This window comes from Melozone crissalis, unplaced genomic scaffold (assembly GCF_028551555.1).
Source record: "Melozone crissalis strain CALT ecotype California unplaced genomic scaffold, PUWL_Pcris_2 ptg000006l_1, whole genome shotgun sequence".
Lineage (NCBI taxonomy): Eukaryota > Metazoa > Chordata > Aves > Passeriformes > Passerellidae > Melozone > Melozone crissalis.
The window spans coordinates 4,364,641-4,436,729 of record NW_026535784.1 but is presented as its reverse complement, the minus strand read 5'-3'; positions in this window follow the sequence as shown (position 1 = coordinate 4,436,729).

Below are 72,089 nucleotides of genomic sequence, written 5' to 3'. Positions count from 1 at the left end.
CTGTTCTGTATTAGTGAATTTAATATCTGGAAATATTGAAATCCATCCTTTTTTGTCTCTAGCTAAGTCAGTGGTAGCTATGAGTCATTATTTAAGATTTTTGTTCAAGAGGACACAGTTCTTGCATTGGTAGTGCTGGAATTTCTGGTGTATAGATTGGACTTGAAATTTGTTTTTGGAGCATGCACAGAGTAAAAATACAAAAAAAATCACAAAAGCACACAAAAAATTTGATAGATATTATTTACTATCCGTATTTTTTATAACAGCGATACCAAATACCCCAAGTATACTCAAATGGCCAAAAGCAAATATTTTAATTTTGTTTAGTTGCCAGTGTTAGCAGTGTAATTGCAAAGATTTTCTTTCATTCATCAGCTTCAGATTTTCGCAGTCAATTTTGCTGCCTGCAACCAAACATTATATTTACTCTTAAATAACTATAAGTTTATTGATTTTTATGGGGTAAGGGGGGAACAGGTCTAAATCCAAGCTGCTGGTAGCTAAAGAAAGAGCAGCAGAGTGTAAAACTGACATCTGATCAAGTAAGTGTGATTAACATGTATCTGTGGCTGACAGATGATTTGGTTACATGCAATTCTGAGTCATCAGTTATACCTATTCCAAAACACAGAAGACTGTGGCAAGTTCTGACAACCAGAGTCTTTGTTGAAAATGTGTTCTCATTTGTAATTATCATAATGTTATTCCACAGATATTAATGTAACTGAGAAAGCAAACATCATACAGGATAGGTGGATCTACAAAAAACCCCATGTAAAATAAACATGATTAACACAGAGTAATGAATTTGACAATTCCAAAGAGTTAAGTTTCTTCTTGTTTCCCTTTGTGACATGTAATTAAATGCTATCTTTATTGACTCAAAGCCAACAAAGATCAGTTACTTCTCTCTGTAATGTTTGGTCAACAATATTTCCTGCCTCATTTTGAGCTTAAGGAATCCTGAAGCAAACAGAATTTTGATTAGTCAACCTCTATACTACTTAATGGTTTTATTATTCCTACATTTCAGCAGGGAAAAAGGTTTTACAAGGTTTGGGATATTATCAAAGGCATTCCAGGTGTTGAAGAAAAGTTCCCTGGCAGATAGCTTTATGCTGAGACTAGTTCTAGTCCTCTCTTTCAGCTATTTCAGGTGAAAACTGTCAAAATTACCTCATTAAAATAAAACAATGCAAGATTTTTCCTAATATAATAAAATAAATTAAAAAATCAAAATTATGCGTGGTGTTTCCCTTGTAATGTGAAAGTAATTCTTAACCAAAAGATGTAGTTTTTGTATTGCTGTGTCAACACCACAGACATCTCTGCTACACTTGCAATAAGTGGAGGAGGATTGCTATATAAGACAAGAATAAAATATTTCTCTCAAAGTGCCACCTTCTTTTCCTGAAATAGGTGGTATCTGATCAATGTGCAGTGTTGCTATGCATATGCATGCTAATTTTAATGATATATATAGGACCCTGCCAGTAAATATGAATGTGTGACACATGGATGGGAATCCCCACACTAGAGTGGTGCTCTCAGACTCCTGTTTTGTGAGGGCAATGAGCCTAAGAAGAAAAGGCCAGAGTTGCAGCTGAAAATAGATCAGCTATGAATGCTGCCAGGGCTGAAGGACTTCCTTTGATAACCTTGAGGATGGTGGATAAGTGCAAGGTGGAAGGAAGCAAGGAGTGTGGCTGGACTCAACAGAACTGTGTTTGATAATATAGACTGCAGACATAGTTAATATGAATTAAAGAGGGATTGATGACAAGTGAATTTGTTGTCATTATGTGAAATAAGAGATAAATTCTTAGGGAATAAGATATAGCTTTGGCTGCTCCTTGCCCAAACTGATCTCTTCTGCCATTCTAGCCCATGACCACTACTCTTTTGCTCTAGGGGGCAGAAGCAGATCTACAGGAATGTCTTCTGCGAAGCAACATTTGCAAGGACTCTATAAAAGAAAAATCACATTACTGAGTGAAAAATACATATTACCTTCATAGGTAATTTCATTCACATTTTGCAGATAGGTGGTACTTACATACATATGTATTTTCTCCCATGGAAACAGACAAGCTAATAATTTACCTGGGAAAAAATCACCTTGGGAAAATTCTTTTGATAACAGTATCTCCTTTGATTTTTATGAAAATAATAATTTCTTTTCGGATTTGGGCAGGGAACCAAAAATAGAGAATCACACCTCTCCATGTGATGTGGAGAACTACATCATTCAGTGAATTGCAAATTCATTTATTAAGCAGGATGGCTCAGAGAGAGAGCAACTTCTAGTCTAGTGTTTGTGTCTTACACATCCTACACCAGTTATGGTCCCTTTCCCTCGGGTCTGGGCTAGACTGGCTGCAGGACCCAGGCTCACAGAGCACTCTGGATGTGCTGGATGTGTCCTTGTCCTTGTTCTGACTGATGGCCTGGCCTCTGTGCTAAAGGATTTCATCTTGGTCTCAGCCTTTGATATTAAGTCTGAGGCCCACACATGATGTGCTGATCTCACCTCCTATGGGGTAATTGTCTTCCCTATTACATTGTAAAGTGGATCATCAGCACAAGCTGCTAATGGCCTTGTTAATCAGGCAGCCTGAGGCAAATTGCTTCGACTTTTTCTATATCTAGGGCTGATTAGCAGTTATCACTGTTATCTCCATGGTTTCTGTCATTCACCTTCCCTGGCCCCAGATGTGTTACAAAAGGGTGAAATCAGCTATAGGCACATTAAAACATTCTGAGCTGCAGCATAAGGAAGACATATTCAAATTGCTCAGTGTAAGAAAGTTTTACAAAAGAGTTACAAAGAAAGAGTTACAAAGTCTTTCAGAATGTAGAGTGGAGAAGGAACTGTCCAGTCTTTCCCTCATTTCATCCCTATACATACCTCTGCATAATGCAGTGGATTTACTTGGCTCATACTCCAGAGCACAAAATTCTCATTGTGATTTAGCCTATGGCAAAAAAATCAACTGGTATTTTTTTCTGACTGGTTGACTAATTTGTTGAAGTAAAGGTTCCAGTTTTTGCAACTCACCATTGCATTACATAAATATTTGATATTAAAATATATCCATTTACATTTTTCAAATCTAATAATCTAGTAAGGCTTGTAAGGCTTGGATTGTGTGATTTTTTAGAATAAAATAGGATCTTTGAACCTTCACTCTTTTCAGGTCTTGCGCTCACATTCTTCAAATAGGAGGCTTCTTCCAACTCCTAAAAAAGAGAATAAATCCTAGATTAAAAAAATCTAAAACATGAACATTTTTCTCTGGTTAATAAGACTGGAAAGCTCTGATGTTTTCTGAGGCAGATTTAGGTATAAGGTGAGTACTCATCTTCTCCACTACCTGGAAATATTAACTTGCTGATGCTGAGGAAAGGTCAACCCATATGAGCTGATATGTGATCATATCAACTGACAAGTGTCTAGGCACCATTTATACTTTCACTCAGTATACTGGGAGGAACAAAAGGTGTGGTTCTTCATGTCTCTCCTGCCAATAGCAAGAGGGACTGAGGTGTTTTGGAGGAGCTCAAGCACCATAACACTTTGTGGAAGCACCATATATAAGTTTCTTTATATAGTACAGTATTCACTTTTGAAACCAGTGAAGAAATGAAAACTGATGAAAAAATATCATCAAGGAAGCAATACAAAAGTATTGAAAAAACTTTAATTTGTATTCCAAATTAATTCCATCACCCAGTTTCTTTCAATGGCCTTACAAATGCTAATAGCAAATGTACAGGCTTGGGTATGTGTGGAACCATTTATTTCAGCACTATTGCTAACTGACAGTTGTAGCAAAATGATGGAATAACAGTCTCTGATCACAACAGTAATCACAGAATTGCCATTATATTTCTCCATCCCTCCGGTCTCCTTTGAACCCTTTCTTTGCTAAGTCCTGAAGTAATAGGTTCAAGATATTTTGGGCAGGTGTGCATTGTTGTCCTGTACATTTTTGTACTGAATGCAATGCATCAGAAACAGGGAAAGTAGAGTTGTCAGGGCAGACTAATGTAACTGATTAGTTACTGTGACCAGCTGTACTGGATAGAAATAAATACAGAGTGGAGGAAGAGATTTTAAGAAGGTTTTCAAATACCTCCTGATGATTATAGGACAGGACTAGCTGTACAATTGCAGTGGAAGGCAGGGAAGATGCAACATTCCTCTTTTTCTTTTTTACTATTCTCCTACACGTTCGAATTCCCATTATAAACTGTGGCATCCTTTTAGGTGGAAAAGATTTGTGTCACCTGGCTTCTTCTATGCCCTCTAAAAGTTGCTCTTTTTCTCCCATTACCGTCAGTTTTCCCAGTCAGAAGAATTAATATAATTATCTCAGTTCACACCTCAGTTCACAGTGAAGACACTCCAGTTTAATGGTCTGAGACACAGACAAACTCAGACACAGTTAAAATTATTTTTCTCACAGTCTCTTTTCTAAAGTCACTGTTCCATGAAAACAAAATTAGAATAAAATTTTTAGCTTGCTCTTACCCACTCAGTTTTCATGTTAAACCAAATTTTTTATTATTACTATTATCATTGTTTTTCCTTTTTTCTGCCCACCATCTGATTGCCTCCCTCTGTTGCTGACCTCTCTCCCTCAGACAAACTCTCAGATGATCATCATCTTAGAGGCTGAATAGTAATACCTCTGGGCTGAATTCTGTTCTGCTATGCAGATATGCCTGTGTTAGTTTAAAGTCACTTAATTGATTTTCTGGTTAGAGAGGCATTGGAAGTGGCTGAATAAGAGGCCAGGTCTCTCTCAGCCTTTGGCTCCAGATGCTGGTTATTACTGATAAATCATTTCATAAGCTGCTTTCCTTTTTAGATATTTTGCTTGCAAACACAAATCTTGCTTTTAGAAAACTGTAATCAAGTAAGTGCTCTTGCTGTCTAATAGAAAACAGCAATAACTGCACAGCACAGTTAGCGTAATCTCTTTCACAGTATGTCCTCTTTTAATCTTTTATTTGGTACAAAGAAACTGCCAAGTCAGAACATACAATTGCTTTCTCTGAAGGAAGAGTTTGCTGAAGGTTTCCAAGGATGACTTAAAAAAAATCTGTTAATTACTCTATGCACACATTGATTTTTTCTTCCTCCCTATGTTAAGCAGAGTGACTTTAAGAAAAAATTTGAGACAATGAGACTCAAATTCAGTGTATCTCTGAATTTCCTGAGACAGTGGCTGGGAAGGATAAGTTCCATATGGAAAAAGAAACTAATTTTCTGTTGTGAGCTTCCTCATGTGGAAGAGTCAGCATTCATGCCTTTGCTACTTATAACAGAAAATTTTTGAAAACTCCAAAGCTATTTCAGTCTATTGTGAATTTTGGCGTAAGAAAGGATTTCAAAGTTATTTTCCCTTAACCTTCCAGCAGTAAACATCTGAAAGCAGAACCCAATTAACCTAAGCTATATGTTATGCAAGCCCATAAAAAGTGGGGATGTATTTGCCCAGACATTAGGGAGAATTGACTGTTTTTAAGTTGAATATTTATTCATAAGTATAACAACAACAGGTGAAGCAGTCACTGGTGGCTAGAAGTCTGAATTCCAGAAAGCCTCAGGGCACATTTCAACATGTTTGCATGGACAAAATTCCCATAAGAAGCCATGATAGTTTGCTAATATTTACCTATTCACATATTTCTCCACATTATTTGTAAACACAAATTATGTGACAAGTTTTTACAGATGGAGGGATACACTTCACTTGTAAAATAGAAGTAGCAACACATTTATTAATATAAATTAGTGATTTAACAAAGTTTGATGGCAAGTAAAACACTAGTTTAACTAGATTCTATGGCAAGGTATACTGAATTATTTGCTGCACAAAGGACTGGGTCAAACAAAACTGTCAGGGAGACCTCTTGAGTCATGAGGTTCAGAAAGGGCCACCTTGTGTTCTAAACACTTGTTTGTCCTTCTCAAGGGGGAGTTTGGGTGTACTTGGATGCAGACTTGTTTCCAGAGCTTGATCAATACTTTATGTCTAAAGGACTCTACGTGGACAATAAATTCTTTATATCACTTAGCTAACATTTCAAAATTTAGCATGGGAATTTAATGAGAATCTCTTGTGGGAAGGAATCTGTCAGCCTCAAGGAATAACCTTTAGAGGCACCACTGCTCCAGGGGACATCATGGTCTGCAGCCCACTGCTGGGCAGGAGAGCCCAGTGGGCTCTGTCCATTATCCATGGACTAAGGTAATTGCTTCAGTCACATTTGCATACCAACTACAGAATTAATTTCTTCCCAGCCTGGCTTGACTGGGTTCTTGACCAGCACCATGTTTAGGGGAGGCACATTGCTCAGATTAGCTCTTTGCTGCTGTGTTTTTATCTGCCTCCCCCAAATCCACTACAAGTTGGTTGCAGCAATCGTGACCAGAGCAGACACCTCCATCACTGCCACTGCTGATTATCCCTTGAGTAAAATCACGTGAAATAAAGGCTGGGGGGCTGGCCACACCATCACACAAAGAGGCAGAGATATATTAGTGTAGATATATGGACAAATTAATAAAAGTGATAAGAGAAAACTTAAGTGTGTTTAAAGTTTCCATTTTAAAAGCAGTTCAATTCAATATTATATTTGGCTATGTAATGTTTGTGTTTTATGATGACCTTTAATAGACAGGAATACTAATGAGTCCTGTTTTCTACATTTGTTATGCTGACTAGAAAATGTGTTAGAATGCAAAAGCCATGGCTTAAATTGGTTTTATACTTGATATCTCATTCCTCATAACTCAAGGATTTTAAGTGTCATCAGGTAGCTTTAGCTGAATATATAACAATACGGACCAGGAAAATTAGTGAAGAAAAGTTATTTCACTTTTATTCAGTTGTTAAATTATAGATATACAATCTATATATCATAACTGTCTGGAATCTACTAAATTCTCAAATATTTTCATTTTCTTAAATAAAATTTTATTTATAAAACCAAACCAACAAAAAGTCATAATCTTTCCTGGTTTTACAATTAAAAATCACTCTGCCATCTTCAATTAATGTAGAATAAAGTTCTGTTTCATTCAAATGTATGTTAAACATGGAGCAAAGTTGTTTTTCTTAAGAGGTAAAATGGCTAAGAGCTTTGGTATTTATCTCAAAATCATTTGTGCTAAAATGCCATTATTTGTTGAGCTCCAATCAGTGGAATGGAGACCTTTTTTGTTTTTTATTTTCATGGCAATCTAAATATAGTCAATATTGATATCAATATAACTGATGTCAGAATAACAGAGAAGTGAGAGCTTGGTTGATTTGCAGTAACTGGGCTCAGGTCTTCAAGCTGAGAATATTACACATTTCTATGGATATCAGAATTGAAATGTCTTTTTACCTGCCTCTCCTAGTCAAGCTGATTTGATCATTAGAATGGATTCATTTCCTCCATTTCCATGAAGTGAGAACAAATGTTTGTGGGGTTGTTTATGTGTTCTAGCTTGTTAAGTGTTGACCTTAGTTTGTCCTTTATTTGAACTTCAGGAGTTCAAAAACTCCAAGACTACATTTAAATACTGGAAGAACAACTTAGAGTGACTAATATTTTCATTATTCTTTTTAATCTCAAAACTCTTATCCCTTCACCTGTTATTTGGACTTCAGCACTTTTGGGTGCAACACATCAGGTCTTTGGACTTACGTATGTGCAGATTGATTTTGTTCTCCCTGCTTTGCTCCCCTCCACCGAGGATAAACCAGACTCTCCTCCTGGACTTGCACCCAGCTTTTCCACATCCTTTGTCACAAGGACCCTGACCCTATTCAGGGTTTTATTAACTTCCCTTTTACTGTTTATACAGTTGTAAATCCTTCCTTGTGTCGCTTCACATCCCTTGTCAGATTCGGTCCCTTTGATTTCCTAACCCTTCGATTTCAGGTGGACCTTTGATTTCCCAACCCATCCCTGCACAATCAGACTGCAGATTTATATTCCTCCTGGATCACCTGCTACTGCTTGCTCCTCTTTCAATGTGCAAGTTCAGTTAGTAAATTATTATATTTCTGGTCATCATCTCACAAATACTGAAGGCTGTTTAATTCTAGCAGGCTGATAAAAACATTTAGAACTTTAATATACATATTTATTTCTGAACACACATATTTAACTAGACCATACAAACCACAGTGAGGTGGAGATCCATTCTTCTTAAGTCAGTTCCTGTATTCCAGCTGTTGGAGAACTTACCTGAATTTCAAGTGGCTTTGTAATATTGCTTTTGTCCAATTACAAGTAGATTGGAAACTCTACCTTTCAGGATATTTCCTAGTAATCAGAGTTCTTGCACATTTTCAAATGCAGAGAATTGAAATACTGTGGTTTTTACTGGACTATAATGAATCTAGTTGCCCATTTCATTCTCAGGACTTTCAGAGGTGAATTTTCAAGAGGTGAACTTGAGAGAACCTCACAGAACACAAGAGCTATAATAACCTGTCAGCATCAGAATGGGTCAAATTGAATCCAGGCTCCTATTCTTGCAGTGGATAAGGCAACAAAAGCAAGAGAGTTAATGCCTTTCATATTCCAAATAACTTCCCATGTTGCACACCTGTTGATGAAAAAGTAAAAACAGACTCAATGAAATTGGAGAAATGTCTTTATGACTTTGGTGAAAACTCACCACTGAGCTTCCTATCTCAAAAAAGGGGCTTTCATAGTTTCATAGTTTAGAAAGATTAATTTAATACTTTTCTTCTCAGTGGTTTTTTTTAGTAACTACACATTTTGGGAACTGGATTTTTAGGGGACTCTATATTTGCCTGTTAACACTCTGCTTTCATTAAAGTGCCTAGACCAATTTTGGTAATTTGCTGTAGCAGAAGATTAATTTACACTGGAACATAACATTTGCCTGGAATTGTAACTGTTTTAATTATCTAGTTCCAAATGCTATTTTTCCTTTCATGGATGCATAACAGTGTCACACACCCACAAAAAGTTCAGCATTTATTAATCAGCCAGCAAACATCTAATTTAGATATAATTTATTATTGTTATCATAGGTTGAACAGTCAGAAATTTATTAAAAAAACTCTTCAGAGTGCAAAAAATGAGATGTTCAAATGACCTCATTGTGTTTAAATTTTTATTTTATATTATTAAAAATCTACCATTACAAATATTTTTTCTGACCTAATACAGATTTCTGTTTCATAGGAAAATGAAACACTTGTGCTATGATTCTACTATGAAATTGGTATTCTTTTGTTCTAACATTTCACAGAGCTAAATAGGGAAGTTGCACCCCAGAGATATTCTGCCTTAGTCAAATGCAAGTAAAAATAACCAGGCTACTAAAAACTGTGTGTGATTACAGAACCATGATTTCATAATGAGTTCTGGTAGCATGGATTTAATAATAGTAATACCCCTATATTAAAACACCTGTCTGATCTTCAATACTTTTGAATGTTGAAGTGTTGCTATTTCTGCAAATGGAGTGTGAAATAAAATTTAAGTCATGAGGCTTTTAAAGCATGCCATGCCTAACAAAATGAGCATTCAAATCCTTCAACACTTTATCCACCACCACAACCTAAAATAATTTCCAATCCCATTTCAGAATGTGAAGTTTTCCTACATGGAATTTATCCTTTGTATTTGGTAGCAACAGGACAGTGGAAGTAAAATAAATAATTCTTTATCTCATTTTTAAGCCTCTCAGCATAAATGAACAGAGGAAAAAAGCCACCAGCAAAGGTTATCATGGGTGACCATTGCCCAGAGCTCATCAGAAGCAAAAACTGTGGACTAGAAATTTCCCTGGCTATTAGCATAAGATTTTTTATATGGCATATATCCTGCAGATGGATTTGTGAATGTAACCATTAGAGAAATCAGAAAGAAAAATATTTGAGACCAAATTGATGATGAAATCATAGGTGTGGATTTTTGAGCAAGATAGTACCAGTGTTTGTTTTCCCTGTATTCAAGAGGAATAATTTTTTAATGCAAGACTACATCCCTGTAACTGACTTTTGAAACCAAAATATTTTATTCATATAAAAATATTATTGAAATGTTTAAATATTGACTGTAAAAGGGTCATTATGGTGCTAAGCCTGAAGCAGTATTGGTTATCTGAAGTTATTATTCTAATATTAAACTGCAAATAAACCCAAGATTTAAGATTATAGGTACTGTAGAGTATGTGGAAAATGAGATCAAGAGGAGATTAAAGCTAACTATAATAAAGCTGCTCTCAGTTCAGAAACAGTTAATCACCAAGAGCAAATAGTCTGTAAGCAATTTATATCAGATAACATACTATTGTATTGTTGTATTGTTGATAAAACTATAAGAGTAGAGTTAAAGTACTTTTGAAAAAAAGACTATTTATCCATTAAATAAAAATATTAGCTACACCATAAAAACTGTCATAAAAAGGTAATAAATTTCTGGTAGATTATTAAAGTTTGTTTATATCTTCACCTGTGGAACCAAGATAGGAATCCAGATAGTTGATAGACAAGCCCTCCTATTTGGATAAGGATCTTACATTACCTCTTTTGTGCAGTGCTTTCAGCTGAAATAGTAGCACATGATAAGTCCATTTGAGCAGCAATAAAGCTGCGTCGTAATATAACTTTGCAGCCATTTAAAATTTGTACTACTCAATGGTTTTTATTAATTTTCTTTCAGTACTTCTGTTGTACCATACATTCATATAAAAAATAAATCCTTTGTTTTTTGGGCTACTTTAAGAAACCTTTCATAAAAATTCTGTGATTTTCCTTCATTCTTTAAAGGAGGTAGGCTTTTCTTTGTTAAAGCAATTGGAAATTAAACTGTTAGGCTTATTGTCATGTGTTAGGCTTCTTGCCATGTTTATTTTTATGCTGTTTCTAAATGGGCTTCATTCTGAGTAGGGAAACATGATAAGGCTGGTCAGTGATAACACAGTACTGAACCTATCTGTAACCTCTGTAGATGTATATGAATCTCAGCTAAAAATGTCAAATTCTTCCTTTTGTTTTATCTGTGATGGATTTAAAATCTTTGCCTAAATATTTTTGTCAGCTCCAATTTTGTAACTATTGCCCTTACAAAGCTCAGCAAGAACTGAATTTCATTGAGCTGGTAGGAAAGATGTATAAATACTCCTATTGCATTTTCTAATAGTCCATATTTTTGAACCAAAGAAACAAAAAGAGCTGGAGGGTTAGATAATGTATTTTCAATATTGTCTATTTACAAGCCGTCAAACAGTTATGGTTTTGAGGTTGAGACTTTTTTTTCAGCAGAGAATTCATTAATCCTAACTTGCACTTAATATGCAGGCACTGTAAGGAGGATTGCTGAGACTTATAACTGTAAAAAGCACTGAGCAGTAACAAATCATATGTCTTCTCTGTAGTTGACTTGATTTTGTGTAATGCAAAACCTGTACTAATTTTTAGTTAGATGACGTGAGTCCTCAGAACATCAAAGTCCAGCGAAGGCTATGGACTCAAACGTTACATTTGACAGGTTCGCTTGGCTGCTAACTCAAATCTGTCTAGACTTCAGTACAATGACAGCAGCTGTACTGCAGACGCTGGTGATGGAGGTTCACACATATCCTTCCTGCTGTTCAAGAAGATTTTGAGACCTGTCTATGTGAATCCAAGCTGTCTGGAGAAGCATGGGCTCAGCTGTGTGTAGTGTACAGTAAGTGTGCAGAAGAATCCCAGATTGTAATATAGTAAATCTGATGAAGGAACGAGCCACAGCTCTGATGAGAAGAGTTGAATTGATAATTAGTTTCTATTGAATGAAGTAGGAGGTTTTGTGGTTAAGGTAGGGATTAAAAATACATCAGTTTGTGTCCCAGAAGCCATTGTTTTCTCAAAGTCACCAAGAGTCAAAAAATTCTGTAAAAGTTCTCATGGCAGAATATAAAACATGCTTTTGTTTGTAGCTTGGGCTGAAGGCTTTATGTTCCTGGTTTGGCTCTTACTGCCTATGGTACCATACAAATGAAAAGTGCCACAGAAACTCAGGCCATACTGGGACAAACTGACTATTCCAGATTATTATTTAGGTATAAAAATTAAGAGAAAGAAACAAAGTTCTCCCAGGAACATGCAGATGGAGGTGAACAGACTAGAATTTAGACTGTAATACAGAAAATGCTGTATTTTATTAAATACTAACAACATTTATAATGTTTTCAGTTATTGCTCTGAAAAGAAGTTTACTATTTTACATTTTCTCATCTTGGGTATTGTGACTTTATTTTCTGCTGTTGTTATGCTTCAGAGTCTGCAGAGAAATTGAATTCCATGAAAAAAATACAATTATAAAGTAAACACTGTGCTAAAATTTATTCATCTTTGACATTTCTATTTCACATCTTGCTCAATAAATTTATTGACTCATTTCTTGGCACTCCCAGTAAATAAAGTTTTATTAGACATTGAAACTCATTCAAAGAGGTAAGAGGAAAATGAACTACATAACTGGAAGAGTGGGTTTACTGGATGACAGTCAGCTATGGTTTTAATCTGATTTACCCATCTACCCTTCCAGAGAAAAAATAATCTCATAAGTGGATGAAATGTAAACCTGGCAGTTTATGTTATTTATTATAGATTTGTCTGGCACACAAACCAAAAGTTAAGGTTAAACTGAGATATCAGGTCCTTGTTTACACATCTTCACAATATCCAGAGAAAAAAAGATGTTGTAATACTTTTTTTCTGAATAAACAAATTTTTCAAACAAAACCTTAGAACTTTCATCTCTTTGAGTGATGTACAATTTTTTGTTGAATATTTTTTCACTCACATGGCATAAATATAAATTTTTGGTCAAACTCTTGAAAGTAAAGTTATATATTAATTCATTAACATGTATTATATAGTTGTTTTCAATTACTTTTTCAAAGATTGTGCTTGTAGAAAATATAAAATCAAATACCGAATCTCCCCCATTTAAACCAAAATAGAAATGGTAACAAGACTCACAAATTAAATATAAAATATTCTTTAAATTAATAGCAGTCTGTAATGCATAACACATGTAGTTTAAATATACAGTGTGGCACATACTAGAGGTGGATAAGAACTATTGCTGGCAAATTCCTAAGTTCTGGTTCACAGATTTCTGTTGCCTATTTCTACTGCCTTATTTTAATACAGCTCAATGCATCACACATCAGGCTCGGACATGGAAAGTTCCTTGGTGGGTTTTCTGATATAAAAACTGATATAACCATGATAAAATTGGGTGGAATGACTTCTCCTTCCCTCTTTTCCATGTTGCAGCCTAGATCCTGCATTCATTTCATAGGACTTGCTGCAGGAAAGGACATAGATTCCACAGTGTGCTTTTTTCCATCACCAAAAAGGTCCTAAAAGGAGCAGAACAGGTCAGAGCTTTTTCATGTTAATCTTAAAATGGTAAGTTTTTTGCTGGTATTTCCCTTTGAAGAAAAAAAAATTGGTTTAAAAATTGACTGTGAAACTACAGAACTACGGTGTAGTCAGTAGAGCAGGTTTAATACAGAAGTTTGTTAATTTTAATTGTTTACATAATGCATGAAAAACAGGACTTGAAGTTTCACAAGATGTTTAATTCATCATTTGTGGTTCTCTCTGAAACTAATTCTTGACTCTATATTCTACTTAAAGAAAAAAGAGATCTATTTGCAGATTGTGTATTTGAACATATAAATAAAATATTTTCTGACTTAAAAATGTATAGAAATATTGCATTTGTAAAAAAATGTAATAAAAAGATGTTTACGCATATGAACATGCATAAAAATATATCTCTATCCATATATATGCACACTCATAAACAGATTTGCACAACATTGATCTAATATTTTGTATGTCAGATATATACATAGCTTTGTTTGTTATGAGTAAAAAGATATCTTTAGCCATGAAAGAGGAAAAAAGCCATAAAATGGTTGATTCCAATGAATTTTCCACAGTGATTCATTGACTAAAGGCTGCTAGAGATCATAATCATAACTGAATGAACAAACTATTTTTGAATAGACAGACTATTTTAGGAACTGAAAAATTATTCTGAAACTTTATACTTTTACATATACATATTTACATATTTTACATCTTGCCATAAATGTTCATTTGATTCCTTACCATCCTTTCAGAGCTATTCCCTTATCAGTTATCATGATTATATTTTGTTTAAGATTAAAGTAGTTAAATTGTGCTCAAGGGCCTTCATTCCAGTAATGAATGCCACAACATTGCTCTGTGAGCTCATGGTGAAGCAGCCTTAAAAGGTGACCTCCAGATATTTTGTATGTTACTGCTTTCTATGGACAAGAATTCTTAGCTGATAAGAATGTAACCCATGGATCATGGATTATGGAAATACACACATTGCAAAGTGTATTAGTCTGTACCTGCATTACATTGGATTCCGACAATCTGACCAAGTGATTTAGATTAAATTCTAACAGTAAACTGCCTTCCTTTTTTTTAGTATCCCATTAATCTTTGTGTCATATGCAAATTTAATCAGTTAAGATTTTATTTCATCATGTAGATTGTTTCTAAGAATGTACTGAATAGTGTTGGACTGGGAATCTCTCTCAGGAGACCGTCCTTGGACAGCCCTGCTCATTGATATCTGCCAATAAGAACTTTTTTAATTCATCTAATGTGTTTCCTCTTGATTAAAAATCTTGCATTATAGAAAATTAAAAATGCCATGTGACAGAATTGCGAAAGCCTTAGAGAAGTCTAAAATTGCTGTCTCAACATAGTTGCCAGTTTTGTTTGACTAAATACATTTTTCCATGAGACTTGAGCAGTACTCATGATACGTTTTGGTTTATGTTTTTTAGTGAAAGAGATCTGAAAAGAGGTATTATTTCATCAAAGCAGGGTGAAGTACCTTCTCTTGCTTCAGTCACTTGATTTCTTTAAAATATTTTTCACTGCCTCTTGTTTGTTTCTGAATACTCCCGTAAGCAACAACATGATTACAACCACTGGTAATGAAAGGATTTTCTTCTAAAATCCAAAATATTGTACATACAATACACATGCATCTACATACATGTACAGACACATGCACTGTATAAATAACAATCTGTATCTCTAATTCTCACTTTTCATTAGACCCTGACAAGATGAGTTTGAGCATTTCAATTTGTTTCAAGAAAAAATGCATTAACATCCCGTGTCTCAAAATTTAATTTTTTACTTGGAATATACTCCATTCATTACAATGGAACAATAAGTGCAAATACAAAAATCACTTTAGCTTTCTGTGATTATTGTTCTGCCATATTGGGGAAATATATGGGAATATATTGGGAATATGTATGACCATCTGAAAGATTTTATTCAAAATCTTACTTTCTGCTTTGACCTGAGATATTTGTGCATTTTTTTCGTATTTCAAGGAAAGGAAGTAAACTTCAACATGTAATTCATATTTTCCCTTTTTGATCTTAGGAGAAAACTGGCCTTTAGCATGCCAATTTATTACATTTAGCATTTAATTTACTTGTAGGTTATGTAGGATGATAACAAGTGAAGTCACTGGTCCAATGTGTCCTTATCTTTTGATCTTTACAGGAGTTTTATTTCTCTTTAAAATGAAGATGCAGCTACAGCTCTTCACCTTCGTCAATCCTTTGAATATTGCTTTGGCTCTTGAACTAAAGATGTGTTCTAATGTAGAGTTCATAAGAGACTTAAAACTCTTTGTAACTTTTAATAAGATGCATGTTTTTATTATGTTAAAGAGAAAACTAAATTTATTTACTATTTGAACTGTTGACTCTCCACATGAAAGCCAGAAAAGTGTGATATCGACAGTTTCTACAAAAGTTAAAAGATTTTTTTATGTTTAAAACCTACAGACTCTTTGTAAATATACATAGTAAAAACTGTGCAGATATAATTCTCATCAAGATGTAAACTCTACAAATAATTTAAGCTTAAAATAAGATATATTAAGAGACAAAAAGGTCAGATTAATAAAAAGCTAAGTAGTATATTAAAGGGAAGGACAGATACATGATAATAAATAAAAACAGAGACTAAAAAATCAGTTTTCATGGAACTAATGAAAAGCCTAATTAAATTAAGATGGTCACTTCTGATTATTAGGGAAAACTTATCTCCTAGTTGCAGCAATGCTGTGGTAAGTTCTGTTTTCTCCTTTAATTTTAATAAGCTAGTAGAACTTTGAAAAATAGTAAATCTGCAAGCAATCTGAAAACATGTGCTTGCAATATTAATGGCGGCATACAGGAAAGCAAGGCATAGAGCTAAAAAATAAAATAAAAATCTGTCTGATTTGTTTTTCTTTCCCCTCATTCATACACTAACACCTGTTTAAATTAAGCTCTTCAAAGGACAGATTAAGAACAAGGTGTCAAGAAAAGAATGTTTCCCTCTCTGTACACAGCAAACACAGTGTATGTACTGAGAAGTAATGGGAAGTAAAGGGCAAGATTGAAATTTTTATTTTTAGTGTTATAACTCAAGAAAAGGTAAACTTTCCTTCCTTCTTTCTTTCTTTCTTTCTTTCTTTCTTTCTTTCTTTCTTTCTTTCTTTCTTCCTTCCTTCCTTCCTTTCTTTCTCTCTCTCTCTCTCTCTTTCTTTCTTCTTCTTTTCTTTCCTTTCCTTTCTTTTCTTTTCTTTTCTTTTCTTTTCTTTTCTTTTCTTTTCTTTTCTTTTCTTTTCTTTTCTTTTCTTTTCTTTTCTTTTCTTTTATTTCAGGAGGAACATATTTGCATCTTGATTTGAACTGACTGATTGCTTTTGGTCTGACTGGTAGGTGTTGTGTACCTCAGCATGAGGATGAGCAGATGATCCTTCCTTCTATACATGTGGTATTTTCCAGAATATATGAAGCCTGTATTAATATGTCCATTTTATGCATACCGATGTTTGTACTTGGACAAGGATCAGAAAGATGGGTTAGGCTTCTGGTTAAGAGATATTCTGCATTGAACTTAGGAAATCTAGCTCTTCCACCACACTCTAAATGGGCACCACTTAGTCCATCACTGGAAGTGGCTTATAAACCAGGAACGTGCTCAACTCACTTATTTGCTTTCAAAGTGACATCAGCTTGCTTTAAATGAAGTCCAGCTATTGGTGAGGGACAACCATTCAAAGAGATTATTTTGAATATTTTTGTGGCTGTACAAAATTTATTAAAGATTCTTGAAATAACAAGCATAGAGAGTGTACAAAACTGAAGGGAAGTTTACTGACTATTGCAAATGCAGCCTTTTTGCTACTCACACACCAGAAATTATGGGCTAATTATCAGAGACTCCAGACTCTATGTGCTATGCAAAAATCTTGCTCTTACTGCCTGATGGCATCGTTATGAATTGGAGAGAGCTTGCAGTGATAAAGGATCAAACTGCTGTTCCTGTCTAGGCTAGTACATGCCTAGTAACTGCTCAGTTTTGTGTTAATATTAGTTGGAGTTTGTACAAATGTTGTTATTGCAGCTATTTATTGTAGGCTATGAACACCTGACTTTTTCATCTTCCTGTCATGCACATTTGAAGTTGTTTGAGGTGTTATAAGTACTGTTGTTGGCCTCTCTTTCCTATGAGAACAACTCCATGAAAACTACTGCAGGAAACATTGTCAAGATTGAAAATCCTGAGAAGATCTAAGATCTGGATTTAACAAGTTTGGACAAACTGGTAAAATATTCTTTCCCAATAATTCAGCTAAGAGTAGGGTATCTCAGCTTCCTCCAACATTGCCCCAGAAACCGTATTCAGAAGCAGTAAAAGCATTGTATAAGTTATTTATAGTAAGCCTTTGAAAGACAGACACCAAACAGCTCTGGAAGCTGCTGTCATTGCTCAGAGACTCTTAGGTATTTCTCAGAGTCTGGACTTTGTTCACATTCTGCTCCCTACAAAACCCTTCTCATTGTTAGTTTTACAATGTACAATAATGGATGCTGTAACCAAACCACTAAAGTAGAAATATTAACAATGTATTCAATTTGCTATGATAAAAAAACTGTATTAGATATCATTAGACAATCTAGGGAAGATTAATTTCACCATAGGTAAATCACCACCATCATCATCGTGTAGCATTTCATCAGCTGGTAGAGACTGCTTGCTTGTGTTTTTCATTTTAATGAATGTCTTTTGGCTTAGCACAGAGGTTCTGCTGTCTTAGAGCACAACTGACAGCAGCCAAAACTGAGATTGTTCATCCTAACAACATCCTAAACACAGAGATTTATCCACCCTGGAAAATTATGCAAGAACCTACTCAGATCTGCCAAGAACTCAACAGGAGTAAAATGTGTGTTTGAGAATATGAATATAGGGATTTTCTGTTTGGATAATAACTTTGTATGGGGAACAACAGGAATCTGAATACACTGGTATTCTGATATGCCTTCTAGCTCTTCTACCGTTTTCCTCAAAGAAGAAAACAACTGAAAAAACCCCTTTTGGTTCATTATAGGAAGAACATTTCTGTAATGCTTGTTTTCTATACCCATATAGGCAGATACCTGTATTTAATGGATTTAGAATAATTTACCACATTTGTCCCCAGTGATATGAAGTAAATATTATTTTTCAATAACATATAGAGTCAGAATATTTAGAAAAGGAGACGTTTTAGAGTGGTTTCATTTTCTACTTAGAAATATTCAGTAGTATTTTCCTTGCAGAAAATAAAGTTTTTACATTGGAAATACTGTAAATTGCCCACTAGTACTCTGACATCATCTGTGTCAAATACACTGACATTCACCAAAAGACAGTCAAACAATTCTGGGATGCAGGAAAGGTGGGTCTCTGGACTTCAACAAGAAATCTAGAGTTTCTTTTCACTTAGTTTTTGACTCACCAAACTTGCTTTTTTGTAAGTAATTTTTTGGTGTAGGTGGCAGAAATTTATTTTTGTTTATTCTAAAAGGAAAGATATTACATTAAAATATTTTAAATTTATATAAATTAATTCAAAATATTTTTGCAAAAAAGAAGATCATAGACTTGCAGTTATGGTGATATTGTGGTAACATCAGGGCATCCTTGTTTCCAGACTTGCACCAGCAACCTTCTGCCTTGCCTCATAACAGAGCATTATCCCTAAATTACTTTCCCTCAGTAAAGAAGGCAACAACAATCTACATTTACTCCTCACACATCCTCCTCTAGACATCTTCTTCCTTTTTACAGCCTTTTAAGATTCAGTTTTGAAGAATTGCTCTAAGCACAGAATCCTCATGAACTTACAGAAGAAACCCTTAATGAAATTTCAGGAGCCTTTCTGTACCAAAATTTTGCAGAAAATAATTCCTCTTTCTCCAAATTAGAATGGCCATGATATTTAACTTGAAAAGTAAAGCATGAGTGGGATAAAGAAAGAAAAATTGCTGCCAAAGGCCTTTTACATTGTATTCCAGTTCATAAGTGCAAGTGAATACCTGCAGTTGTATCTTAAGTCTTTCCAATTCACTTCAGTGTGTGGTATCAGTTGCCCTACTGATGTTTTTATGCTTTCAATGTAATTGATCCTCAGGTGGTCTAATATCTGTCTTTGGAAGCCTACCTCTAGATTTAGGTATTGAATTTTAAGCTTTATCTGAAGGATTCCTATCAGTTTCCATCTAGCTCTGGGGGGCATTTATTTAAACAATATTTCAGTAGCTTATTCCTGGTCTTTTCCAGAGTTTTTCATTTTTGGGCTGTTGTGGTTCAGCCCTGGTAGGCAGCTAAGCACCACACAGCCTCTTGCTCAGTTTTGTCCAGTGGGATATGGGAACAATCAGAAGAGTAAAAGTAAAAAATAAACTCATGGGCTGAGATAAAGACAGTTTAACAAGTAAAGCAAACTTGAATGCATGGAAAGTAAAACAAAGAATAAATTCACCACTACTCATGTCAAAGGAGGCATTCTTCCAACTCCAGGAGAGCATGGCTCCATCATGCCTAGCAGTGATTGGGAAGACAAACACCATCACTCCAAACATTCCCGTTTCCTCCTTCTCCCCCAGCTGTGTGTGCTGAGCATGATGCCCCAGGGTGTGGAATATCCCCTGGGGCAGTTGGGGTCAGCTGTGCTGGCTGTGTCCCCCCAGCTCACTGTGCACCCCCAGCCTCCTCACTGGTGGGGTGGGATGAGGAGAAAAGGCCCTGGCTCTGTGTCAGTGCTGCTCAGCAGTAACTAAACCAACCCTGAGTAATCAGCACTGTTTCCATCAGCACTGAGCTCCTCCCCTTCTCTGCAACCAGGACAGTCACAAACCCACAGCAGTGCCCTCTACAAAATACTGCAAATAAATTTAACCCTATCGCAGCCAAACCTGTAGATTATTTGTGCCTCCAAAACAGCTAATGCCATGAAGGTTAATGAGCTAGCAACTCTTAGCTTCAGCTGGTAAATCAAATCTGGAGATTTAAGACAAATTTTTAAAACTTCTATCTCACAAGTTTCTCCAGTCTTTTCAGCTTAGATTGTCTCATGTGGAGTAGAGCTCCTCTGGAGAGTTTATTCATCAGACGAACAAGAGAAATTATCTCATCCACTATTTCCACTGTCTGCCTTCTGCTCTGGGCTTGGCCTGAGGCTCCTTCATTCTAATGTATCCATTGAGAGAGCTTTTTGGCATCCCCTGAAACGTGTGATTCACTACTTACCTGCATCACCTTGATTCAAAATGTATTCTTCTCTCAACAAGGGATTGTGGGTGGTTCGATTTTTAAGAAGGTAGCTTATTTTACCTCTGAACATTTTGAAAGCACAGTAGTGAATATTTTTTGGAGCTGAAAGAATTTCTACTTTAAATTTCTCTGGCATTTTTTGATAACACTGTAATTTGAAAAGTGGAAAAAGAAATTCCTCATTTAAAATGCAAACTGTGTCGTGATGCAAGCACTCTTTAAGATATCCCAGCCATCAACCAGAAATCATCCCCTGTTATAAGATCAAATTTCCAAATTGTCACACAGGGGCAAGCAATAAAAATGTTTTGTAAATATGAGACAAAATGGCTGCAGTATATGATTTTTAAAACCAATGAAATAATTTTTTTGCACTTCACAAAAAAACCAAATATCCATATGTGTAATTACCTCAGACATTTACACATATAGGAAAAATAAATAAATTATTAAAATAAAGCATCCTTTTGTTTCGCAAAGGCTACTCTCTTCCAATAATGGAACTAAGATAAATCACAATGTTAACAGGAAAATCATCAATTCTGTTATAGCTGCTTTGAGACATTTCAGCTGAAAAAGCAAAAACAATGCTTAATATTGTTCACTTTCTAGCCCTTGCATACAGGCACTTTTGGGAGAAGTGGAGAATGACCTTAGGCTCTGGTGCTTCTCAGCTGCCAGAATAACTTCTTGGGCAGCCAGGCTGCTGTAAATTGCAGTACGGATTAGATTGCCCCTGGCTGATTCTAAAGTCAGGGGAATAAAGTATGGCTCTGTTTCCATTTTCTCAGCTGTGCCAGCTGAGGAGCCAGCCTTAAAAGTTCACCACTTGCTCAAGGCATGTAAGGGTGTCACAGACAGAGCTGATAGTCACGTGTGCCTGCAGGACTGGAGGCTGTCAGCTGGCCTGTGAACCAGCACATACGCTGGTGTCCTCCCATGTATTTCTGCACTGCTTTGTGCAATGGATGTCTGACACTTTTGGGTGCCTTAGGTACCCTTGTACTGCAAATAAATAATGCTATAGTAAATATAGTATTTACCAGAGAGAGTATTGCTCAGTATTCAAGCAATAAACTCTCTTATTTTACAATTATTGACTGTTCTGAGAATAATTGACATTCACATGAAAAGAATATCTATGCAACTCAAGACAGAATGATTTGCTTAAAAATTTAGAAAATTATAATCTTTAAAAATATCCTGCAATTATCTTGTTTTCTAAGAAGGAAACTTTTAAATGGTCATATGATGTTTTAAAATGCTTTTTAAGAACTAAAAACTAATTAATTTTTCAGTGATTTATTTTCAACACAAAGAAGACTTCTTTAAGCAAAACTCTGGGATGCTTAGTTTGATGGATTTCAGCTCAAAGATTAGCTAACCCTCAAATTCAGCTGTTTCCACCCCATTTCTGTAACCATTCAAATCCAATAGTGGAATCTCTCATGTGACCTGGCATGCTTTGTGAGCTCTGCTACAGAATGAGCCTTACCTTGGCTGTCTCAGGTCAACAGTGAAATCTACCAGTAAATATATATTATGGATATAGCTCGGTAGCCTTTCACCTTTTATTTTTTATATCTATGTTCCCACAGAAAAGATAAGTAAAAATCTTTCTATTTACAATTTACACTGTATAGATTCCATGAGAGTATATAAAAGCAAATTATTGTGAAGTACAGAAAATAATACCAATGTCCCATCTATTATAGAAGAAGTAAAATATCATAAGAGGTAAATATCCATGTATGTCTTCCTATACCCTTAGGAATTTAGTCCCGCAAAGAAAGAGCTCAAACCTCTTTCAAGTTTTATGAGAGCTTCTTTAAATATTTAGAGTTGGGAAAGCCACTTCTTTTCTACCTCAGGCTGATAAAAGAGGAACTTCCTTTACTCTTTTTGAAACATGAAAGGGGCAAGATCCCCAACATCAGAGGCCTCCTCCCTTTTCTCTTAGAATGGTTCTTTCAAATCTTCAAACGAAAAAATACTTTCCTCTGTAGTTCCTGATTTTGCACCAGATAGAGTGCTTTGAATCCCACTGGGCTCAGTGTGTGTGTGCTGGCCTGTGCCTGTGTGTATGTTAGAGCAATCCTTTCACTTTTGAGCACTATGAAGATTGCAAGGAAGGTTATCTCATTTATATGTTGTTACTTTAGCCCAGTCCACCTGCTTATATGCTAAAGAATTAACAACAATAAAATGTTATCAAATATAATATTAAAAGAAGATAAGAAAAGTCAAATAAACCATAAAACAGAGTAGTACAATTCTGTTCATCTTTCAACAAATAATGAAACCGTATTCCATTTTCCTGAATGTTTATAAATAGCTTGGGAAAATGTTTGATTATAATTCTTTAATGCATAATGTCTGCCACACACTAAAGGAGTTGGTATAACTAAAGAGGAAAGTGGTCAGATCTCATCATCTTTGCAGCACCAAACCTGTCACTTCCTACCTTAGTAGTCTACAGATTCTGAAGCATGTACAAATGTGAGTATGCACAGATACAGTGACTGAAGGAGGGAAAAAATCCTGGTTCTGTGCACTATCCCAAGTTGCACATCCTCAAAATTCAAGCTGAGGGAAAGCATTATATCGATTTCTGTGCAATCTAACAGTAACAGTATGGAAAACAGATGGGGCTGATACTCAAACACTCGAACCCCATTAGTTCAAGTCATAAAATCTTAGATTAGATCTTAAATCAGACTTCAGTTGTAATTAGGTTCTCAGGGCTTGCAATGATCCTGTAAACTTTCCCCTTCTATGCTTAAAGAAGTTTTCTGCTGACATAATTAAAATGAGATACTTTCTTAAAACGTTACACTTTTTAAGGATGTTGAAAGAAACTTTACATACACTCTTAAAAGAAACAGTCCTGCAGTGACATAGGATGATTAACTTCAGTTACATGCACTTACTGAACTTTGCAAAGCTCGACACTAAAAGCTACTTATTCATAATTTATGTCATACTTGCTGGCTGAACTCTGTTCTTATACTTCATGCCTGCCATTCTCATGAGCATAATAGCAATAATCCAGCAGGTATATGTATAGCATTCTGATGCTGTTTGCAGGTTGATAAGAATAAATATACAATGAAAAGATAAATAGACGATTGTTGCACCAAAGCCCTGGGATTATTAGATTTTAGGAGGGAAAACTTTATTATATAATTGTGTTAACTCTTGGGTACTGTGTTTTCTATAGTAGTGCTGTACTATAGCAGTAAATGTTAACTGTCCATGTTTCCTTACAGGACATGGGTAATCAATGCAAAGTCCAACTTCTATTCTTATTAGGGCAATATTACAACTGTCATTAATATTTTTAATTCTCTCAGAGCCACTGGGGGCTTGCAAATTTATAATAGCTGTGGAGCTGGACTTTATATGTAAACTTCTTTTTCAGTAGCATCAGTGTGAATAAATAAAGGTTTGTATTTAAATATTGCCATCACAAAAGGGTTTATTGGAACTTAGCTGATCATGTGGCACAAATTCCAGGTTTGTAGTGTATAAAGCTGCAAATTTCCTTCCTATCAACATATTGTTGGGGGCCAAGAAATGTGATACTTGTCAATGAGTCTTCCTGAAAACTGGACATGTTCAAGATGCACTCTTAAGGCAGCACGGATGGTTTAAACTCTAGCTTGTTCAATGTATGCCTGACTCCTTACACAAACAAAAGGAGAACTCAGGTATTAAAATACCTAAGGTTCAAATATGAACAGGAAAAGAGTTAGTCTGAACAGAAAAGTTAAAGAAAGACTAGCTTTGTGGGCCATAAGCAGTGATCTTGATGTTTATAGTGTTCAAAAGAAAAAAAAAGGATCATCTGAAAGTTACATGCAGTAAAACATGACTGAAAGTAATAATAAAGGGTATTTATCATATGCATTAAGTTTTTTAGGGCTCTAAGTGATTATTTTTGAATGTGTTCAGTATGTGTTACTCAGTGGCACTGCTTTCAGAGTTTAGCTCTGAATAAAGTTAATTAGCTGTGAATAAATTTCTGTTAATAAATTTTAAAAAGCTTTGTGAAATATAGTAGCTTCATGCAGAGGCACTGACAAACTACGAATCGGTTTCCCACTGAGAGGAAACCTAATTAGACAGGTGGAGAGCTGCACCGACATGGCTGTGCTGCTGTATTGGGTTTGCATGGCAAGGTTTGGTCCTGGGGGGTCTACAGGGTTGGCTGCTGTGAGATGCTGCCAGAAGCTCCCCAGTGTTCAACAGTGCTGATGCCAGCCAGATCCAAGGTGGAGCCACTGCTGACCAGGGCATCTGGGATAACATAGCTAAGCAGAGGAAAAAAACTGCAGTGGAACAGCTGTAAGAAGAATGACATGAGGAAGACAGGACAGCAAGAACTCTGCAGACACCCAGGTCGGTGAAGAAGGGGAAGGAGGTGCTTCAGACTGGAGCAGAGATTCCTCTGCATCCCGTGGTGAAGACCACAGTGAGGCAGTTGTGCTGCTGCAGCCCATGGGGGTCCATAGCAAAGCAGAGATCCACCTACAGCCCATGGATTCCCAAAGAAGACTGTGGCCCTGTGGAAAGCCCACACTGGACCAGGCTCTTGGCAGGACCTGTGGACTCTTGGAGATAGGAGCCCACATGGGAGGAGGTTTGCTGACAGGACTTGTGACCCCTTGGAGGATCCAGGGCAGAGCAGAAGGTTTCTGAAGTACTGTACCTATGGAAGGGACCAACACTAGAAGAGTTTGTGAAGAACTGTAGCTTGTGGGAAGGATTCAGGTGGAAGAAGTTGGTGAAGGACTGCCTTTTGTGAGAAGGACCCTACACTGGAGCAGGGGAAGAGTATGAGGAATCCTCCTCTCTCTGTTGAGGAAGGAGTGGCAGAAACAGCACATGTTGAACTGACCACAACCCTCATTCCCTGAGCACTGCTGGTAGGGGAGGAGGTAGAGAAATCAGGAGTGAACCTGAGATTAGGAAGAAGGGAAGGGTGAGGGGATGATGCTTTAAACATTTGGGTTTATTTCTCATTACTCTACTCTGGTTTTGACTGGCGATAAATTAATTTACCTGAGTTGAGTCTCTTTTTCCTATGACAGTAATTGCTGAGTGATCAGTCCCTGTCCTTATCTTGACCTACAAGCCTTTTTTGTATTTTCTCTTCTGTGTCCTGTTGAGGAGAGCAGTAATAGAGTGGCTTTAATGGGCACCTGACCTCCAACCATGGTCAACCCTCCACAGCTGCCTTCAGTTCTGGGTTGTGATTAGGACCCTATATGTGGCACCACACTGCTCCAAGGGCTGTTGTGATTCAGCCCCTGCTGGCAACTAAAGTGGTCTCAGGGGCTTTGTTGGTCCCCTGCAGTGGAATGGGTGAGAGAGTTGGAAAAGTGAGAAAAGTCATGGGCTGAGGCAATAGGTAAAGCAAAATTGTCCAGGCAAGGAAAACAATAAAAGGAATTCACTGCTTTCCTTTGGCAGACAGGTGTCCAGGAGAGTCTGGTGTTATCACACAGAAGGGTGAGTTGGGAAGACAAAAAACATCACTCTGAATGTCACCACCCTGCTTCTCTCTTTCCCTAGCTTTATATGCTGGCATATGTGGTGTAGAATATCCCTTGGGTCAGTTTCGATCAGCTGTCCCAGTTGTGTCCCCTTTAACTTCTTGTGCATTCCCAGCCTCGCTGCTGCTGTTCAGTGAGACGCAGAAGAGGCTCTGTGCCAGCAGCTGTAGTGAAAATATCCCTGTATTATCAACAGTGTTTTCTGCACAAAATCCAAAACATAGCCCAATACAATCTACTGGGAAGAAAATTAACTTTATCCCAGCCAAATCCAAGCCCTAGTAAAACATTTGCATTTTTAGAATAAAATTCCTTCTCCATGTAAGTCAATGGTGACAATTCTTATTGTCTTTAACAGGACACTGTTTCAGAGTCTGTTCCTCTATATGGGTATTATGGTGCTCTAACAATAAAGAAGAAATAAAGAAATAACTATAAAGAAAATAAGCCAAGGAACAAATACACAGCATATGAAACTTGGGTAAAAGGAAATATGAAAAAGTTCCTCAAATTCATTAAAATAAAGAAAAGATGAAAGAAATAAAATTTCTATTATTTAAAAGAAATGAGGACCAAATAACAGATGACATAAAGAAGTGCAAAATCTTGACTATATTTTTTCTTCATTCTTCACCAAAGAGGTTAATTGTGACCAGAAGCTTAAAATAATTAACATTAGCAACTAAGTGCTAGAACTATAAGCCAGAATTGGTTAACAGACAGAAAAGTTCTTAGAACACCACAACTTAACAACATTTTCCCCTAAAGTATTTATGATCTGAAATCTTTGAACCATTAGCAGTCACCTTTGAGAACTTTACAGAACAGATAAAGACTGAGGGGACTTCTAATGGAAAAATACAACTCGTAAACTAAAAAGAAAAAGAATACTATGTATCATCCCTAGCTTGCACTTAGAATGTTAAGACAATAAATTATTAATCAGTGATTTTTCTCTCTGAGCACCTAGAAAATCTGAAGTTGATTAAAAGCAACCACAAGAGAGTTACTGAAATCACAAAAGAGCTGCAAATCACAACAGGCCAATCCGATACCATTCCATAGCAGTGCAATTAAGAGAGTAACAGGGAAGTATTTACATACTTCTTCTTTGCTGACATGTGACAATTCCATATGACACTGTCATAAGTATGGTAATATGTTCCCATTGGAAATTACAGTAAAATCAGTTCAATCACTTAGCAGAAACATCTTAGCATCTGTTCACTGACAGTCTGAAAGAAATAACTGGAGTGCAGCATTATGCAATATTTTTGTTACAATCAAAGGACCAGTATTTGTGGATTACATTAACCAGGAAGGTTATAGAAATTCTGGAAGGTAGAATTATATTCAACACGATTTTGATAAACTGGAGAAATGGTACAAAGCAATAAAATAGGATATAACAAAGACATGCAAACTGCCTAGGAAGGAAAATGTAAAATGCAGAATGTCTTGCTAGGCAGATATACAGCAGAAAAAGGGCTCAGGATTACAATGGGTTGCAAATGGAACATTAACCAATATTGCAAAACCAGCAGAAAATGTATGATTTAAAATATGTAAGTCCTGAGACATACGGAGTAACTATTTCACTCTAGTCAGCATTTGTGAAGCGTTAAGAGGATTACTGAATGCAGTTTTAAGTCCTAAGGAAAGGAGGGGATGAGATAGAAGCAACACAAGGTTAATAGATGAGGAAAATATGACCACTCTCAAAGAGCGAATAAAAATATTAAAAGCCTTTTTCTTATTTAGTCTTGAAAAGAGAATCCTGGTGTCATGTGTTAACAATATTCCAATATACAAATTGTTGCAAGGACAACAATCATTAGTTGTCAATGCTGCCACCAAACACAAAACAAAAATAATTGTTTGCAGTAGGAGGGATTTTTGTTGTATATTTGGAACACCTTTATATTACAGTTAGGAACAGCTTACCTAAATCAGTTGTGGACTGTCTGTCTACCTGTTCAGCCTGCCATTAATAAAGCCTTTGACACTGCTTCCCACAGCATTTCCCTGGAGAAATTGGCTGCCCATGGCTTGGATGGGTAAGCTGTTCACTGAGTAAAACCTGGCTGGATGGCTTGGCCTAGAGAGTGGGGGTGAGTGGAATTCCATCCAGCTGGTGTTCCTCAGGACTCACTACTGGGGCCAGTCCTGTTTAATATCTATATCAATGATCTGAATGAGGGCATCAAGTGCACTCTCAGCCAATTTGCAGATGACACCAGTTCGGGTGGGCGTGTTGATCTGCACGGGGGTAGGATGGCTCTGCAGAGGGATCTCAACCTCTTGGAGGAAAACCAAGACCAGTTTGATAAGTTTAAGCTGAAGTGCTGGATCCTGCACCTGGGTCGGAAGAGCTGCAGGCAGTGGTACAGCCTTGGGAGAGGGTAGCTGGAAAGCTGTATGGGGGTGTTGTTTGACAGCCAGCTGGGCATGAACCCATGTGTGCCCATGTGGCCAAGAAGGCCAAGGGCATCCTGGCCTGTGTCAGAAATAGTGCGGCCAGCAGGAGCAGGGCAGTGATCATCCAGTACCTGGCACTGATGAAGCCGTACCTCGAGTGTGTGCCCAGTTCTGGGTCGCTCTGTTCAGGAATTGGGTCACTCCCTTCAGGAATGTGTCCAGAGAGGGGCAGTAGGACTGTAAACAGCCTTAATAACAGCTCTTATGAGGAGTGGCTGAGGAGATGGGGGTGTTTAACCTGGGGAGCAGGACGCTCAGGGGAGACCTTTTCACTCTGAAAGGAGGCTGTGGACAGGTGGGGGTCAGCCTCTTCTCCCAAGTAATGAATTACAGGGCAAGATAAAATGGCCTCAAAGTCATGCCAACAAAGATTTAGATTGGATATTAGGAAAAATTTCATCACAGAAGAGTTTGTCAAGCGCTGCAACAGGCTACAATGGGAAGAGATTGAGTCACCATTTCTGGAGGTAATTAAAAGAGCTGTAGACGTGGTGCTTGCAGATGTGGCTTAGTAGTCAACTTTGAAGTGGTAGGTTAAAGATTGGACTCAACTATCCTAGTAGCCCTTTCCAGCTTAAATTATTTTATAACTATGAAATTACAGTTACTGTCAATATAAATTTTTTAAAAATTACAGCCTTGATATTAAAAAAATTAGGAATTATTCTACTTGGCTATTTAGGGCAACAATGTGTATAATGAATATTTTCCATATACTACAGCAAAAAAGTTTTCAGTAAAAGAGTTTAGTAAACTTTTTTTTCTCACTGTGCTAAATGAAAGTCACAATCTGTAGCAAATGCAATCATTACTTCAGCACATCTTCTCTAATATATTTATTTATACTTCAGCATAAAAGGCTTTTTCCTGGCTGACTTGGATCTTGAGGTTTCTTGAAAAACCTTCACATTACCTGTACTTTTAACTTTTTTTCAGTGTCCAAACACATTAAAGGTCACTGAGAGAGGAATTGACTTTTGCTAACTTGAGTGCAAATGGGAAAAAAATCTTTGATCAAAACCTTTAGTCTCTAAATAATGGAGGATTATCAGAATGGATAAAATCTTGGACAAATTTATCTGAAGGTCAATAACCCTGATTTGGCTGAAAGGATTCGTCAATGCCTTTAAGGGTGTTTTTGTTGCACTAATAAAATAAAATTTTATCTATTTGTGGGAAGGTAAAATGAATTTAGTTTTGTTTTGGTGACTTAATCACAAGGAGAAGATGAACTCTTGATGTATGGGATGGTCCAAGATGAAAAAAAAAAAGGTCAATTTTGAGCAGCTAAAAAGAAATATAAAAAAATACAAAGTATTTCTTACTTTGTATAAAACATATAAAAATGACGTATATCAATAATGCCTAATAATGACACTGGAATGTGTGATATTCTTTACATACAGTTGTAGTTACCTGTGCTTATCATTCCATCCCTGGTATTTGTGGGATATTTAGAGTCAGACATAATTTCATTCTGACTTCTCTCAATGAGTCCTTGTCAAACTGTGCACCTGACATTGACCTGTACTGTGACACCTCCACCTGGATGAGATCCCTTCTGCCTTAAGTGCGAATGTCAAGTTCCTTACAGGGAACAGGGATCACCTTACACTTTTTAGTGAACTCAGAACTTATTTCTGAGTGAAATCAAAATGAAAAATAATTCATTAAACTGCCTCACTCTTTGGGGAGTCCCTTAGAAGAGCCTGCAGGTTCTAGCATTAATCAGACACTTGAGAGTGGCCAAGCAGTACCAATGCAGCCTAATTTTGGATTTGCTTTTTATGATTATTGCCTGAACTCAATCTGGACAGCACCTACCCAATGAGTATAAAATACATTCATCTACAACCCCTCACTTTTCAACAACATATTTCAAAATTATCATTTTGATAAAGGTAATGTCATAATAGGATTCCCCTCTTTTCCCTGTTTTAAGACATATAAAATAAACAAAAATATGGGTAAATTCAAAATTAGTTTAAAATTGGTTTTCCCAATTTAGCTTTAGAATTCAATTCTTAACACATAGCCTTCTAAGAAGATATTTTGAGGTAATAAATATTATATTTTACCCCTTTTGATGTTGGAAATTATCCAGGTGGATTTACCATTCACTGAATGTGCCTTATGTTATGGACTAGGGTCCAAATAATGGCATTATTCAGTCCATATTCACACATATAAAAAGAAACATAAAGAGAATATAATATATAATGAAGTACTAATAATCTGAGTGATTACTCACAAAAGAAATTGTATATTTATTAAAATAAAGTTTTCCATTGCAATACAAGTAAGCAACAGGAATTTCCAACATTCTAACTTTCCTCTTACTTAGGCAATTAGTCAGAAAGATATTTGAGTGCACAGTTCTTTCTGAATACAATATTTCCAAATTAAATTAATTGCTCTGTAGAAACATGACAAACCAATTAAATGTAAGTGCTGATCCTGGCCGGTGTATATTGCTGTAGCCTGCTCCAAGCCTCTGGCTTACAATATTGAAGGACTGAACAGATTTAAAGTTTGTTAAAATTGCCTTCTCCTTTTTATGAAACAATGTATAAACAGGTGTAAAATTATTTTCTTTAAAGTCATAAGTAAAAGAGATCAAAATACAATATACTTTTGTAACAATCATTACTAATCAATATATATTGAGTTTTTAGTGAGTATTGTCAGAACCAATTTATTCAACTCTGTACAGTACATTCAATCAATTGAAATTATAACAATTTAAAAAATTGTAGAAAATTAAATAGGTTGGGTAACGAGGATTTCACATCCTGAAATCTATTTGTAGCCACAGAATCACAGAAGCACTTAGGTTTGAAAAGACCTCTGGGATCTTCGAATCCAACTTTCAACTAATCACCACCTTGCCAACTGGACCATGCCTCTGGGTGCCACGTCCGGTCATTCCTTGCACGCCTTCAGGCATGGTGACTCCTCCAGCTCCCTGGTCAGCCCATTCCCACATTGCACAGAAGTTTCTGTGCTGAAATTCCTCCTGATGTCCTGCTTAAATCTCCCCTGGCAGAGCTTCAGGCCGTGTCCTCTTGTCGTGTCTCTGGTTGCCTGGGAGAAGACACCAACCTTCACTTTGCTACAACCTCTTTTCATGTAGTTGTAAAGAGCAGGAGGGTCCCTCCTTGGTCATTCAATGGAAAAAAAGGAAGAAAAAGATAATGCCCAACCAACTTCCTCATACTTTAAAAAGTCATTTTGCAGTCTTATAAGTTTTTGCTTGGGTAGAACTCTGCACATTAATAGATGCTGAAAAATAGTAAAATTAAAAATACAAATTTTTGAAAGGTTAAGTGGAGCTTTTAATTCATGATTCCAAATTGATTTTAGAAAAAAAAATCCATTTAAAGACACAGTAGATTCATAAACTTTGCAATTATTTGCAGCTGGGTCTCGGACACCACGAATAATATATTATGTTCAGTATCATGCTTCTTTTGAAAAATCTCTTAGAATGGAAATTACACATCAGACTTCCCAGCATGGATTTCTGTTTCATGTACACAGAGATATTTTCCAACAGTGTTCTATGGTACACTAAGTACTACAATTATGTAGGGGTTTGAGGAGTAATGTGTCACAAAGCAATACAGAAAGATACTTTGCAGTGCAAAATATAAAATAAGACAAAAAAATAATACTGAGCATTAAAATATATTAAAAGTTTTTTAAGTTCCAAAAATGTTTCCATTTATAAATATGATTGAATTATTAAATAATGAATGATAAATTTCTCCTACATGATAAAATAGCAATGCATACATGATAGAAGAAACTATGGAAGCTTGAAAGCACTGACAAACCAGCACTTGTGTGGGTCTCTGGGAGGGAGGGACAGACTCGTTTATGCAGATTGTTCCCCACAGCTGTTCAGGGAGGCTCAGAAGAAGTGTCTCCAAGGGAGGGCAGTTCCTGAAGGATCTCACAGATGTTTCCTGCAACCATTCCAGGGCCAATGGATGTTTCTATGCCCTGGTTGTACCTAAAGTCAAGGCAGTCAGGGCAGCTGCCTGGCACAGCAAAGTCCTCAGGACCATAATTCAGATGCTAAAGTCAGTGCATATTGGAATATGAATCCCAATATTACCAGGTAGATTGTGCCTGGGCCCGTCTGACCCTTGCTGCTGGGCCAAAGGCGGCAACTGTGGTGTTTCACCTCAGAGACACTTTTGGCTGTATGTGGCAGCAGGCACTGGAACAAACCCAGGCTTGTAGAAACTCAGTTTACCTACGGTGAGAAGGCTTCAGGCTATGGTGAGGAGGAAAAGGAGACGGATTCTGCCAGAGGGTTAATATCCAGAGTTTTATTCCATGGTCACAGACGTCTGAATCTTGCTAACAGCTCCAACAGAATCCCGAGCACATGGTCCTGGCTCGATTTAAGCCCAGGGACAGGGGGAGGGAAGGGACAGTTATCACCAACCAGGTGGGAGGGGCAGGGTCTCAGGGGACAAGGGACACCTGGACAGGCCAATGACCCCAGGCCTGGATTGCATCCTTTGAACCTGACCAACCACACAATGGCCTTGCTGGAATGTTAAAACTGATTGACAACCCAGCAGGGGGCGAGGGGGAAGGGGAAGAGAGGCATTGCCACACCTGGGAAGGGACTGGGAAGTTTAAAACAGGAAATTGCAACACACTGCAACAAGTGCAGGTTAAATACCAGTGCTGGCTGACATAGAGGGAGCCTCAAGGAGACACTTGCACTGCCTTGGGGACTGGTGCTGCTTATCACTGCCAGGCTTTGGTGTTTGCTTGCCCCATGTGGGATTCTGAGCTCAGACTGTTGGTTCAGACAGAACTTATTTTGAATCTCTGAAAATGTCAAGCATTCTCATCTCTTTCTTCAACATTAAAACTCAATTTATAGGGATAAATAATACTAGAAATAATGAAAAACCCCAAAAACCTGTTGTCAGGGTATATATGACTTGACCCTGAAAAAGGAATTCTGAAATAAATTTTAAACACTGGTGGAATAAAAAGAATGTATTTTATGCATATTAGCTGGATAAGAGTCACTATTTTCCCTATATCCTCTCTAGTCACAAAATTATTTAAAATTTTTAACATCAATATTCATTTTACTCAGAAAAAATTGTTTCAGATATTACTGAGATAAACTGTAATTATAATATAATCATATGGGATTTTCAAAAGCAATCACACTGATCAGTCAGCAAGGTCAAAATTGTTATTGACTTTGCTTATGGCAAAGCCTGATAATAATTTAATCCACCACAAAGTGTTTTGAAACCAGGTTTCTGAGAAATTCAAAACAATAAGGCTTGGAAATTTCTCTTATATACACACTCCTGCCAGATTTTTAATTCTTTTATTGTGATTACTCATCATTATTTATTGCCATCTATATACTGGTAATGCTGTCTTTGAGATCTCTGATTTAGTTTCAAGCAAACTACTGCAATCTGTTTAGCATCCCTTGCTGAGAATAGGCAACAAGAACAGCATGTGTTATTTTGTGCTAAATTAGATTTAGGCAGTAGGTATTTTTAATCACCAAATTTACATGTTATAAAATAGAAAAAAATAATCTTAATTCCTTTCCCGATTATTTGAGACATTGGAGTGCAACTACAATGTTGTGTCCATGTAGTAGAAAATACATCAGAATGCTACATTTAAAATTCTATTGTGGGTTTTTTTAAGCAGTTATATGTTGAAAGACTACCAAATATTGAAGTGTGCACTTCTTATATTCAAGCTAGCTTTGTCACATCACAGCCTGGAATGTACTTAGCATTAAGGAAGGCTGACACAGGGCTCTGCTTCAGGGATTTTTGATGCTCAATTTCATACCGTATGAGTTATAATTACCCTTCTTGAGAGTAGGAAGGTGCTTTGTCAAAATCTTCAGAATGCGTAAGATATCATTTCAAGACCTCTTTGTAGCTCTGGGAAAAACAGACAAACAGATACATTGAAAATATAGTCAGGTACTGTGTGCTGTACATTACCCTGAGACAGCTCTTTTTATCATAATATCTGTAGTTTTGCAAGGATTTTTATCGTCTCTCCTTCCATTTAGAGAAGTTTTCATTATGTTCAGTGAATCACACTGCTTTGAAGCCCAAATAAAATTTGTACTAAACAGATTTTAAAATTAGATACCCCCGTATTTGTTTTAAGGCCCTCCTTCATGCTCTGGTAATAGCTAGAACAGGGGAAAAAAAAGGATACTATGTAGCCTTACTTCAGCCAATGAGGATTTGCAACTGAATCACCTCTAAATTCAAGGTTTTGCAGGTATGTGGCAGAATAAAACATGAAAGGCTATAGTGTGATAAACACTCCTTGCAGCACCTGTGCCATCTCAGGCAGTCCCTACATTTCTGATGTTCCTTATCCTCACTTCCTTTTGTTCAAAGGAACTAGGAAAAATGGTTTATTTTTACTCTGGATCAATTTCTCAGTCTCACAGTCCAGACCTGCAGACAGTTGTGCTAACTTAACTGAGAAAACGGCATAAGGATTACACTGATAGCTGAGAACTCCCTAAGACAAACTAATACGGAAAAAATCTTAATGTTCTTCAAAATACAGGTAAAGACATACATACTTTTTCTGTTGTGTTACACATGCAGAAGTCAAAAGAAAAATCTGTTTAGAAGCAGCTAGTCAATGATTTTTCTATTGTGAATTACTTTTTTGCAGTCCTGATACTTGTAGTACACATCCTGATGTTCTTTTTTATTTTATAAATATATTAATCATGTTTTATTTGGGTTTTTAGTTACAAAATCCCAGCAGTTAAGAAACAAACTCCTCTTTTAACTCCAGCTACTTGTCCTATCCAGGAAACCCATGCTTTAATAAACTGTCTTTTCTATGTTTAAATAAATAGGGAGAAACTAGCTTAATTCAATTTTCAATTTGTGTGTTTGTATGTGTGTCTTCTGAGTGCCTATTATTTTTTTCTTCTTGAATTCCTATGGCATGATTTAACATGTTCCTTAGTAACCTCAATAAGTCTTTAATAGAATTTCTTACATATAAAAGGACTTCATTGATAACTTATCAGTTACAGAACATACACAGAAACTGGATAATAGATTCACCAGGAGCCTCTGTTCTCATAAGAAAAATGTGACCTGAAAAATTATTTTACTATTGGCTAAAACCCAACAGATTCCAGAAGTTAATTCTCAGCTATGGTTTGGGTTATACTGCCTTATTTCATTTCTATCAAGATGTTAGGTTAACGTAGCACGGTATATGTGCAAAATATAAAACCTTTATAATATATGGTCTTACTTCAGGCTCTGAACAGGTGACATTATGAAACCTCCTGCAGGCTGCCACAAGTCAGATGAAGCGTGTGTTCGGGAAAAGCCTACACAGATTCACCAAGGGTGATTTACACCTGACAAACCTGATCGGTTTCTATGTCCCATATCAGCCAAGCACTGGACATTGCCTACATAGATTTCCTCAAGACCTTCAGTGTGGTTTCCCACAGCCTTTTCCTATAGAAACTGATGCACTGCAGTCCAGTGGTGTGTGCTGTGAGTAGGAAACTGACCAGACACACCCACAGAATGCTGGAACACATCTGCTTTTCAAACTGTAAACCTGTCACAAATGCTGTCCCCCATGGATCAACATTGGGCCCTGAAGTGTTTATTCCGTTCATATTGGATGGGATCAAGTGCACCCTGATGAAATTTGCCGACAAATTGAAAAGTGGACACTTCAGAAGGGAGAGTCACCCTGTAGGAAGACCTGGATAGGTTGGAAAAGTGGGCCTTATGAACAAATGTGAGGTGTTGTCATCTTACTGCAAAGCTCCCATACCTTCTCAGTGATGTCTCATGGGCACCTCCTTGCAGCACTAACTCCTTCCACACATCACAGCAAACCAAGTCCAGCTCCCTCCTCACCCCGCTAACCCACTCTTTTATAGCACTCATCCTTATCGGACACAGCTGTGGCTGTTAAGGACAGGCCTATTCCTAATCTTTGGTAATTAGTACAGCTGCAACTCCTCAGGGGTGAGACTACCTTCTGCACCATCTTTATTTTCTTGCATTGTATCTCCCCACATTAAAGTCCTTCACATAGGATAAAATAATCCTGGAGTGAAACACAGGTAGTGATCAACCTGGCTGGAGAGAAGTTTTGTGGAAAGGCACCTGAAGGACCTGATGGACAACCAACTCCATATGAGTGGGCAGTGTGGTGCTGCATCAAGGAAAGGTGACAGGATGCTGGGCTGCATCAATGTGGGCATCACCAGCAGAGATAAAGAACTCATTGTCCCGCTCTACTTAACAGTGGTCAGGTCACATCTGGAGTACTGTGTTCAGTTTTGGTCCCCACTGTACAGTAAAGGATGTGGGCAGACTGGAGAGGGTCCAGAGAAGGGCCACAGAGATGTTCAGAGGACTGGGCAGCCTGACATGTGAGGAAAGGCTGAGAGAGCTGGGTTTGTTCAGCCTTGAGAACTGGAGGCTTAGGGGAGACCTTGTTCCAGTGTTTAAAGGGTGGCTACAGAGAAAATGGAGACTCCTTTTTACAAAGAGTCACATGGAAAAGACAAGAGGTAGGAGTTGTACAGAGGGAGACTCTAACAGGACACAAGAGGAAATGTTTACAGAATAGGAATAATCAGCCGTTGGAATAATCATCCCAGGGAAGTCATTGGATTTCCCAACATTTACACCTAGGATTTTGTTGGACATGAGGCTGGACTGTCTTGCCTACTTCATTCTTTTGCCAACAAAGGTTGAAGCAGATGAACCTTGGTTCCTTCCAGCCTGGTGTTCCATGATCCTATGAAAAAAATATGCATGCAGTTATTTTTTTAAAGTCTAATCCAAGTACTTCTAAGATCTTAGTTTTAAGATCTTATCCTTTCCAAAGAAAAACAGATAAAAGTGTTATTGATTCTCTTAATTAAAATTTAGTCACTGAATGCTTTACAAGGGAAATACAATAACAAATATAATTGTGCACAAAGGAGTCTGCAGATTGCGAGTGTACTATCTTAACTATCTTCTTTTTTTAATCTCAATAACAGAAGCTATTTATTTATATTTGTTTGAGATTCCTCAGCATTTTCAATGTTGGATACATCTCTTTTTCAGTTATTTTTTTCTCCAGCAGGCTCCTTCATCTTCTTGGCATCTTGATTTTTTGAAAATATGATCAGATAAAACCTATATCTACTTTTCTTTATAGTACTGCCATATTCATTTGTTGTTCTTTCACAAGTTGGGATTTAGTTAGCTTGTTTCTTTTTAAATGTAAAATTAATTTTATATCAAAGTGATATAAAAGTGAACACATTTAATTTTGCACCTCAGCATACATGCAGCTTAAGAAACATAATCCTATAGTCTCATTGAAAGAAAAATCAACATCAACAGGACCAGGGCCACAGGAAGAATTCTAAAATAACATTGCTTTTTACAGGCATTTGCCATTTACCTGTGTCCTTTTCTAACTTGGAGAAATTTTCTGACAACCATTTTTAATTTAAGTAAATATAAATTTTCATTGTTAAATTAGCAGAATTAAGTCAAATTCCCTTGTAAAAGGACGTTTGTTTTCCTCTGTGTTGTTTTAATTACCACTTAACGAGACTATGTACTTAAAAGTATCTCAAGTACTTAAAAAGCAGGCTTCATGATGACTCTGTAATAAAACTGCTCATACATTTATTCCAATGGCAGGGTTGAAAGTCATTATTCCACTCCTGAGCTTGTTGCCACTTTTCCTTCCAGGAATCAATTTGATTTTAAATATTGTTTTGAATTATCAGTATTGTATGTGGCTGTGTTTGGTCTAGCTGAGATTAAGTTAATTTTTGCCACGGCAGCCCTCCCAGAGCTGTGCTGCAGCTGGAAAGGTGCTGAAGTGGTTTGGGTGCTGCTGGGCAGGGCTGGCACAGCAGCAGAGCTGTCTCTCAGCATCTCCCCCCATCCAGGGCTGGGAGTGGGCAAGAGCCTGGCAGGGGACACAGCCAGGCCAGCTGACCAGAGCTGACCAAAGGGGTATTCCATCCCATGTGACACAGTTCAGATAAAAATCTAGGATATGGACAAGGAAAGGGTGGCATTTGTTACTTACAGACTTTGGCTTCTGTGTACTGGTGCCCTGCTTCCCAGGAAGTAGCAGAACACAGCTTGCAGATTGGAAGGAGAAAATATTTTTTTTTATTTCTCTTTGCATGTGCATTCAGGACCTTTCACCTTAGCTTTAGCAAACTGCCGTCTTTCAACCTATGAATGGTTTTCCATTTTATTTTCTCTCTCTGTCCAGATAAGAAGTGGGGAGTGACAAAGCACCTTGGTAGGTATCTGGCATCCAGCCAATATCAACCCATCACAGCGCCATTCCTTTTAGCACCTTGTCAAGATATATTTACCCCCTCAGCTCTAATCTTAGCCATTTTTATTTTCATCCTGTCTGACCTAATTTTTTTCTGTGAATGACAAGCATTTGTTCCTGTCTTAGCTACAATGCATATGTTTTTAAATACCAAATAAACAAATACTTAGATAATATTCCATGTGGATGATCCATTGTACTAATAATTCATAGCTCATAATTTCAAAGACAGTCACTTTAAAGCAGCAAGATAGGGTATAGAGGGCAAGAATTATGAGTCTGGGTTTGGAGTTAAACTGAAGTTTCTCCAGTGGATCGCATCTTAAGAGACTGAAATATGGTACAAAATACTAACAAATATGGTAACATGCTTAAGTTGCTGCAGGAAGTCTTGAACCCACTGTGGGGCCTGCCTTGGTCTGTCTCTTTTGTGCATAAACAGGTCAGTCAACAAAAGATGATGAAATGTCCTTACTTCAGAGTTTGGTACGTTAAGGAAACACAGTCCAGTGAAAATTTCCTTCTTTTTAGGAGTTTGTAGTTTGCTCTCATTGCAAACCTCCAAATTAGGAGCAGAGTATACAGCTGTGGATTATGTTTTCTCTAGCTATTTATAAATCTGTTCATTCATATATACAAGGGCTGGTATATTTCACTGTTCAAATATTTTTAAAGGTCACTTAATACATTCTTGTCTGCAATGACTTTAAATGTGTTGTGGGGTTTTGCTGGACTCCATCTCTTTCAAGAACAGTCTTTCAAACTGTATATAAAGCAGACTTAAGAAAAGTTTATTAGTGATCTAGTTATATTTTTGTACAAAATAATAACCACTCCATGTTGCTTGTTTTTGTTTTCTAGTTAGTCAAATATTTTACTAGCTATAGGCTATAATATCTGTCATTTATTGTAAAAAATGGGGTGGAGCAGAGTTCTTCCACTCACAGCTGATGACACATAATTATACACCAGAAAATAGAACTCCCTGGGGAAAAAAATAATTCAGATCATGCTCAAGTGAAATTGTTTAAGGCTATTTTGGATGGCATGGGTATTTATGAGCTCTATTAATAATAAATGAACTAATGTTGTAGCTCCACAATTTGGAGACAACCTCATCTGACCGTTGAGAAGCTGGCTTTCTGGCAATAATGAAAGTGCATAAATATTAATATCTTAAGAAAATAAAATCTCCTATCACTCTGTAATGGTTAAAAGTACATAAAATGTAATGAAAACATGAAAAGTATTGGGTACTGAAATTTGTGATAGGTTTCTTCATTTATAGTTTAAAACCACATTAGGTATTCTTTTAGTAGCAGAAGCTATTAAACCTTCCACCAGTTACTTTGCCAAGTGTATTAATTACTTGTTGAATTGCAGTGCTGTAGAAATATGCAGATGCACAGAAATTTTGTAAGCCTTTGCAGATAACTTTTTGATATATTTTTTATACCTGTCCAGAAGATAAATGAATGCTGCCTTATTCCAGGTAAGTTGAAAAAATAAGAAATAAGCCCCATCTAAAGACCCAGTAAATACCTTCTAAGCACTTTTCTGTTTGAAAATGTTTGTACTTGCAAAGCTAGTTAATATTCCGTGGGAGGTTATTCTTGCTTTGAAACACAGTTAATTCCACAAAAATTGTACAATACCCAACAGGAAAGTAATTCCTTCATACTCTCTATTTCTTGGGATCATCATTAAAATGACTATGGAGAAGACAAAATATGAAACTAGGATTTGCCTAGATTTATTAAAATCTGAGGACATGCATTTTCCCCACACTGGTCAAATTGGGGATCAACACTTGCTGCATAATGCACAAACAGAAAAATTTGGACTCCTGATTTGGGAGTGAAGATAGTTCTATTCCTTCCACTTGGTTTTACAGCAGAGAAAGTTTGTCCTTCCTGAGGGATTTCTATGCCAGCATGTGATGTAGGTGAATCCTGGGAGTCCTAAACATCCTGGGAACTGGATCAAGAGTGAAGACAGAAAATGTTAGAAAACTTTTGCAAGTCTGCAAGTCACATATCCTTATTTCCCGGGTGAGTCCAGCAATACTGTGCAAGATATTTTTATTCTTTTTCCTACATTTAAGATGTCAGTTACATCAAACATGGAAAGAATATTTTCATCTCTGAATTTGATAGTCATAACCAGGAATGGTAATGGATTAAAAAACCAAATAAACCATAGAAATTATTTATTCTTTTCTCCTGTCAAGGAATTTACAAATTGTCTTCAGCCACCTAAATATGTATATGTATACTCATATATAATACATATATACATATATATATATATATATATATATACACATGTATATATGAGTGTTAGATAATTAAAGGATCCCCTAGCAGGACAGGACAGGCATAAAAGAATGAGGATACGAATGATTTTGTAACCCTGATTCCAAAATGTAAAGTACCAAGCTTACAGCTGCAGTTCAAAGTCTAAAGTAGCAGCTACAAAACAGATCTTGCTTTTCCCACAGCTTGATGCAACTCTATATATCAAGTCTCTTCATGAAAGTGACTTGAACCAAACCTACACTTCAACCAAAAATACAGCTTAGAGAGTGATAGCCTGATAGAGTTAGAATATTAGGAGAATAAAACTCAAAAATTGCACAGGATCTAGGAAATAATATTTTATTGCAAATTACCACAATGCATATGAAATGTGAAAAAACTTGCCTGTGCCACAGGCCTGCATTGGGATATTGTGGTTATACCCAAGCTAATAGAATTAGGCATTTGATAATTCAGGCACAGTGTAAAAAACAATATCTGGAAGCAAGTTATAAGGTCCTTCAACAAGGAGGCCATTATTTAATTTCCAATCCACTACAAGTAATAGTCCCTTTTAGTATTGTCTTGATACTGAATAGTCTTCCCTGATCTTGTTTTGTGTGGTATTCTTTAAACCTCTCTTGTGTTATATGCATGGACATATATGTGCATCCACATATAGACACATACAAAGAGTATTTCAAAGTTTTTGTTTAGCATCTGTAAAAATTCCTAACATTAAGTGGTTCTAATTAATCTATATCTCTTGCTGCCAAAGTACTCTTACATAGCTGCTGTAACAGAACTGTATTGTTGGATTTTGGGTGCTGTTTAGATGGTCTGGGAAAAGCCCAAAGATGGCCTTGGGCCCCCGGGTTCGAAAGGACGAGAGGAAGCTTCAGATTTGTTCTCGGTCTCGGTGTTTATTAATTGCTTATCTAAAAGATTTTCTCTTGGCCTGACAGAGTTCTGCTCAGCAGTCAGCCATGGGCACACACTGCGAGCCCCTGGGGCGGTCACCTATCTTTATACCCGGAGTTACGTATACAATATTTATCATTTTTCTCCAATACCCTCTACCCATATTAACCAGTGTTCCCCTAGTAAGGTCCAATCCCGGAGTGCCAACTCCACCACAGAAGATGGAGGCCTAGAGGAAGAAGAAGAAGGAGAAGGGCATGCCCCAGTACCTCCATCTTGCCTCTCTAGACCCCCCTGTACAGGGATCTTAAACCCTGTATCTCACACTCCAATTAACTTATCCCTTCACCATTCACCCCAGTGAAATCCTCCCGTCCTCATACTGATGTCATCTCCCATGTGGGATCAAAGTCCAGCCACCAGACATTTCTGGCAACATTCCAGGACTCCCGAGCCCCCCAGGGGTAGTCTGGTTCACCCTGCACCCCAGTTCTGAGAGACTGAGATCCCACATCTCCCCCTTCTGTTTGCACCAAAAGACCTTTCTCGCTTTTATGTGAAAACCCCCCAAAGTCCTTAGTTTCTTTTTATTTCTCTTCTGGGTCGTTTTTTGCAGCCCGAGTCTCGACTTCTGTCTGAGTACTTGTCTCTTTGCTTCTTGGATCAGCATTCTCGTGTTCTCGCGTTCGGAATGGCTTCACGTGCCGTGCCGACACCCACTTCAGACCTCGATCTGTGGAGATACAAGCGAAACCCTTTCCCCAAGTGATTAGTCTGAAAGGACCCTCTATTTGTCCGGTCTCTGGGTTTCTGATCAAAACTAAAGGATTTTCCCTTAGCTTTGCCTGTGTGTTGTTTAGAAAATGTCTCACGATCGGTGGGTCAGGTTCCGAGGATGAGCTATTTAGGAAATTCAGCACATACAATGCCTTATTTAATTTCATGTGAGGTGTTGCCTCTGGCTCACCCCTTCTCTGTCTGTCCAGAAGGGATTTTAGGGTGTGATGTGTTCTGTCAATGATTGCCTGACCTGTGGGTGAATGCGGAATACCAAACGTGTGTCTGACACCCCACCTTTTCAGGAATCTGTCAAGCACCCTGCCTGTGTATGTTGGACCATTATCTGTTTTTATCTCCTGAGGCACACCTAATGCTGCAAATGCCTGCAGAAAGTGTCGGCAAGCATGGTCTGCTGTTTCCCCAGCATGTGCTGAAGCAAAGACTGCACCTGAGAATGTATCTACAGAAACATGAACATTTTTGAGCTTCCCAAAAGACGGGTATTTTGTGACATCAGCTTGCCACAACTGAAGACTTTGCAGCCCCCGCGGATTGATAGCCCCGGTAGAAGAAGGTGGCTGCACAAGCTGACAGTCTGGACAAGCACTAATGATCTCCCTCGCCTGACTCTTTGTGAGACGAAAGGACTCCATCAGTGCTTGCGCATTCTGATGAAAGAACGCATGACTTAACCTTGCCTGCTCAAAAATGTCCGGCAGCGTTTGCAAAATGGGCATTGTCAACCTGTCCGCCCGAGCATTCCCTTCCGCTAAAAACCCTGGAAGTGTTGTGTGCGCTCTAATGTGTGTGATAAAATACTCTCTTTCCCTGCTCTCTAGCAGTGTTTTCAAGCTTGTCAGGTATGAGTATAAAACCTCATTACTGACTTCTTTCAAGAGCGAACCCTCCAATCTCTTGACCACACCCGCAACATATGCGGAATCTGTCACCAGATTGAGAGGCTGTTTGAACAACTGAAATGCTCGGACAACGGCTGCCAACTCCACAATTTGTGGAGAGCCCTGAACCATCCTCACGTCTGATTCCCAATCCCCTGTCGTTGAGTCTCTCCACGTGATCACTGACTTGTGTGTCTTCCCCGAGCCATCCGTGAACACGGTGATCCCGTCCAAAGGTTCTTCACTTATCTGTGGTTTTGCTCTATAGCATATTTGCGATTGCAGTATTCTGTGTTGGGGAAAGTGGATTGTGCAAGCTCCTGGGAACGCTAACAATGCGATTAATAGGTCTTTCGATTGTTGCATTGCCCAATCGAAGTAGTCTCGTTTCAGAGGTAACCTGATGACTGAGAATTCTCTTCCTGCCATTGTCAGCAGCCTTGTTCTCGCCTTTATGATGATTTGTGCTGCCATCTCCAGATCTGTGAGAATCGTTTTCGCGGGCCTGTGCGGTAGGAAAATCCACTCTATGATTATCAAAGAGTCCTTTTGCGATTCATCCCATTGGAAGATCAAACCATGGAACTGCGTTTTCTTCCCCAGCACTGCCAACTGAAAAGGCAACAATGGAACAAATCGGTGTGCCTGCCTTTTCTGTATCGCGTCCGAGATTTTCTCCAACTCTTTTCTTGCTTCTGGTGTGAGTGTCCTGGGAGAACGAATGTCTGTGTCTCCTCTCAAGAGATCAAGCAGTGCTGGAATGTCACTATTTGTGATTCCCAAAACTGGTCTCATCCAGTTGATTTCTCCCAAAAGCTGTTGCAAATCATGCAAATTGTTGACCTTTGTGCTGATCTCCACCTTTTGAGGCTTTATTGTTTTCTCTGAGATTTTCCACCCTAGATATTTCCAAGGTGCAACCTCTTGAATCTTTGAAATGCTGATTTCCAGACCTGCCTTTTGCACCTCTGCGATCACACAGTCACGAGCTTCTTGCAGCTCCTGTCTTGTTGATGCTGCGATGAGCAAATCATCCATGTAATGAATGATCTTCGCCTTCGGAAATTTCTTTCGTGCTGGTGCCAAAGCTCGCGCCACGTACCATTGACAGATCGTCGGAGAATTTTTCAGGCCTTGTGGAAGACAGACCCAATGGTACCACTGCAGAGGCGTTTCCCTGTTGATACTCGGGACTGAAAAGGCAAATCTCGGAGCATCATCTGGATGGAGCGGGATACTGAAAAAGCAATCCTTGAGGTCAATGACCACAAGCTGCCAATCTCTGGGAATCATCGAGACAGATGGAAGTCCCAACTGAAGTGGCCCCATGTCTTCTATGACTTCGTTGATCTTCCTGAGGTCGTGTAACAACCTCCATTTGCCCGACAGCTTTTTCTTGATGACAAACACCGGAGAATTCCAAGGGCTGTCTGTTGGCTTGATGTGTCCCTTCTGCAATTGTTCTTGGACCAGGTCTTTCAAAGCACTCAATTTTTTCCGCTCAAGGGGCCACTGATCCACCCAAACTGGATCATCTGTTTTCCATGTCAGCTTCAGTGTGGCGAGTGCTGCAGTGACCCCTATTAAAAATCCATTTCGATCTTCGCGCCCCATTGTGCCAAAAGGTCCCGACCCCAGACTGTGATCGGCTTTTGAACAACAAAAGGACGAATGATCGCCGTCTTATCTCCTGGTCCCGTGACAACGACGGAATTCTCACTTTGCAGACACAGAGATGCTCCCCCGATGCCTGAGAGAGAGCCCAATGGCGCGACCAAGCTCCAATTGCGTGGCCAAAAGATGTATGATATTACTGTTACATCCGCCCCTGTGTCGAGCATACCTCTGATCGATATTGTCCTGTCCCCACATGTCAATTGGCACGTGAGCGTGGGTCGGTCTCGACCTATGTGCTTCACCCATGTTGTATGTACTTCAACATGCTCTTTCATAGGGAGACCTTCTTCGTCGAAGATTGACATGACCTCTCCAACTGCGTGTGGTGGCAATGCAAAGGCTCTTGCAACCACAGTATTTTCCGGCACAGTCAATGGTGGACGAAGCGCTCTTGCCAAAACTGTTAACTCTGTATTTTTGTCTGCTGAGACAACTGTCGGATAGACAATGAGCCCAAGAATACTGCACTTATCTTGTCCAATTATCAAAAAATCTTGTTTCTTGTATGAGTCCCCACGGATACCTGTTGGTATCTCCGCATGACTTTCATCTAGAAAGCATACTAGTTTTGAAGCTGCCAATGCACACTGTGCCCCTGGTGGGAGGAGGTCTGGGTCACTGTGGAATCGACTGAGGGTTTTGCTGAGGGCATCTGCTTGTCGCTCACTGATGACTGCCCTGTCTGTTCTTGTGACACCGCCAGTACTTGTGTCGGAGCGCGCCGGGGATTTCCCGCGCTCAATTTCCCGTTTCCCGGATGCGGCAACGGATTTCCTTCCACATCTGTCCGGGAATAACATTCTTTCACAGAGTGTCTTCCTCTTCCACACCGTGCGCAAATTGGTCTTTCCGCTCTCTGGGCTGGCGTTGGTATATGTGTCCGTGGGCAATTCCTTTTCATGTGCCCAGATTCCCCACATCCGTAGCACTGTCCTCCTTGGGGTCTGTTCCTTTTCTGCATTGCCGCAAGAACTTTGTTGACATTTTCGTCCTGTTGATGAAGTAATTTCTCGAACATCTTCTCCAATGTCTTGTCCTCTGATTGCCCTTCTGAGCGTTCCTTTAGCTGTTTCTCCCATTCCTCTTTTAATTCATTCTTTACAATCGCTGCGACGTGCTGAGGCGTCCCCACCTTGCTGCATGCCTCCACCATCTCTGCCAAGGATGGCCGTCCTGGCATGGTGCTAATCACCCGTTGACAATCCGGGTTGGCATTGCCGAAAGCTAAATTCTCCAAGAGAGGCCTCTTCACTTCTTCTGTTGTCACCTGTCGATCCACGGCTTGCGTGAGTCGGTCGATGAATGACATGAATGGCTCTGTGGGACCTTGCCTGATGCAAGAGAACGGGACATCCGGAGCTCCTGTCGGCGTAATTTGCATGATTGCCAATCGCGCTGCTTCTTTGATGTCGCTTAACACTCTTCGTGGAAGCCGCGCTGCTTGTTCCCCTGGATTGTCATCTGGAGGATCCCCTGCTAATTGCCCTTCTGTGAGGTTCGCATTCCGCCCACCTTGGTATCTGTTCCGCAACTCAGCAAGATATTTTCTCCACCTTTTTTCCCAGACAAGACTCTGTGTGTCAGTGAGGATCATTGCCACAATACTTCGAATGTCATATGGTGTGAGATCATACATAGAGAATGTCCCTCTTAATAGCTGTTTGAAGTATTGTGAGTTCAGCCCAAAAGTCTGAGCTGCCTTCCCTAAGTCTTTGAGTGTCTCATGACCCATCCTTTCCCAACTTGGATTCTGTCCCTGGGCATCATATGTCACTGGCATTGTCAAATCCCCTGATCCCGGGAATAAATGCTTTTCCTTTTCCAATGCTTCTCTGATTTGCCTCCAATCCATTGTCTTCACCGGCTCTTGAAACCCCTCTTCATCAGATTCCATTGGGATTTGCATGAATAATGGTGTTGTAGATGTCATCGGTGATTCATGGTGTCTCATTTTTCGCCTTGAGGTTTTTGGCCTTGCTCCTAAATCCGAAAAGGAAACTCGAGGATCCTGTTGATATTTCTTCTTTACTGCATCGAATGAATGCAAGAAGCTTTTTGCTGCTTCTGCTGCTGATAGCATCCATGTTGGGACACCTTCCGATGCTGTGATCCTTATGACATCTTCCCCTTGTAACTGTTCTTCATCTGAGCTTTCATCATCTTCATGAAATCCCGAAGTGGATGGATAATCCCTTTGTCGTGTTAACATTGTTTTCTTCGAGGTGCTTTTCTTTTTATATATTGTTGGAAAAAATTGCTGCATTGTTGCAGTCTCGCCACGAGATGGCGCTGTGGCTCCGCCGAGCCGACCCGGCATGTCGTGCACTTCCGCCCTCCTGCCACTAGGTGGCGCTGTCACCGGCCTCTCTGGCTCGGATGACGGAGCGATCTCGACTGCCCCACTTCCTCTTCCTGCTCGGCGTCCCCCGTGAGGGGAAGGGACTGGGACTCCGAGGCTCTGAACCAAAGGCGCCAGATCTGGAGACGGTGTGGAGCCCCGGGACGTAGAATCCCTAACACGGCCCCTCCTCACCCGCGACGTCACAGGGGACCGGGCTCGGGTCCGCCCGCGTCTTACTTTCTGCGCATGCGTACTCTCCGAGCTACTTCCTGTGTCCCCCAAACTGACGTCATCGTCTCCCCCCTGTTTCACCTCCGAGGTTCCCGCCCCTCAGTCTGTCCCAGAGTCCAACCCCTCCTCCTCTGACGTTGTGTTCGCCTCTCCCGCCGGTACTCCGGCTCTCCCCGCGATTCGAGCTGACCGTCGCACCGGGTTTGACGTCACAACCGCGCGCCTCCTGCGTCTCGCCGCCCCCGCGCCCGCGTGTGAGTCTATACCCCGGTTTTTGCGAGTTTCGCCCTCCGCGCGCGTCTCCTCATCTTCACCCGCGCTGCCCGCGCTTGCCGCCGCCGCCGCGTCGCCGCTTTCACCGCGAACAGGCCCCCCCCCCGATCCCTTATCTTCCTGCTCCCCCCCTTCTGCTCCTGACTCCTCCACACTCTCTGGAGTTTCAGGACGCCCTTGGGGTTTGTTGCATTTTTTGATCGGGGGTTTTAATATTTTTTCCCGCTCTCTTTTTTCGAGAGCCCTTTCCCCCTGGCTTTTTAAAGCCAGAGCAATTTCTTTCCCGGAGCTTTGCCGCTCCGCCCCCTTCTCTGAGGGTACCGCAGCTTCTCGCTGCTTTTCCAGTCTTTTAGACTGCACTGAAATACCTTGTAACATGATTCTTGCCGGCGAGAGTAGCTTTAACGCTGTCTCATCTTTTTTTGTTGCTAAAATATATAAATGCCTATTAATTTCTTGCCAAAACCCCACTTCGAACAGCAGATATGTCTCTGCAAGTGGATAATTAAGCCTTGCCCATAATAACAGCTGTTTTAATTCTTTCTTTGGGATCCCTTCTGTATATAATTCTGCTACACTTTGTAAGGTGGATAAGATTTCCCGTTGTTCTTGGGAGAGTGAGGCCCCCATAGTATTATTTTGGCCTTCTTACTGAATCTGTCGTCAGAGTGGTCTGGAGGCCCTTGTTCTCCGTCCAGCAGGTCACGAGGGATGGATCAGAGGCGCCTTTCTGGTCCCAGTCCAGGCCGCTCTGCTACGAGCTGTCTTCAGCAGAAGCTGAGAGATGGGATTTCTCAGTGACTGCTGATTTTTGCAGCTTCTCCCGGCCGGTTTTTTCTTTTTCTTCTTTCTTTCTTCAGGCTTCTCTCCTCTGGAGTTATCAGTGCTGTTCTCTTGGCTCTTCAGCTCTTCAGGGCTTTCCCCCCCCCCGAAAGGTTTGGTGGGAGATAGCCCGCACAGCGGACGCCAGTTGTTGGATTTTGGGTGCTGTTTAGATGGTCTGGGAAAAGCCCAAAGATGGCCTTGGGCCCCCGGGTTCGAAAGGACGAGAGGAAGCTTCAGATTTGTTCTCGGTCTCGGTGTTTATTAATTGCTTATCTAAAAGATTTTCTCTTGGCCTGACAGAGTTCTGCTCAGCAGTCAGCCATGGGCACACACTGCGAGCCCCTGGGGCGGTCACCTATCTTTATACCCGGAGTTACGTATACAATATTTATCATTTTTCTCCAATACCCTCTACCCATATTAACCAGTGTTCCCCTAGTAAGGTCCAATCCCGGAGTGCCAACTCCACCACAGAAGATGGAGGCCTAGAGGAAGAAGAAGAAGGAGAAGGGCACGCCCCAGTACCTCCATCTTGCCTCTCTAGACCCCCCCGTACAGGGATCTTAAACCCTGTATCTCACACTCCAATTAACTTATCCCTTCACCATTCACCCCAGTGAAATCCTCCCGTCCTCATACTGATGTCATCTCCCATGTGGGATCAAAGTCCAGCCACCAGACATTTCTGGCAACATTCCAGGACTCCCGAGCCCCCCAGGGGTAGTCTGGTTCACCCTGCACCCCAGTTCTGAGAGACTGAGATCCCACACTGTATGATCCCCAAAATTCTAGACATCCATCTCATTTCTAACAAGGCATTAATAGGGTCAAAGATTCACTCTCATTCACTGAGCAACATTAAACATGAATAATTGGAGATTGTTGTGCTATTTTTAAACAGCTAAGGGAATCTCCATACCAATAATTTATTTAAACCATTAGCAGTAAGATGGCAATACTGAATCCATTAATAATTTCCATTTTATGAATTTCTGTTTTACTTTTCTGAATCAGAAGTATAAACCTATCCTAATTATAACAATTTCTAGAAACCTGAGGGACTTTTCTACTTTCTGTTAATTATGATAAAGCATGGGTACCATCACAGTTGGCCAGTACATGTTGGAGAGGGCAAGGCATATTTTGAGATATTCCTAACAGGAACAAGAAGAAAACCATAAAATCTGTAGGTAAGTGTTGGTAACACCAAGTTCTACTGAATGCACCATCCTTCATTGAAAAAGTCTTGAGGTCATTCTCAGGGCTAAAAGCAGCTGCCCTTGTCCATGAAGAACTGAGCCTTATACCACTGAAGCTAATGATCCAAATGTTCTCAATCTAGCAGTCTCAGTCCTACATCTCCCTGAAGTCAAAAGAATTTCCTTCGCTCGTGCAAGATGTTTTTTATTGGGGCAGGATACTCTTCCACACAAAAAGGAATTATATTCTGCCCAAGTTTTCTTTAATCTTTATTATCACATCATGAAACATTTTCATGATTTCAAAATTTCATACATTATAATGCGTTTCCTCCCTCATACCTTCTCACCAAACACTCTCCTTTTGCTTTAAATCACTGCTTACTATAGCAAATAATGTCCTGGAGATTAAATATAGGCAGTATAGCTGCCATCTAGGTAGATAATATCTACAGGTAATATGAGACCAATGTCTTAGATTTCTGCTTTTAAACATTTGTTTTTCTGAGACATTTGAAATCTTTCCTGTTTTCCAGATTTCACTTATCTCTATAAAATGTTTCTGTTCTTTAATCACCTATTGTCTAAAAGTACGACAAAAAAGTCATAATTTTAAGTCCGATTCTGAATATAAAGCAAATCTTTTTCGGTATTAGGAGATTCAAGCATTTGGAACAACCAAAGACAATCTGAAATACCCATCCTTGAGAGTTTTCCAGACCCATCTGGAAATGGTCTGATCTATCAGCTGATCCTGGTTTGAGCAGGAGGCCAGATTAGAAAACTCTTCAGGCTCCTCCCAGAGTGAATTGTCCTATTAACCTATGCTGCTAATTCAAGTAATTAGAGAATGTTAGCTGTATTAAACTTTTCACTTATTGACTCTTACTTAATCCTAAATGCTCCCCACAGTTTTTCTCAGCCATACATATAAAAACAGGGCTGGTAAAATCTATCAGTGGCAGGTACTGCGGAAATTAGCACCAGTGTACTGTCTTAGAGAACAGAAAGTATGTTCCTCCTTTATAAGTGCCTAGACATTTTGCATCCTAGGTACAGCAAGTGAAACCTTGTATTTTCTACCATGCCTCATCTGACAATATCCAGGTAGTTATAGACAGTTTCAGGTTTAATCTTATTTCGGTCTGCTTTGGTTTATACTTTAAAAGAGACTTCACCATGACAGCTTTATTTCATGGTCTAAGGATAAGAATGGGAATTGACAATCAGGCATAACTTTATTTGCAGAACATAGAGGTTTTCTGTTCAGCATGTTTTATATGAAATGGAAAGTTACCTGTGAAAAAATAATATCTCCTGCTTTCCACAATTTTCCCACCTTTACCAATTAGGTGTTGAAACTCAAGATCAGATTTCAGTTGAAAGTTAAGATTGGAAGTTTTCTTCTCATGCTGCCTGTTTCACTGTTAACTTCACATTTTTATTTCCATTCTATTCTCCTATTAAAACTTTCTGGTCTCTACTGGACTGCATTTTGCTTGAACTGGTCAGTTTCTTTCTGTCACATCTCCCGATGAATAGCATCAAAAAATTTCTATTTAGTAATGTCCTGGAGCTTCAAATTTAAAAAGTCCACCTTTGTAATAGAACAGAGAATGTCCAACATAAGCAAAGGCATATGTGTTGTTAATCATCTCTATGTTATGTATTAATATTGGATTTGAAAATTTTTAGCAGATCAGATACTCATATAGAAGACTAAGGAACTACCTTTTAAACAAAGACCCCTTCCAACCAATTTCTAAGTAACTGTTCCAAAATGTGATTTTTTTTAATGTTTTTGAAAAAACTCTCAGAATTATTTAACATTGGAAAACAATATACTATTTTCTGCTTTAATTCTCAGAAATAAATGAGCTGTTTTATGTGACATTAAAGCTGAAACAAAAAACAAAAACCACAAAGAAAATCAATCTGAAGTAATCACTTGCAATGGAAAAACATATACCCAGATAGATGAAGCTTATTGATGTTTGGAACAAATGAAAGTAAAACCTTATAATGAAAAGAATCAAACTACCTTAAAAATAATTGGCATTACCATCATCTAGTAAAATATCTGCTCAGATATATGTGGAGAAATTAATGCTTGATAGTACTAAATGTTCAGAAACTAAGCCAAATTAGACACCCCTTCCCTCTGCCATTAAATATTACTGTAGTGCAATTGTACATTTATTTATGTCCTGGCATCAAAACCCCAGCAATGTCCTACCGTAGCCGTCTCTGGAGTATTCTGTGCACACACACCACAGTCATCTTGCTTTCAGTGGCTTTCAGTCACTGTCAGCTATGGATCATCAGGTGTTGAGCATAGCATGCCATAAGAACAGATCCACTCTCTAGGTCTAGTCCTGGATGAGCGCTGTTAGTATGCATCGATGAAGTATTGTGGGATTTGAGATGAGGGGTAACAAGCAAAGCAGTTTCAGCTTCACTGTATGCAAGAAAAAATCAAGAACATACATAAAATTGGCCCCTTTTCTGGATCTCAGCTAGTACATTTTGGGTGAAGATCTTCTGTTTCTGTGCCCAATGAGTTTATTGTGATCAAAATGTATGTCACCCAAAGCATATGGAAATCCAAAAGTTATGATCTGTCCATAGCTGAAAACTTTCTATATTTTTATAGAACCATTGCAGTTGAACTGAAGCTATTTTCATGACTTATTGGAAAATAAATATGACTCACACTCCCATTCAGTACACTCCTGCATCTAATTGAAAAGACTATCAGGTTGTAAACCAGGAGGAATATTTGTCCATGCACAAGTTTCAAGCTCTCTGGTCATGGGCATGAATCTTTTGTGCTCAGGAAACTTGTACCATCTAGAGTTTATTCATGTCCTGGTGAGGATCTTATACAAATTCAATAACTGAACATGGCTTAGGTTGAAATAAAAAATTTGGATTATAATTTCTATTGTCCTTGCATTCTCCCTTCCTCTGTAGTTTGACATGTCTCTAAAACAACAAGAGTTCTGTCTGTGCTCTAGGAGCTATATCTCACTGATCCTTAACATTCAGATGCTTTCTGAATAAGTGATGTCCTACAGTTTCCATTTGTTACTATCTCTTTCCTGTAGGTTGGCTTTCTTTATAGGGAATGACAGCTTCTTCATTCCTTAATTATCACTGTCCCTCTGACCTACTACAGCAGAGAGAAAGCCCTTGCCTGAACAAAGTAGTCAGAAGGAAACTCTTTTACTTTCATCTGCAACCAAACACCAGCTTATATACGTGCCTGTGGGAAGATGGTTGAGTATCTACAACTGAGTAGATTGAGGGAGCATTTAAACCTTGGCAGTATTAATTTGAATTAAGCCAGATTCTAGGCTTCTATATTTTCAGTTTCCCTATTGCTTTCCAACAACTGGCAGAGAGGCAGATTTTTTAGCCTAATTCTTGGCCTGTTTTCCAGTCTGTAGATATATGTTTGTGATTTCTCAGTTGTGGTGGTGTATATATGCAAGTGAAATGATTCTATGAAGACATAGGAGAAAAAGATCTTTGTAATGATAAAACTCTGTGCTATTTCTCTCTTGTCCAATAAAGACAAAATTAATTTTTCAAGAGATTTAAGAAATGGTACACGTTTTCTTCTTCAAATACTAACTATAAAATTCAGCCTAACAGAAATCAAAAATACTTTCAAACTATTTCAGCTCACTGTAGTAGAATAAGAGCTGAGTAAATTCTGCCACTTTCCCAACAGCTTCTTTAGCTGCAACTTAAACTGTCCTGATTAGATAATGGCTCAGACTATCTCCCTGGAAGGTAATAATTTTTCTGTCTATCTTTTTTCTGAGCTTTCAATTTCTGTTGCATACGCATGAACTCCAAATACTGTTGTCCATAGAAAAGCCCCTTTAGAATGCAAATGCCTCTCAAAATAATTCTGCCACTCTGAATCTGGCTCCCCTGAGCCCCACTCTGTAAAAGAATTTATTTGTCATTTATATGAAATTTATATGAAAAATACATTGAAAAAATCCCAAACTAAACAGTTCTATTTTTTAATGTTATTAACTCATTAACTGCCACAACTAACTCTATGAAAGTGTCTGCAAAACATATGTTGCACAGCTTGCCAGTTCTTTGCTCAGTCATTCTTTGTGTTCAGTACTAGCCTAAACTAAATAGAGTAAATAATGATGCTGGAATCTCTGGATATACTCTGCTCAAATCCCAAAATGTAACTCAGATTGTTTAGGACCTTGACCAGTCAGGCCATGTCACACCTATTTCTGGTAAAATGAAGAAAAAAAAAAGTAAATCCTCTGTAGTCTGTTATGATTGTGATATTACAGACCTGTTATTATTTCTAAATATTTTAACAGCTTTCATTTAAAAATTAACTCAATTGGGTAACTAATTTAACAAATTATTTTAATTCTGTAGCTTTTTGACTAAATAACTAATTGCTAAGGATGACTAATACCCATATTTACTCTCAGTTTCTGAAGCCTTCTATATATGACATTATTAACATTCTGATAAAATTGCTAAGGCATATATCATCATAGAAGCCTGGAAGCTGCAGCATATTTCTAAGAGTTTTCAGTTAAAAGTCAGAATTATAAAGCCAGTGCAAACTTTAGGGTTTCCAGCTGCAGTTCACAGTTCTTATTTAAACAAAATATAAAGCTTGCAAAAGTTCTTTTGCTTTAAAACAGTAAAAAAATTCAGGATCAATCTTTTATGATTGCTAACAAAGACTGTGCAGCCATGGCAATTTACCATAGCCAGCCATTTGTCTTCTGAGAGGGAAAAGAGTCAAACAAGTGACTGCAAAGCTGTTGCTATTAAATGTTACTCAAAGTCCACAAAAAGAGTTTGAATTAAGTGTCTTAAACAGTATAAATGAGTGAACAGATAGCAATGAAACAGATGAGAATCAAGACCACCTCTCCTACCCAATGCAGCATGGAAAGAAGCATTTCCTAGTCACCAGTCGGCACAACTTGAGTGTTCTGGAAGTTTCCCACATGAACTCCAAGGAGGGGAACAAAACATTGAGAAACTTTCTGATTGATGTCACAAATTTTATCATCAGAGAGGAAATAACCAGTGTCTAATAGATATGTGAAGTTAGGAGAGGCAGTGGGAACATTGAGCAGTATGTGTGAAAACCCCAGATGTATTTGAAACTTGATAGTAGGTTAAGGAAAAATGATTTGTGGAGGTTACTTGGCTGGTTAATTATTATAATCTTTATCACTTTCAGCTACTGGTTGAATGTAACTCTCAACTATTTTTGAGTGGTTAGCTAGGTGATACATCCAGTATACTTTTCATCTCAATTTACTTGGAATTTTAGAATCTTATGTTTCAAATTGTCAAGGAAACATGTCAAATTGTTAAAGGAATATTTCTACCCTCTACCCTTAAATCAAGGTACACTTCTTTCTGCTGATTTGCAGTACTTAAACTCATTCATTCTTACTTACATACAATCCACATTAATAGTAAAAATTTTAAACTGTCACTCAGCAAGTCCCAAACATCTCTCTTTTTCAAAGAATTGCAGAAAGGGCAGAAGCATAAAGGGACCTACATCATCTACCTGAACCCCTCTGCACAAAGGTGTGCTAGAGCGCATTGATTAGGGCCATATTCTCCTAAGTTTTTAACATCTCCATGGATGGAGACTCCCAAACATCTCTTGACAACCTGCCAAAGTACTTAATCACTCTTGGGGTTTTTTTTAGTTTTTAATATTTAAGCAGAATTCCTTTGTTTCAGTTGATACCTATCGTCTCTTGCTCCTTCACTGGGCATCACTGAGAAGAGTCCACATCTGTCGTCCTTGACACGTCTCACCAGACATTTATACACACTCAGAAGACCCCATCATGAGTCTCCTCTAGGCTGGAGTCCCAGCTCACTCAGCCTCTCCTTATGTGACACTTTCTCCTATCCCTTAATCACCTTTCTGGTTCTACACTGGATTCACTGCTTTGCATCCAAGTCTCCCTTGCAGAACTGGACGCAGCACTCCAGATGGGGGCTTCCCAGGGATGAATAGAGGGATGAAATCACCTGTCTCAATCTGCTATCTTTCCAGTTTCTAATACTTAGAACTCTTACACATATATACGCTCCTTACAAATCATTTCCTTGCTTCCAGGTTCATTACTGTCTACTGAGTATGTTAAAATTAACTGTTTTGCACATCTTCTCATTAATGCTACTGAATAGGTAAAGGGGATGAAATTGGACAAGAGCCCTTGGGGTTCTGGGAACTAAAATAGCCTCGTAAGGTCCAGCGCCCTGTAACAGTATAGTCAATGCTGACAAAAGAAATGAGGCAAATTTTTACTTAGCAAATGAAACAAAACCTGTAATCCTTCTAATCTGCAAAGCCTATCTGGTCTAAAGCTGACTTTCCTCACAACTTTTCTAAATTGACAAGAAGAAAATTCCCTGGTTTTGCTTGCAGTGCAACACTATTCTTCACACTGCTAAGCTGCAGCCAACATGCTATCAAAGCTTCAAGAAGAAGTCAGCGTGCCAGGTCTTTCTTCTCAGTTTAATATCCCTGACAGTAGAGTGAATATCGATGACAGCATTAAATGTCTTCTGGCAGGGCTTTGCTAAATCTGAAAGTAAAAAAATTGAAAAAATATATAACTACTCAGTAAAAGCATGCATGAATCTTTAAAGTCGGGATCTCCCTATGTGCAAATTGAAACATGAAATAATTTAAAACTCCGTACTTTTTTTTAAATTTAACTCTTTCTGGGACAACTAGTGATGAAGCAACTGTGAATAAAATATACAGTAGTGGAAAGGGGCAAAGAAGAAGGTGACATGCCAATTTTATCACAGTTCTGAATTTTTAGTAGATGCTTTTTATAGTATTTAAGGAATACTGAATAGAATGACAGTAAGAAAGTGGCAGGTACTGCTCTAATAACTCCCTTAACAGCTTTCTGAGGAGCACATTGAAAAACATATAAAATTTTGAACAAGACAGTTGAAACTCCTCCTGCTTAAAAATGTGTAAGTTTTTTTATATATGTGTTTTAATAAACACAACAGAATACTAAATATGAGCAAGTCATATCCCCTGGTTACCATATCTTGTGTAGAGGTAATTATTTTTCCAGTACTGGCAATCTGGGCAGGATTATAAAGATAGGCAATATGACTGCTAGTGCCCTAGTGAGCCATAATACAATGCATAGAAAAAACTCACATGCTCTATCTATGACCATCCATTTGGATTTTTGTCTCTTTTAATTCCTCTGACAATCTGAGTAACTTCAGAAATAAATTGTGACCCAGACCTGAGAAATATATATATTTTGCTTTTGTATCAAAGCTCAGTGGATTGTGGCTTTAGTGCTGTTGGAAGCCACTTAAGCAATAATAAAAAAAAAACAGTGTGGGAAGATGCCCCTGCATACATTCATTTTTGAATCAGAAAATATAGTGAATCTTGAGTACAAAAGCTGTCATGTATTTAAATTACACATCTCAAATATTTATTCAAAGCTCATTTTCACAGAGCAGGTGAGTATATAGTTGCTAGACACTAGGCAAAACCAGAATAACAAGAACAGTTTTACAGGCAAAGAGAAAGATCCTTTCAGTTTCAAAGTTGCCATTGTTGATTGGGGCTGTTGCTGGTGATACAGATTTATGATCAAGGCACAGATTATTTACAGCCCTATTGTAAAATAACATTGCAGTTTTCCCATGATTTACTGTGCAGTTTATGCAAGATACCAGCTGGTATTTTACAGTAGCTGGGGAAATAATGTTACTGCTCACTGCAGCCTTCTGACAGTGACAAGGATTTATGATGTCACCTGAAGATGAGAGGTTATGAAGTAAAAAAAAGACCTTTGGTCTTGTATCTGCTCCTGGCATCCCACTACCACTTTACATGTTTTGACAACTTGAATTAAAGGACAAAATAAAATGGCCTTGCATGGCACAGACACTATTTTGCTATAAGACTAGTTATATTTTACCCATGGGAAATTTTTTATTAGAAACTCATTGGCATGATCCTTCATGATTTCTTAAAGGATTAATGACTATTGGCATATCCATTTTTAAATGCCTAACCTAGAACCCCTTTCAGAAAGGAAACACTTTGCAAAATGAGGAACATTGTAGGTGTTATTCTTAAACAGCTTATTAGAGCTATGAATCTTTCTTATTAATGCAAATTTTCAAAGGCTGTTTAAAATATGTTATCTAGAAATGAAACAGGGGTCAATAAGAACCTAGGCACAAATTATATTAGAAGGATCTCTGTCAATTGATAAAGTAGCTGCAGGTAAAAGTGAAATTCTTCTGTATTTATAAGGATTCAAGCTGATGGAGTTCATAAAGACTGAATATTTGAATTTTCAGGAATTTCAGAAATAGTCCACAGAAAAAAATGTCGCTAAGATAACATCTATAAAATAATAACAACATAGTATTCTCAACTAGGAGGGCAATCTTTTTCTAAAAATATTAGAGTGAAGTTAATAGTGTTTAGGTCATGTTTCTTATCTAAGTACCTAAAGCAGTCTCACAAATAGATTTGTTTGTTAATTTAAATAGAATCTTCAGATGCAAACAATGTCTTTATGTACTGAATGTTATATATGTACATTTGGATCACTCACAGTAAGTCAAGCACAGTTAGTGTTGATCTCAAAAGATCAATTAAGGCTCAGTAATTTTGAAAATCAAAACTTTAACTAAGAAACTTTGACCTACTCTTATTTTTTCTTTTTTCTAGTACTTTTTCTTGACTGTCATACACAGTAATTAAAATATTGCAAGATTGCCTGCTCTGTTTTCACAGAAACTCACGAGATGCCACTTTGCATTCCTGTAAAATTTTATTCCTTCTACCTGTTCCTCTTCTCTACCTCCCTGCACAAATAGAAGAGAAAATGAATCTTCTTCTTGAGGTAAAAAGTTTTTACTTTTCATTTTCAGAAGAGGAAAAAGCAAGAAAGAATGGAGAAATAAAATGGGAAGTATCACAAATAAACCAGCTTGAATCACAGAGATGAAAGAATAGTTTGATAGCGTGATCAGTCTCATTTCTGAGTGTTTCTCTCCTCATTGGTATCTTGATGCTTGTGGTTTAAATTTGATTGTGAAACTCATGTCTTTCACTCACTTGGGGCTTTTCTTTTGCTTTGGTCTTAGTGCAGAACTAGACTGTATGACATATACTTAGGTTCCTAAGAGTTAATTTGCAGGTTTCATATTCTGTGGTTTTGACATTAAGGGGATTCTGGTTACTTTGAAAACAAACTGTAGAATTTTCTGGTGTTATGTCCTCAAGATGTATCAGGGATGACTGAAGTGGTCAGCAGTCCCAGCTCTTTATCTTGACCATGTGACCAATTTTGTTTTTCCAAATGTAAAGACATCCTGAATCTATCGTGAAAAGATATTTGAATCTATCCTGAATGAGATACTTGTTCATTCCTTACATGTTTACAGTCTAGAATATTAATATAAGCTACTTATGAAAAATGAAGAAGCTGACATAAATCTGCTTGTGGACTAGGAAGGACCAATGCTAATTTAATATTCTGCCTGCACAGTGAGATGACCCAAGAGCAAACTTGTGCTCTGCTGAGCCATGGCTGTTGCCAGGGTTGTGCTTTGTCAGATGGAGATGGGCTCAGGGCAGTATTCACTTGTACTGATATACTTAGTACATTACCAAGTATGTCAGTGCCCCTGTATTCAAATACATTCCATGGAGCTTTGTTAACAGGTATGCAGGGTTTATGACTAAATTAGAGGGACAAATCCCCAAATATTGAAATACTAACAGTCACGATATAGAAAATGCTGAAAAAAATATTAAGATGCAATTCATAAACAAAATAATTTAAAATAAGCATCTTTACAGTACTTCTTTTAACACTAGAAATTATTTGAATGTATTTCTTTACATTGCATTAAATTGTATAAAGAACATAAACTTTGTTCCAGAAAGAGAAGGTTTTTCTTTTCTTTAGCAATATCTAATAAAGTCAGCCTGCTTTTCTTCAGCTATTCAGATAACTTAGAATATAATAGACATTATGATTTTATGGAAATGATTAATACTATAATCTGAAGAAAAGCTATTAAGTGTAGACAAGATAGGGAGGAGCTACAGACATATCATTTCCCACTGAATAATCCTCCTGAAGAAAAGTAAAATTAATCTGATACCTTTATGCTAATGGATCAGAGTGGATCAGGGAGCTGAGATCTATGAATTGGAAGATAACCCAATAACTAGGGATAACTAGGACTGTAGAAGTATAGAATCCTCTGTAACAGACCAGACTTTTGAATTCCTAGTTGTTTTACTTTCACTATATACTCTAAAGCATAGGTTTAACAGTGTTATGGAAATTCCATTCTATTGCCTCAATATTTTTTTAATACAACCATTATTCCACAATCCAGCTCACCCATAATACTTTGGTCTTGATCCAAGCTGTACAGACCTCATTCGTTAGCAAAAGTGAACAAACTAGATTAATTTATTGTCTCACTTAATATTTCTTATTTCTTTGAATCTGAAAAATAAACTGTATTCCATCCAACTACCACCAGGTTAACTGACCTAACTGTGTAAGAGTGAAGCTGTTCAGCTCTCAATAGGCTGAGAAGAGGATTTTGACTAAAGACATTTTAATTAAATCACTTCATTGACTGGGTAAGAGAGAGGAAAAAGTCTGCTTTCATTTTCTTATAACTTTATTGCTTCTACAGTTCTAATAGAAATAAAAGCAATCTAAATCTTATTACTAGTAATAAAATGCATAGATGTACCTCACAATTAGATTAAGGTGAATATTGGTGAATTGCTAACTAACTAACTAAATGCTAGCTGAAGAATTTTGCTGAAATGTTTCAAAATTTGCCAAGTAATGTTTTCATTTATATAAATATTTTTCCACAATTATTCTTCCAAAGTAAGGACAAATACACTGCAAGAATAAAATACTTCAATTCCACAATTCCACTACTAACTGTACAAGTACATTAACCTTTAATTACAGAACAAAGATTATATGAAAGACACAAATAGAGTTGGGCAGGTGATTATTGATGGTGTTTAGTCTGATATGTACACTGTAAAGCACAGCAATGGGTAAAAACAAATAAGGACATTCTCTTTTATTTCATACAGTGAAAATCTGATAATATCTTAATTGTTACTATGTTCTTGCCAATACAAATGTACTTAATCAATATTGATTCTACCTGAAATACATGCTTAAAATCAGAAAGATTTAACATTTTTAAAGCAAAGTTAAAGCAAAATTATGTTTAATAAAAAAATAATGACTTTGAAAAAATTTGGTCTGTATATGTTTTAAGTCAACCTATTAAATACTTTTTCACCTCAAATACTGATATCAGGAGATAGCATGTAATTTCTTCATGTATCTTATATCAGAAAAATCAAATTTTCTTCTGTTTTTTTTCATTTGCTCTTCTTTCCACACAATACAATCCTTTTTTCCCATGCCTCTATTTTAATGCAGTAAAATGCAGTAAATGGATTTCCTATTTAATGAATCAACACTGCCAAACTTCCTATAGTTTAATGCCCAAAAACTCTTGGAGTAATAATGAGAACTGCTACTTCCTAACAGGTGATTTGCTGTACATAGTGAAAAAAGGAATTTTGCATGTGGATTTATGGACTGCTGAGACTTACTTGTAGCTTTTTCTTGTTTGGGTTGCAGTATATTCATTATAGCATCAATGCCAGTTATAGCTGAATAAATGATTTCTTTCCTTATTTTCCTATCTGTGCTATGAATTATGGGACAAAAGAACACCTTTTTAATTGCCATTGCCTCAAAGCATCTAAGTCATTAATTGTGAAGAGCCAGATAATCAAAATTTTTGGTGGGTGGTCCATACATAACATGAGTAATATAAGGTTTTCCACCCTTACACTAAAGCTGGGACTAGTACTCTGCTAGGCAACCTCCCACTAGGTAATCCTTGTTCTTTTTTTATTTTTCCCCAATTGATTTGTGTATCCAGAGTTGTTATTTTAATGACACTCCTAAGAGAAGGTGAACACAGGGCTTGAGCACCTCTTCCATGCAGACAGGCTGAGAGAGTTGGGGCTGTTCAGGCAGCAGCAGAGAAGGAGTCAGGGAGGCCTAAGAGCAGCTTTCCAGTACCTAAAGGGGGCATCCAAGGAAGGTGGAGAGGGACTTGTTACAAGATCCTATAGAGGTAGGACGGGGGAATAGATTTAAACTCAAAGAGACAGATTTAGATTAAATTAGGGAGAAATTCTTTGCCATGAGGGTGGTGAGATACTGAAACAGGTAGCACAGGGAAGTAGTGGATGTCATTTGGAGCGTTCAAGGCCAGGTAGGATGGCACTTTGAGCAACCTGGTCTAGTGGAAAGAATCCCTGCCTGTGTCAGGGGTTTGGACAAGATGATTCAACCCCAATCATTATATGGTTCTATTTTTAATTTAGTACATTACCTGATACTTATTTCATTTCTAATAATTTATATACCTTGGACACCATCTACCACCTTTTTAAGCTGTATTATGAGATTCTTCCACATTATCTTTCCCTTTTCACAGCATTTAACCAACAGAAAGATGCTACATGAATATAATTCTATATAAATGGGATTTTGATTGATTTACTCTGTGTTATTGTCTCTTTAGGTCATGTTACCCTGTGACCTGAACAATTTTTTAACCTTAGCCTTAACTGTTCAGATTATTTAACCCAGAATATCTCCATGTGCTTGCTATTTGTTCTTGTTAGCATAGTTCTCAAAACACAGTTGTGCTATTTTTTAGTCCCTTGTAGCTAAAACTGCCTGTGGCAGGGTGATAATGGGTATGGTACCTTGATGTTTTATTCACAGTTCAGTGTCACTCAGTACACAACCTGGTTTCTTGCTGCTACGCTTTGTGAGACTTTCCTCAAGTTTTCTTTGTGACTTCCTTCAACTCTGTCAGCCCATCCTGCACTGCCTTCACCTAAGTGGTGGTAAAATGTAGGGAGATAGAATATAGGAAAATAAAGGTAGTGTAGGAAGTAATCTTACCCCTAAGGAGTTGCAGCTGGGCCAATTATCAAAGATTAGGAACAAGGCTGACTTTACCAGGCCACAGCTGTAACCAATGAGAAGAAGAGTGCTATAAAAGAGCAGGGTGGCTGGGTGAGAAGGGAACTGGGGTCAGTTAGCTGTTTTGTGAGGAAGAGAGGAGAACTGGGGTCAGTTGGCTGTTTTGTGAAGAAGAGAGAGTCAGGGCTTGGAGGAGATGACCATGAGAAACACCAAGAAGGTATGACACATTTGTGATAAGGTGACAACAGTAGTAAGTCTTCCCAGTGCTCTCTCCACAATTTTTAGACTATCCCTTATTTATATAAGCTTAGCTGCTCTCCTATTTCCTGTGTACCAATTCAAACCATTCCTAGCTTTATTTCTACCTTACTACTAGAGTTCCCTCCTTGGTCTATTACTTTCCATCAGCTAGTCCATACCTATCTAATCTGAAATTCCCATGAAAATGCCTTTTGCATTCTCAAAGAGTTTTTGCTAACTATTTGCTGACTCAACAGATCAAATAAGCTTGTGTAAAACCAGTAGATTTGTAAATCTTGGGAAAACCTTTTAACTTTTGTAGCAGCCTCACTGCTAACCTATTAAGCTGGATCAGGAAGGGTCAGTAATAGCTAAAACCACAGCTAAAAATAGAATAATTTCATCTTGTAGTTATAATAACCATTCACAGGGAAAAAAAATGTTGGAGGAAAATCCTGTAAGGTGGTCTTGCCTCATAGCGGAGCCAACTGAAAAGTCAGAACTGCTTGTTCAGGGCATTTGCCAGTGGAGTTCTGATCATCTCCAAGGATAAATATTCCTTTATGTCTCTGGACAATCTGGTTCAGTATTTTATCCCTCTGCTGTGGTCTTTTTCCACCTAATACCTACTCAGAATTTTCTTTTTTGCAATTGTTGTCTATTGCTTGAAAAATCAATTTTTGTGTGCTTCTGACTAGGAGCTGATTCTGTCATCCCTGTAACCTCCCACCAGGTAACCAAAGAGACCAAGAAGATCCCCTCTTAACCTTTCTCACTTAAGCCAGCTCCCCTAGCACCTTCTAACTCCTTATGTAGCCCAGTCCCTTTTATCATCTTGCTTACCTTCTGAAGGACTGTCTCCAGGATGTGATTTTTTTTTTCATTGAAGAGACAAAAAACAAACGCAGTGCTCCGGGCATGGCCCTCCAAGCTGCACAATAGAGAAGAAAAGCCACATCTCTTGAAGATCTGTCTGTGCTCTTGTTAATAGAGCCCCACATGGCTTCATCCTCATTGTCACAAGGTTGCACTGCCAGCTTGAGATCTCTTGAAAATAAGCACTACATTACAATACTAACTGGGAATAGGTGAGAACCCTGGCTTCTTAAGTGACTTATGCTGTCCAAGCAGAGAAGAGATACTTCAGACATCTAGGGATCTTTATATATAAAATTCACAGCTCTGCATGTTCCTTTATGCTTAATGTGTGCAGGATCACGAGAGGAGATAAGATGAATAATGCAGAGATGCCAATCTAGGGTAAGTTAAGTCTCAGCTTTTGAATAATCTTTAATAGAAGTTACATAACTAATCCTTTTCCACTTCTTCACATATGAAGAAAACCTGTAACATTACTTATTTCACATCTCAGACACGTTTTGCAGTAATGCAGACACATTTTTGTGATAATGATGTGGCTGTGAACCGTGTTTGCATGGGGCCCATTGGCACCATGCAGACAAAGCTTGTTGCCTTTAAGGAGAGAGTGACAATTGTGCTGCTTTTCTAATTATGCAGTATCTCACTTGCCACCCTGACAAAAATTGTAGTTGTAGCACATTATGTTACATTTTCTAGCTCACAGACAGCTTGTCTAATTGAGCTAGCTTGCTGGAAATTCCACAAAGAAAAAAGCCCAACAAGCACCTACTCAAATATTATAACTCCTGTTGTGTCATTGCTTAATTAGGTCAATATAATTATATTAAAAATCAAACACAGTCTTTTGTTCCTCCACTAAAAAAAGTGACCCTTACTGTGAAACGAAGCATTAGATAAACAGAATTTTAGACATTTTTTAGTCATTCTGTTCCAGGTCATTTGAAACACCTCTTTCTTGAAATGTCACTATAAAACCTTTATTTTCATTTCAATGTCATAGAAATAAATTACATGTAATGTCTTTCCTGTCCCGTTCCTCCTTGGTGCTCTCAACAAAACCAAACATAAAATCTCAGATAAATACTGGGGAGAAAGGAGAAACTTCCTAATCAGAATCATAGAATGGCCTGGGTCAGAAGGGGTCTTAAAGATCATCTACTTCCAACTCCTCAGCATGGTCAGGGACACCTTGCACAGCCCAGGGTGCCCCAAGCCCATCCAGCCTGGCCCTGGGCCCTGCCGGGGATGGGACAGACAGCCAGGGAGGTTGGGTTAGGGTTAGGAGATGCATGGAGATTTGCAAGAGGGAGTGCACAATGACCTGGCAGACCTGGTCTGACCCTCTTTGGGGCCTAAGGCTGGACTGGATGACTTCCTGAGGTACCTTGCAACTCGCATTACTCCATGAAACTGCAGGCAAATTTAGAATGGTGAAATATAAAAGGAAGTAAAGATGGGGATTAATCAAGCCTGTTCCTGAACTCCTGAATTCAGTTGGACCATATATCAACCCAACAGCCACTAATTTTATACTCCAAATAAAAGTAAGTTAGAAAATTGAAAAGCTTCAAGCAATCTAATTTTAGGGATATTTGTTTGGAGATTTCGATTCAGTTTATACCGGAGTATATCTATAGACAATTCTGGAATTATTTTCTAGTGTTATCCTATCAGCCCATAAAGCTTAAAAAAATGGCCTGTTTTCTAAAACAGCAACAAAGGGAAACACTTGAAAAATATTAGAAATTTATGAGTCAATGTCTATTAAGTTGGAAAGAGAGTATTCTGAGCATCCTAAGCATATGGGACTTTTTAATTCAGTGTAACCTAACAATAGATTAATTGGGGGATGATTCCTTCCTCTTGTACATGGCCAAGGACAGCAACTAATTAAAACTCATTTGTTATAAAAGATTTATAGTTATGGAAATAAAACTGACTACATCAAGATTTTTTAAGAGATTGAATTTTCCTATGTATAAGGGGATTAATAATATAAGAAATTGAATTCACTATAAAATGCAGTGCTTTTGAATACATGCAACATTACTGAAATAGAAGGGAAGTGTTTTAATGAGGAGAATTAAATTTGACATTAATAGCAGGAACAAATATGTGTGCAATTTTACTACTGATATAGTTTTTGAGTTTTTATAATGCTTCACTGTGCAATGCACACAGATATAGCTAATTCTTTCTATAATGGTAAAAAAAATCCCTTTTCAGGAAATATCCTAATACTTTATGATTTTATATATCACAAAAGCATTTATGTTCTCTATTCTCTCACTGATTCAGATCCTGTGCAACAGTTAAATTATTATCCTTTCCTTGATAGTGAGATGTGTAAGTGTCCAGCTGAAGGTTTGGTTAACCTGATTGCAACTAGTTTTGAACTTATTTGTAACATTAGAGATGTTGATTAAGATTCTAATGGAATGAGTATTAAAGTGTGTTCCCTAAAGCATTCAGCAGCTGGGACAGGCAAATTGGATCCCTGAAGAGCTAAACAGTATCCTAGTGTCACAGCTTAGATTAAAATTCTTTGCCCAGTGATTTTTCTCTTAAATCACTTAATTTAAATGTACCTTTCATAGATTTAGTTGGAAATCAGCTGCAAATGCTAAAAATACCAACACCAAAACAACTCACTTGAAAGAACAAAAGTAGGTGTGTTTAATAGATTCTGTTGCTAGCAATGTTGATTCAGAAGCATGTGAACCTTATAGAATAGCTTTGTCTTTCACATGGGTTCTTTGTGATTATACTGACATTTTCCCTTTCACCACTGTTAGGCTGCCCACAGTGTCACTACGTGCAATTCAGTGGTAATCATTAGTTTTACACAGTTTTAGGTACCTCAGGATTATATTCCTAAAGCAACGCTCACTTCATTAAAAGTATTATTGCATATGTGAATAGTAACATAGAAATGAAAAGAGAAAGGCTGCCTCAGGAGGTTAATTTTTTTCTTCTGCTATTAAGAGTTGCCACAAATCTTGATAAGAAGCAAGAATAGAATATCAAGTACAAACTGAATACTTATAAAGCATGTTTGAAGCATAATCCTGTACTTGAATACTGTCCTCAGTACCAAATCATAGAAGTACAGAATATGTCTAATTAAAACCTAATGTAGTTAAAAAGATTATCAGTATATTTTCATATATTTAAACAGGTCTAGAGTTTTTTAAGCATCAGAAATTCACAATAGAGAAATAGCAAAAAAATTAAGCAAAATCATTTCATACTGTTTTAACCACATATGAACATCATCTTATGACAATTTTTTGCACCTTAAGAATATGCCGAAATTGCCATCTTCATTTATTATTAACTCTACTGGAAATAAAAGCTCCTGATTGCTACAGGACAGAATGGCACAAAGTGTTTAGCTACAACCACACTATGCTAGAAGGAAAAAATGCAGCACCACAGTAGCTAAAAAATGAGATTTTGTCTGAGTTCACATACCCTCCAAGCAAAAATGTGGTTTGATGTCTCCTGGTCAACTCATGTACTGGGGATTAAATTAATTAAGAGTTGCCCTAGTCTATTAAGGCTCCCTGTAGACTAATTATTAAAATGCCTTGGACCATTACAAACCTGCAGCAAAAGAAAGTCGCAAAAGGGTTGCTTATATTATGAGAACTCCAATACCCAGTAGATTATCTTTTTGCACTAAAGAGATTCTACAATACTGCCTTCCCCTTTCCTTTTCTGCCATGTAAGGAATAGAAAAATGTACCAATAGGAAATCTGCGTATTCATTAGTGTTTCTTTTTTGTATACTCATATGCATATGCTTTTATCAGTTGTCAAATTGTTTATAGATGGAAAAAGTCTGCTTCTTAATTTCTGATTTTTGTTTTCTTTTCCTACATTGAGTTACCATATATGCAATGATTAGGGGTTTTAAAAACTCCAATTATTAATTTAAAAAAATGTATAAAATAATTAAACAGAATTTCTTACAGAAGTGCTGAAGCTGTCTACAAGATCACTACTTAGAAACAGCAGGACATTTTCCCATAAAGTACAACTACCCATTTTTTTCTGTTCTGCCTTTTAAGAAATCAGAAAAGCACAAGGGCTCTAGGTAAGTGAATCTCTTCTCCCAACCCAATTTCACACTTATGTAGCTCTGCTCATTATTGCATTATCAAAACCATGGTGCAAAGAGAACAATGAGACCAATGAAGTGATAGAAGTGAGCACATGTACTATATTCTTAAAATATAATTTTTTACTTTTAATTTCCTCTTAATTCTTAACTAAACTGCAATTAAATTCTTAACTACCCACCATAGATGCATTACATCTCTGACAATTGATTTTCCCTGAAGGTTCTTACTGTATCTGCCTGCTAACCACCTGATTTCATCAGATATCTCAGGACAAGCATCCAGGGAAACCTTGTGTGTTTTTCCAAATACACTTTTGGATATCACCCAAAATTACTAGCCATAGATGATACATCTGGTGAGGCCACTCAGTACGAAAGAAAGTTGAGGGAGAAATTTGGAGTCTTTCATGGACAGAATACACATTTTCAAGTATATTACCAGAACAGAGAAATGTGAGGTCATATGCAGGAAGTAAAAAACCACTGTTTAGTAAAACTGAGTTATTCCTGTGCTTTGCTGTTGTGCAGTGTGATTTAACAATTCTGTTTCCTTGATGAATATGGACCATTTAAGACTGTACCATACTGGTGAGAATGTTATCTCTCTCACATACACACATGGTGAACAAGCCTGACTATTTGATTCCAGACACACAGAAAGAGTCTTCTGTGTTTAAAATATAAATTAATCTTCTGATCTTTCTAAAATATTATTTTATATTTTAATTATTAATCATTTTTGTTAATCATAAATTATGTATTGAAAGATACTTTTACAGTTTTAAATAGATTTTTTTGCAAAAATAACCCTCTTACCTTTGTTTATGGATTTAAATAGGTTTGCAGTGGAGAAACATTTTGCAGTAGTTTATTATATCAATGGAGGAGACAAAAGCTGCAATAGTGCAACTGAATGATATGTCTACATTTAGCACTTATTTAGTCTATATGCAAAGTTGTTTCTTATTAAAACTATTCCCTTCAGGTTTAAAATTGTTGAAAGACCCACATAAGGAAATTCATATAATTGATCTGTGGAGTTCTATAAATGCAGACCAAATGTTGATCAATCCAGTCCAAAAGCATGGCTACTTGATCAAATCACACAAAGCCACAACAGCTCTAAAGAGAGAAAAAACTAACTCAACAGGAGAAGCAGAGGAAAGCAACAAAGACTACTTGCCCACTGTTTGTGATAGCAGTCTATTTCAGTGTTTAAACTGGTATGAAATCCCTGGTTTTAAAACTTTCCCTTTTCAGAACAAGCTGCACCTCTCAATCCAGTGGTCTAATTGGTTACCATAGGAACAGCTGGAGACTTTCAGGTTTTGAAAGTTGAACCTCTAATAGTTTCTATAAATGCCTCCAGGTCTAGCCTGATCCTGTAAAGGAATACTTGTGATTTTTAGACCTCTTCTGAAACCCTGTAAAGCTACCTATATGCCCAGTAATTAATATAGAAAGAGATGTGACAGAAAAACCTAGTGATTACAGGAGGAAGGCCATCTAGTTAAATGAAAGACTGTGGTGGATCAGCAGAGCAAATGAACACAAAAAAATGCCCTAGGACAGACTAGGAAGAACCAGCAACCTCCTAATAATAATTGGAGATTCTTCTGTTTTCTTAATTTCTAGTAATTTTTCTATATTTTTAGGACCTTTTAGCTCTGTTTCAGTGGTGCAGTATTTATAGTAGGATAATTATATGTCATCTGTTTTATTCACTGGAAGATGCTGCAATTTTTTTACACTTAGGCTTTTGAAGGCTTTTGAAATCTTGGGAAAAAAAGCACGTAAAGATCATAAAAACACAAGTGTTCATTCCTCTTCCAAGAATTACTCCAAGCTTTACGAAACTGTTGTATTTAAGATTAATGGATTTTTCACCCTGCTAAGCTATCCAAGCAGTCTTTGCTGCCCTGGCTGGCATCTTTTGAGAGAAAGAAAGGCTGCTCCATCAGCCTTTGCAAACGCCAGACCAAGACTTCAATATTGCTCAGCTGGCACCATCCACTCTCTGTTGACACAGATAACTTCACCCCAGTCATCATTTTTGCACTAGCTCAACTACCCTTCCTTTCTTTAACATTTTATAACCTTCTATGCAGGTTTTTTCTCTCCTGAATCCTTCTGCACCAAACAATGCCATTTTAACAATCCTAACTCTGTAATCTTACCTTTCTTATATCTCTGCAGACTTTCTCACCATTCTTCCTGTGTGAATCAAGGCTGTGTCTTATTTGAGTTGATCCTTGGAGTCTTGGGTCCCCAGCCACTAAAAGAGGGAGAAGTGGGAAGCTTAGAACAGGTAGTTGTAACACTCCTTTCCAAATTTTTTATTAAGTTGATGATGGAATGCATAAGTAAGGAAGCAAAGGAGAAGTCAGTTCCCTTGGAGTGAGCAGATGTAATATGTCAGGGTCTACTGCTATCTGCAGAAGTGCTTGTCCCCTTAAGATATAAACAATTGTTAACAAAAGGGCGTTGTTCTCAAGAGGAATAGGGGACAGAATGTTATGAGAAAGTAAGAAGGCTGAAAATCAACAAGGTTAAAAAAGAAAGTAAAACCAGTCTTTATTTTTGTAGTTATTTGAGGGTTATATGTAGATTTTAGGAATCTAAAATATTAAAGAAATAAACAAATAAGGCAAACTTAAAAAACAAAGTGCTAATGATTTATGTCAACATATCCTGAGACAGACTAACACCACAGTTTTGTGTGACTGCTTATCTATTATTCTGTTTATTCTTATTAAAAACTGATGCTTTGTGTGTTTGTGTTCTGTATGTGAGTCCAGGATAAAATTAGGGAGGTAGATTTGAAAAGATGTGAAATACTAAAATATTCTTTTTTAACTGTTTTATTAAAATATTCAATATGTGAAAAATAAAATCATATGTCAGGAGTTATAAGCTATGATTAGTTTCCCTAGAGGAATTCTTGATTTTTTAGCTCAAGGCTGAGTACTCTGTTGCCCACATTGCCCTATGTTTCCATTTCTTTTTTCTACTGTGGCCAACACAGTCAGCACAAATAACATTTCACATCCATGGTCAAACCTTCATAAGCAGCATCTTCTTGCCTTACTGAAACGCAAAATCTATCTTGGACATATTGTTCAACTCAGTTTGAGTTTCTAATTGTTC